The sequence below is a fragment of the Crassostrea angulata genome, unplaced genomic scaffold (genome assembly GCF_025612915.1).
Source record: "Crassostrea angulata isolate pt1a10 unplaced genomic scaffold, ASM2561291v2 HiC_scaffold_325, whole genome shotgun sequence".
Classification (NCBI taxonomy): Eukaryota; Metazoa; Mollusca; class Bivalvia; order Ostreida; family Ostreidae; genus Magallana; species Magallana angulata.
The window spans coordinates 1395-73483 of record NW_026441878.1 but is presented as its reverse complement, the minus strand read 5'-3'; the positions used below and the strand labels follow the sequence as shown (position 1 = coordinate 73483).

General features: G+C 33.1%; 2 protein-coding genes and 2 long non-coding RNA genes across 11 annotated transcripts; 3 read left to right on the top strand and 1 right to left on the bottom strand.

Moving 5' to 3' along the window:
- The first annotated feature begins 2746 nt into the window (after positions 1–2746).
- On the top strand, positions 2747–11258 carry LOC128170127 (uncharacterized). Its single transcript, XR_008241678.1, has 7 exons — positions 2747–2886; positions 3399–3827; positions 4951–5138; positions 6055–6358; positions 7512–7589; positions 8104–8331; positions 10960–11258. It is a non-coding gene; the product is annotated as an uncharacterized LOC128170127 (long non-coding RNA).
- An 11453-nt stretch (positions 11259–22711) lies between these two features.
- On the top strand, positions 22712–67484 carry LOC128170131 (uncharacterized). 8 transcript variants are annotated; one of them, XR_008241684.1, is made up of 7 exons: positions 22712–22808; positions 26198–26263; positions 63369–63450; positions 64447–64550; positions 65535–65803; positions 66873–66948; positions 67177–67484. It is a non-coding gene; the product is annotated as an uncharacterized LOC128170131 (long non-coding RNA). The 8 variants fall into 8 exon arrangements; XR_008241683.1 differs by having other exon boundaries at positions 63369–63456; XR_008241686.1 differs by having other exon boundaries at positions 63354–63450; positions 65690–65803.
- LOC128170128 (uncharacterized) lies at positions 48037–53507 on the top strand. The gene is made up of 12 exons (XM_052836081.1): positions 48037–48432; positions 48972–49175; positions 49323–49415; positions 49562–49654; positions 49917–50187; positions 50521–50803; positions 50951–51187; positions 51401–51477; positions 51619–51723; positions 51925–52142; positions 52496–52660; positions 52966–53507. The coding sequence occupies exons 1-12, from the start codon at positions 48233–48235 to the stop codon at positions 53255–53257; spliced, it is 2238 nt and encodes a 745-aa protein (XP_052692041.1). The 5' UTR covers positions 48037–48232; the 3' UTR covers positions 53258–53507.
- On the bottom strand, positions 53577–54695 carry LOC128170130 (uncharacterized). Its single transcript, XM_052836082.1, has 3 exons — positions 54408–54695; positions 54009–54251; positions 53577–53853 (listed from the first exon to the last, which is right to left on the bottom strand). Exons 1-3 carry the CDS (start codon positions 54693–54695, stop codon positions 53590–53592), a joined length of 795 nt encoding a protein of 264 aa, XP_052692042.1. The 3' UTR covers positions 53577–53589.
- Positions 67485–72089: the final 4605 nt, after the last annotated feature.

The following is a 72089-nucleotide window of genomic DNA, read 5'->3' as shown; positions in this document are numbered from 1 at the left end:
AATCCAGTACGAAACCACTGAGCCATGCTATATGAAGGTACTTATATGTAATTATGAGGCATGTGTGCAACTTCGCTGGATTATGTTAGGTTTATAATTGATATATTACGGGAGGTAACTCCATTTGCAACATGTATATTATCTCATTTAGTTGCCTAGAGTTATGCCTCTTTGTTCACATTTTTCTGTCGCCAAACTTTGCTAAAGCATTTCAGATTTATATATCTAGATGCATATCTTATTGTGACTAATTGAATTAGGTTATACTGATACATCAGATAGTCATACGTTTCATCATTGTCATCATATATTTGCTAGGATGAATTTGTATGTGTGTGTTTTTGAATTAGTTTATTTACAATATTTTTTCTCTATTTTTTGTAGTAAATCGTCATTCGTCATTCGTCATACGTCATACGTCTATTGATTCATCTATCGTCATACATCTTACATGTTTTGTCACCCTCCAAAATAAAATAAAGACGCATTAACAAAAGTGACCAAAGTTTCCTCATTTCACTGGCCAGTACAATGGATGTAAAGTCCTGTTTGGAACAACACTGTCATATCAATGGACTTTGTTTTTTATTCTTCAAAAAATAATTTTAAAAAGTACATAATTAGTCATCTCTGGGTCATCTCTCCATCTTTTTTTTAAAAGCGACTTTTTCAATGTTGAAATGTGTTATCTTTACACGTTTCAAATTTGTGGAGAGAAGACCCAGAGACAACAAAATCATTTAAAAACAGTTGTAAATAAGTAGGATTTTGCATAAATTGCATCGTGTTGCTATATTTAGACTCATATTATGATAAAACCTTTTGCATTACAAATATTTTTCCACTCATTCCACATCCAACAGAAACCAAATAACGGTTATAATTCGAAAAATGTTTAAAATTAATTGATGAAATTTTCACTCTCCTTGTGCGCCCAGATTCCTGCCGAATGTACATCTTAAGCGCCCACTTTCTTTATGCTTTATGTACATGTACAACGTTGCATGTAATAAAGACATTTACTTATAATGCTGTAACTGATTTTTTTTTTCAGTTTATCTGCATTACTTTTAATTTAAATAGCATAGGAAGTAAAACACCTTATTGACACGACAGATCTGCCTTTTAAGTTTCTTTAAACCGATATACATACATTCATTTCCCCCATAAACTTTAATATTCAGTAAAGAATTAAACTGTTATTCAGTAAAAATATTCTTATATTTAAAATTTGACTGAACATATTCTAGAGCTCATCGTCTATAGAATTGACCACGACCATCCAATCTTACAGAGAAAGGTGTAAATAATTGCTTTATGAATACTTCTTAAGGTACGTCACTACACCTTCAAATACTAGTAGTTTCTCAAATCAGCACAAAAATACTTGATTATGACGTAGTGTCTTATAAGTATAAGTCTAGATGTAGTGAAGTACCTTAATTAAGTTTTTATATCAAGGACAAATAATAGAGAGACAACAACAACGAAAACATTTAGAAGCGTGTTTATTCTATGTAAAGAAAACAAAACAAAAACTGAAAATCGAAAACAAAAGATTCGATTTCTGGGGACTTTACATGTACACTCTAAGGAAGAGATAAATTCTAAAACTGATATTATAAAATCTACTTATAAAATGAGTTAACATTGAAAATTTACTGATGTATGCCCCGAAAACTCGATAAAAAATAAGATATTGTGACATTGCGGACTTCTTTCAAGGATTAAAATATGTAAAGAATACAAAACAAAAACTGGAAATCGAAAATAAAAGACTCGATTTCTGGGGACTTTACATGTACACTCTAAGAAAAAGATTAACAGCAATTTAAAGCTTTACAGAGGCTTTTTCTAAAACTGATATTACACAATCTACTTATACAATGAGTTAACATTGAAAATTTACTGATGTATGCCCCGAAAACTCGATAAAAAATAAGATATTGTGACATTACGGACTTCTTTCAAGGATGTCCTTTAAAAATAAACAAGGGGGGGGGGGTAAAAACCCCCAATAACAAAACATTGAGTATTCAAACCATTTATAATAATAATAATAATAATAGGCCTAATAATAATACATGTAATAATAATAACAATCGTGCGCGGATCAGAGTGGTCACGACCCCCTGGAAAATGAAAATTTATTAAATTTACATAGTAAAATTAGAGCAAATATGCCTCGGACCCCCCCCCCCCCCTCCCGGAAAACGCAATTATCCTTTGGACCCCCCCCCCCCCCCCGGGGAAAAATTTTCTAGATCCGCGCATGATAATGATAAAACTAATTCAATGATTCAATAATTAAATTGCGATGTCCCGCAAAGAAGTGTGTAAACAATTATATTAGTGACTGAGAATGACTTAATTATTATGTTTATATAATAGAACAATGTTTGATATTCAAATAAAGTATATATACTTAAAAGAAATATGTTTATTTAATGTGAAACTAGGGTTGGCAAAACAAAAAACGGAAATCGAAAAAAATAGTCGATTTCTCGGGACTAACGTTTCATTTACACCGGGGAAGGAAAATTGGCCATTTTTATGAAGCATAAAAATACAAATGACTAAAAAAAGATGCCTTTTGGTATCTTTAAAAAAAAAATAGCCGCAAAATAAGATAAAGGCGAAATAGGCCATGAGGGACATATTTTACACCGACCCCGCCGTTGGTTGGTCGGATGGGGTCACATGGATTGGCTGTGGCGCGTCTTCATATTGCGCGTCGAACTTCGAAGTTGCAGTTGTCTTTATGAAACCTGGGATCTGGAAACAAGAAGTGGCAATGAAAGGACATTTTGTTTTAAACTTGGGATCTAAAAACAACAAAAAGAGGCAATATTTGAAAGCATTTAAAGGACATTCATGCATTAAGCGGTAAGTTTTCAGTAGATATTCCATCGTTAAAATGATGTCCTACGAGCCCGGTTTAACGATAGAATCCGTCCCATACTCGCTTCGTAGCAAATAAAAAAATATATTGCGCTCTATCTCGCTTAAAATTTTGTATGAATAGTCTCAAATATCTACAATGTTGCTCTTTTATAATCCCATTTTACCACATTAACTGTTAAATTATGTTTGAAAATTCGCTGTTTACGGGGGTGGTCATGTTAATGATAAAATACGAGACATTCCGAATGCAATTTGGCAAATTCAAATGTTAACAAAATGCCTTGTTACGACTTATTTAAAAAATATTTCGTGGACTTAACTACATATGCATGTTCAAAAAGGTTTGTAATTTATAAAAATGTGTTATTCCCCTGAAGATTATTTTTAACAGACTTTAAATCGACGCGAACCAGATAAATTGCAAGTATATGGGATGAATTCTGTGACCTGAGCGTAGCCTGGTCTCGGTAAGATTATTTTTTCTAACTTTGCAGCGGCTGCTTACATTTCTTCCACGAAGACAGTCTCCTTCTTCCAATGACTTTAACCCCCTCCCTGAACTGGTTGCCTGGAAACAATGTTTCCAGATGGTGGCGGGAAACAGAATACAAGGTGTCCTGCATTTCGACCAGGTTGCTGTGAAATAAAAAAAAAAAAAAAAACTATAAGATTGGAATTAGCTCAATTTAGAGACTATGAGGTACACATATTTAGTGGAAGTTTCAATATATGAACACAAATCTGGATTTTATACCATTGGATTATTATTTAGATAAGTTGTTTATACATTTATAACAATTGTCGTTTTTTTATTTGCATGTCTGATCAACTTATTGGGGACAATAATAACACTGGATTGGACTTGCTTAAGTTGCTTAACATGAAACCGGGCAATGTTACAACTTTAAATATTGCATTTTTTGGTAAGAATATATGATTACATATTACAAATTCTAGCCAAGGACCATTTTTCATCTGTGCAATGTTATTTAAGGAATGAATTTGATTTATAGTATATGAAATATATAAGAACTTGTCTAACCAATCAAATTATGTGTTACAATCAGAATTAAACTTTTTCATTTTATCAACATATAGAATTATATCTCCCGAGTACCCAAATTTCGTCACCATAAGCAGAATTGAAAATATCCTGCGTTTCTGTTATTTGTGGGGGGTTTTTCATTTGCAATAACTAAAAATAACCTGAACATTATAAATTATAAAGGACTATGTGCATTATTATGCATTTTCACCCTCATAAAGAGCTTTAAGCCTTTCATAAGATGGAAGGTAGTTGTAGTCATATTGTGTAAGATTATCACCCCGCACAGTGACGCCATCATGTAGAAATGACATCATGAAGATACTTATTTTGATGAACTGATTTTTTGTAGCAAAATATGGGTGTTTTGCAATGGTTTTTTGACTGGGAAATTTTTTGTGCAGGCTTGCTTAAGTACCATTTTCTAATTTGATGTGTATAATTATATGCAGAAAAAAATCATGTTTTAATCATATTTGAGCAGACCTGAGCTCTATACTTCCGAAATATAATATATTGCAAAATATGAAGAAAAAGTGACAATATTTTCATTTGTTTGCAAAATTGTGGAAAACTGGAAATTGGGTTATTTAATAGGTGAACTCAGAGATAAGCAGCGAATGACTAGTTTCAAGAAAGTGACACAGTTATGGTAGTAAAGGAGTTATGGGTATGCAATATACATAAACAATGATGTTATGCACTGGTGAGAATTGGTTGACGAGACTTGGTCTCATGCCGGTATTATATATTGTAATTTTGTATTTATAAAGTAAAACTGTTATCGTGGTCTGTCCCAAGTTAGTTTCCATCATATTTGGAGGGCTTTAATAAGGTTTAAGATCTGTGAATGAAATACTATTAAATTCATTAAAAGGAAAATTCTTAGTTAGATGTCTTCATTGACACCCCATTTTTTTTCTTTATAGCATGAATAATAGAACTAGGAAGTTTTTAAAATTTGCCTCATTTTGAATACTTTCTTGTTTTTCAATTCTCAGTACAGTGGACCCATGCAGCTATAAAATAGGACAAAAACCCCTGTTGTATGCAAATCATTAATACACTCCTTCAGGCTTTTGTCATTGGTGTTGGAGGCAAAGATAACAGTTTGATGTACCTTTCGAAGCATACGGATGTAATTTCTCCCTCAAATGGCACTGGAGCATCTTCCTCTACAGTCTGTAAAGTATGGAATTAATTAATGATATTATCTTAATATGATTATTAGTTCTTTCTTGATGATAAAACTTTTATTTGATTTGGATGAAATAATTAGAATTCCCATTGATAGTGTAAAGGTGAAATATTGAAGATTTTTATTTTTATGGAAGAAAATTTGGTCACTTTGGTTATTTTACAAAGTATTTTTACAATAAAAATCAGCAAATAAGACCTAACCCAAAAAAATGGTTTGTTTCCGCTTTCATGCTGAAAAAAAGTAGGGTTGGTCGGTCTATCAAGCTGGTCTTAAGAAAACACTGTGGGAAGAGTAACTGCTTCAAGCGTTTTTGTGACCAAAATTTTGAGCAATTTTTTCCAAATCGGATAAATAAATGTTTTTCCATCAAAAATCCTTTTAAAAAGTTTTGAGTCGGGGGGGGGGGGGGGGGGGGGGTAAAAGCTAGGGTCGGTCGGGAAAGCGGAAACAATTTTTTTTTCTTAGGCCTAAGCACTGTTAACCATTTGAGAAAAAATACTGCTAAATTTAAAAAAAATTGAACCTATCTATTAAGGGTATTTTTAATTGGGAATAGGGCTAAATTTTGGCCCCTGACCAGAGTAGGAACTAACAAGTCCTAGCAATTCAATTCAGTTTATTCACTCAAACCATGAAATGATACATGAGGTCATTCAGTATATATACATATCAAAAGTCAGAGGTACATTTTATAAGTGAATAGATAAGTAGTAAATAAATAGTAAAAAAGCATGAATATATAATATATACAATGAAAAAAGGAAAAGGTAGAATTGTGGAGGACAGACTATTATATAGTACTGTTATATGCAACCCTACATTTTTTAATCAGCATGAAAGCAGAAAAAAACCATTAATGAAAAAAAAAATTCTTTAGGTCTCGTATCATATCCATCTTTTTCAGCTTGTCTAGAAAATGGAAGTACTAATTGAAGAGTGATCATTGAAAGTACAAACTGAAGTCATGCTGTTACCTTGAATGCTGTGCTGGGGGTAGAATTGTACGACCGTTGGCCGTTGAAGTCGTTGGTTGGTCGTACTGCGTATACTTCATAAAGTCCTGGGATAATGTCGTCATCAGACTTTTGCCCCCACAGTGTGAGGAGAGCAGTCCTACCCTCACACTGTAGGGTGCACTGACGCCTCTTGGAGAAATTGGAAATTAATTGTTCTCCAACCTACAAAAAGAATGAAGAGTTGTGAAGAAGGTTAGAAATGTCAAAAATATATTTAATAAATTTAATACATAGATCATATAAAAATTTAATATGAAGATTTTTATTAAAATTGACCTAGCTGAGTCACTGAGGTGACATTTTGCAACTGTTTTTTTTTCTTCATTTTTATTGAACAGTTGGTGACAGTTTCATATGCCCTTCAAGATGAAGTTACTGTATTGAATATTCATACTTGTGTTTATTGTATATATATGATTAGTTGACATATACAGCATAGCATTGATGCAAAGGACTATGTGCGGTTTGGTCAAATATCTGCCTCCAATTTTAATCAATTTTTAAATAGTATCGTGTAAAAAACAAATCTTCATAAATCATTGTTTAGTAGACACCTATCACTTTAATCTTGATTTTAGTCACCATTGCTCATTCACTGTTTATCTATGACGTCACCTAAATGACCTAATTCCTGCAAATTTGCAAAAAAAAAAATGAAAATATTGTCATTTTTGCTTTATATTTTGCGTTTTCGGAAGTATAGAGTGCAGGTTTGCTCAAGTACGATTTTAACATGTTTTTCTTCAGATAATTATACACATTATATTAAAAAATGGTACTTGAGCAAGCCTGCGCTCGATCTTTCCCAGTCGAAAAACGATCAGAAAACACCCATATTTTGCTACAAAACATCAATTTATCAAAATAAGGCAATCTTTATGACGTCATTTCTACATTATGACGTCACAGTGGTGTTAACCTTGTACACCCTTATTTTCAAGATGATTATAACTATCTTCCACCTTATTTTTAAAGCTCTTTATAAAACTTTAATTTTGGGGGCAAAAAATGCATAAAACCGCACATAGTCCTTTGAAATCCGATTTCTATCTGTGTATCATCAAAGAATCGATTGACCGTCTCATTTCAAAACCATTTAGATATATTGATTCAGCCCATGGGAACATCTTTACTTGAAACACATGAGTACCCCAATGCAAAAACATTAACCTTTATATGGTTAGTCTTAGGGTAATGCTACTCAAGTAACCATCAAGGCGATCAGGCCTCTTGTTTTGAATAAGTCAGAAAATTACTGCACAATGTGAAGATAATTTATCTTATGAATGAAGATAAAAAAAAATTACACAATTTTATGTGTATAATGTTAATGTTGATTTTTCAGGATGAATTTGTTCAAGAAACTTTTCCTTGATTTAGACGGCCATTACTAATTTCAAAATGAATGCTGAATAATTCGAAGGTAAGTGTCAGTAAAAATTAAATTAATTATACCCCTGCAAACGAAGTTTAGGGTGATATTGGTATCACCCTGTCTGTCTGTCTGCAGACACAATTTTGTCCCCGTATGAATAAGTAGTAATTATGAAGTGGAGTTTGTTGAAAGGTTAGAAATAACTAAGGAATGTAGTAGAAAAAAACCAAGATTTTAAAATGCCAGTTGCGTTAAAGGAAAAAAAACCCCAGAATTTTAAATGCCTGTTGCGTTAAAGAAAAAGGTTCCTTTTGTATTTTAAATCAAATATATGTGAGCCAATATAGTAACCTGATACCTTATCTGGTGTGGTGCAAGGCAAAACTAACACATTGAATAAATCCATTAACTAATTAAATTATTTTGCTATATTTTGAACTTATTACATTGAACTGAAACAATATTGATAGGTGATTTGGTGTGGAGAAGTCTAAAAGCATTCTGATAAAGTTTTTGTTTTGAAATTACAATACTGACTATTGATATTGATTTTTGTTTCCAGCTGTAATGAGAAAGCACAAGGATAATGTGGGTAAAGCTTTGATGTTTGTTACATACTTCAGTGACCTCCACTGGCCCTATGGAGATTCTCTTCCCATTCTCCACGGCAGATGACTCTTTGAGGTCCAGGAGTGTTGGTTTGTAAAAGGCCTCTTGCACCTGCCTTTGGTTCTGTGTCAGAAAGGCTCCTGTCTGCATCACCTGCATAACAATTTATAATGGATAAAAGGTATTATTTGTGTACAGTCAGTTTATGAAATTTATTATAAAACATGTCACCAAGCCCTCTACCAAAATTTTGAAATTTATGGCCCCGAGTCAGGGGTTTAGGCTCTAGGGTCAGGCTAATGTGGCACTATAATAAAAATTTATTAAATCTTAGAAAATCTTTTTCTCTACTCCCATTATACATTTGTTAAAAACTCAATGCCTGGTTATGATGTCCATGAAGTCTTCTCCCTAAATTATGAAATTCATGACCCCTGGGACGGGTTCAGGCCCTAGGGTGGGGCCAATATAGCCATATAGTGAACATGTATTATATCTTAGAAAATGTTCTCTTTTACTTCCACTCGTGGAGAAAAAACTAAATGCATGGTTATGTTTCCACAAACTTCTCAACCCAAATTGTGAAATTCATGGCCCTTGGTTCAGGGGTTGAGGCCTTGGAGGAAGGGGGGCAATATGGTCATATAGTGTTAATGCATATTCATATACGGTATATTTATATTCTACTGTGTTTTTCCATTAAAGCTGTGATCTTTAAATGCCTCTAAATGCAACAACTAATCACTGGGTACTCAAAGGTTAAAATGACAAGACAGTGACCCAAGAAAAATCATGGACGGCACAAAATATTATCGTTTTACTAACAGCGTGCCAGTTTGCTTGTTGGGCCGTGCTAAAAAAAAATTACGCTGATTATCATATTACTCATCGATTAGTTGTTCGATTTCATTGAGATCAATACTAATTTGCATATCAAGCACAGAACCAAGAAACACACTGACCAGTGATATTACATGTTTTTTGGTAGTGAATATCAATACGTGGACAGTCCAAAGTTTGTTGTTTGTTAAATGTATTAAATATATAAGCCTAGAAATAAGTGATTTATAGTAGTATGCCTACACCATTTTACTTGGACATCCTCGACGGGGTCTTCTGCATATGGTACTAACAGTTACATACTGTTTCATCCAATTTTTTATCGGTAACAAAACGCTAGAAGCGAGAAAGGGGAAGATGGACAATGTATTCAAATGAAATAAACGTCCTCCACCGTTTTTACTTGTTTAACGAACGTCGCATTAATTGAATACTTCTCCGGTAAATCTATTTATACTGGGAACGGAAGCACTCTTGCATGAAATAACCAGTCTTGAAGTAAATCAAATATTACGGTCCTGCAGCTAGATCCCCGGGGTAGGGTGGGACCACAATTGGGGGATCAAGTTTTACATAGGAATATATAGAGAAAATCTTTTAAAATATTCTGGGAAAGTTTTCGGTCGAAAACTCAGTACTTAATGTGAAAGCACAGGTTATGCAGATTTATGTTTGATGAAACCATAATTCCCTAGAGAAAAGTGGGGCCATGATATGGGAGGGGGGTATATAGGAATAGAGAAAAATCTTCTTACAGTTACAACAAAAGGGGCTTGGTATTTACCAAAAAATAAGAGGTGGATAAAATTGGCAGATTTTCAATTTTTTTTAGCAAGATCTACTGTACTCAGTTGTCAGGATATTTTGATACTGTAATGCTAATTTGATCAGAATTAAGGCAATTGTTGTTCAGGTGAGCGTTGTGGCCCCTGGGCCTCTTGTTTTGATGCTTCATGCGGGTTATGAAGGTAGCGATAATTGCAGAAAAATTTATATAACCTGCTAACGCTGGTTAGGCCTATAAAAAAAATTGTGTGTTTAGGGTAACACTAATGAAAAAAATAGGTAGGTAGGGATTTTACTTTATTTTATCATTTTTTTCTGCATGAATCCTAAGAATGTATGTTTGTGTCATATTTGAAAACAGATTTTTTAATAGAAATAATATAAAATTCACAATTGGATAAAAACAGACATCTAAAAATGGTAGGATCGGGGCATTTTTGTAGGTTAGGTCGGGTTACCCTAAACACACAACTTTATTTTTTAGGCCTTATGTATTTTTTTAGCTGCAGGTCTGTAGCTCCTGGTCTGAAAAAATTCAGATGGACGACCTGGGAGATACAGTGCCTCCCATAGTAAAAAACTGCAATTTACGGCGCACAAAAAATTGTGCTAGTTTTTGACTGATTTACCTTATTTTCACACAAATTCTTTGAAAACAATTAGTACCATTAAATTCTTCAGACAATTTACTACTGGTATTGATACTTTACTTGCCTCAGACTTTCTTTGAAACATGCTAACCGACCTCGGAAATAAAGTATATTAATTCACGTCGAGATGAGAGTTGCCATTTTTACATGTAAACAAACTGCACCACTTCACTTTACAGGGTTGGTGATCGTGTTTAAAAGAATATCAGAGGCAAGTAAAGTGACGATATTTGTAGTTATTTGTGCGAGGAATTTTTTGGAATCAAATATTTGTACAAAATATGTTAGGAAATGTGATTAATCAGTCCAAAACTAGCGCATTTTTTTGTGCACCGTAAATTGCAGTTTTTTACTATGGGAGGCACTGTAGCTCCCAGGTCGCCCATCCGAATTTTTTCAGACCGGGAGCTACAGACCTGCAGCTAGTATTTTTTGTGCAATGTTGCCATCTTCATTTTAAAGTTAAACATTTAAAAGAAATAAGATTTTAGCTGTGCTCTAATACATATACTTACAATTGAATCTGATTTCAGTTCATACCCATACTGGTTATGCGTGGTCGACAGGAGTTTGTAACTTGATCCCGGCACCAGTCGGTTTTTAAAGTCCTCCTTGAAGGTACTAATGGTGTGTGGTTGGCAGTCCTGATCAACAAGGCCAGAAAACAAAAACTTTGTAGTCTTCCCCGTCGCCGAGTACCTGGACGTGATTGCCCTGGTCTCGGGTCCTTCCAGTATGAAGCACTTCACATTCTGGTATAAAAAATGTTTGAAGAAATTGTTTTCTTTGTTTCAATTATTTAAAAAAAAAAAATTAAACAAATTAAATCTCAGTCTCATTATTTTACTTTCCAAATTTTTTTTAAAATAAAAATTTAATGTATGATCATGATCATGATGTTAATGAAGCCCTCTACCAAAATTTTGAAATTTTGGGACACTGGATAGATTATTTGACATTCCTCCAACTGTAGGTCCCCCCTTGCCAACATAAAAAATTGATACAGGGGTTAACGATCAGAGGAGTTTTAGATTAGGGTTTGGACCAAAAAAAATGAAGCTTAAATAAATTGCAAACTTCGAGCCCCCTAACAGGTGTATTTAAGGGCTATGGTACTCGGGTGTTTGTCAAGGCTTGTTGGCCTCTTATTTTGCTTTCTTTAATAATTGTACAGTAACTGGCTTAAATGTTTCACTCGTTAATCCATTTGCCATTTAGAGGAGAAATATTGTGGCGTCTAAAGAAGCTATTACATAAAATAGGAGCTCAAATGCCAGAAGGATATGCGAATTGAGACCTTTTTTTTACCATAAATTAAAGTAAAAGGTTCAAGTCTTGAGTAAAATTTATTCTAAAGAAAATGTAATTTTTACTGAAAGATGGCAAAGGGGAATAACTCAAGTTTTAAACTTCTGATAATCAAAGGTTCAATAAAATTAAAAGCAATAAACTATTTGTCAATTTAGGGAAATCAAAAAGATTTAAGCTTTAATTTTTTTTAATTTCGTACATCTTATAGTGTTGTATATCTAAAGGAGATAAATATAGTCTTAATATAATTACTAATATCCAGCCCTCTTAATGTTAACAAAAGAAAATAGTGCAACACTTTATTTGAGTGACACAGCTGATAGATACTATAGTATATGTAAATGCATATTATAAAAAAAAATGATTTATTCCAGTATTTAATATGGAAATAGATTTAACAATGCAATGCCCGAGAAAAAACTTATTTAATGATATTTTTGGCCATGATTCCTCTCCACTTTATTATGAGCGATGGAAGACGCAACGCGCGCACAAAATAAACAATTTCTACTCACGAAAGATTAGATTGTGTATGAAAAAAACCTCACCAATATCATAAATGTAAATATAAAATGTATGTTGGATATGTTTAAAAATACCTTAAAAACGTGAAAGGGTGGGTATAGGGCAAAGGCAAAGAAACAGATTCCTGTGTAATGTGGAATCTTTTTTATTCGTGGGGGTCAATATTCGTGGATAGCCAAAAGTTTCCTGGTTCTTGGGGACGTAATTTCGTTGGTTAGTGTTATCAGGATTATTTCGATAAGTATTAAGCAAATGGTTGTGTATATTTTTGCGGTGATGTTAATTCGTGGGCAAGGATAACCCACTAAAGTCACGAACATTGGTCTCTCTCGAATAGAAATGATTCTACAGTATATCCGGCATATACCCTTAATATCATATAAAAACTAATTTTGGAGTTTCATTTTCAAAGGATAGGGGTTAATCATCTCTGTTCCTGTTAACCAAGAGTTTTTGGTCCAATTCATTATAATTTTATTACTTTTGGAGGCAGATAAAACTGAAAACCCTTCGCTCACGAAGATGAGGGTCAACTTCACAAATTCCAGATGAATTGGCCAATTCTTTTCCCCATGCAGATATAGGCATTAATAGTAATATATACTAGAAAACGGTGAAGGCTAACTATATGAATTTTTTTTACAACTGCATGGCAAGTGCAGCAGTATGCTTTTTATTTGTTTCAAATAAAGATATAAAAAAAAGTGGTGACCATGCGGTAAAGTACAAAATATGAACCTAATTTCTCACGCGCGCCTACACTCTGTTTAGGTCCGAATTTGAAAGAAAGTATTGCACATTTTATAGACTCCATAGATATTATTTAGGGTTGGTTGGGAAACGTAAAACAAAAAATCTTTTTTTATAGTGATTTTTTCGTTGTAAATTAAAGTTAACTTTTAAAATAAGCTGTTAAATACCTTTTTAGTTGATTCCATCATGTTTTTCCAAGTTCACACTTCAAATTTTGAGGCACGGTATGAACAAAAAGCACGAAAAACGTGGCCACAAAGACGGTATCACGTGACTTTCTATTGGTCAGTAGAATGTTTTTTATTGGATATCGATTGTTATGCTACTATGACACGCCCACATTTTTAGAAATTGATCGCATAGTTGTCTGTTGTTTTCTGTTGAGGCATTTGAAGTTTGTTTATTGAGACGCATATATTGCCTAATTGTGGCCCAGGAAACGGACAAAAATTAATAAACGTTTTAGTAAATAATAGGTACAAATCAAATCAATTTAGAGATTATTTAGGTGGCAGTTTGCGCTAAAGACAAACGGTTGCATTATTGAACATTAGAATTGAATATAAACCAGGCAATGTGTTGATTTGTAATGCTTTAAATACTATGGAATCATTTAAATTCGTAGGGGATATTTTTCGTGGACTGGGGGTCTTTTACTAACACGAATTTTAATGATTCCACAGTATATGTGTTTGATTTTAAATGATCAGTTTTGTCTTCAACATTGATTACCACATCAAATGGTGGATTGTTTTGAGTGATGTCAAATTTCCTTCATGTACTGTACATTTACGACACGACCCCCCCCCCTCCCCTTAATTTTTGACAAAAGTATTGGATGAGTGTGTGTTGACCTGATGTTAACTTGGTTAATTTTACAAAATGTTACAAGTTTGTAGTATGCATAGCAGGTATTTACATTTTAGCAAACGTGCAAAATGACGTTATGCATTTTCCCCACATATTAAGCCAGCGTTGTATTTTCAACGGGCAATATTGAAAATGCTTTACTTTCATTTAGTGACCTTTTTTAACTGGTATTGCAGTTTTAATATTCTTATTGTACAGTCATATGGGTAAAATTAGATAATACTTTTAATAAGTTCGAGATTAACGATAATGATGTGTGATAAGCTTCAATGCTAAATGGAAAATATGTATGTACATAGTGTTGAATTGATTTTGATTTTCATATTGAATTCAATATTCGTCAGGACATACCTGAGGTGTTCATGAGATGTGCTCGGTCTAATTGTTTATTTATTTTTAGATAGGATTGATAATTTAAGACATAAAAGTTAAGTAGAGTGTGGGATAGTGAATTATTCTACATCAGGGCCTGCCAATGTTCTTTATTTGAGTCATGCGTTTTGTTCCCCGGTAAAAATTCACTCTTATAAATGATCGTTTTGGGCCTGAAATGCGGGTCTTAAGATGGGGATATTCATTTAACTATGCTGACTTGACTGCTATCAGTAGATATTTTTTTTTTAATTTTTGGCCATATTCACAAAGATGCATTTTTGTTTAGTTTTGATTAATGGACTGCCTCACAAAGGTGTTTCAAGTGGTAGCCAGAATTAACAAGTAACAAGGGAGAACTCAAAAAAGATTGTGTCAGTCGTGTTTTTTAATATTTACAAAAGGTGAAGATTCTTTATTAGGAAATACAGCATTCAAAACAAAACCAGATGTAACGAACACGTTAACCTGTTTTTATTTATTAGTAATTACCAAAAATTAAAAGTATGCATGAGCACAACTAGTTAAAAGGACAGTTTTTCAATTTTACATAACTTATGTAACACATAAAACAAGCCTAGTGAGTTGTTCAGTTAACGGTCAATTGCGACCTTTATCATGATTTAGCTTGTATGTTGATTATGAGCTCTGGCATGTTAATTTTAAGTATATGTTTTAGTGAAGCAGTGTATTAAGCAATTAAAAATACAATCAAGATTTGAAAAATTCAATTTTAATTGTCAACATTCATTGATTATTATTTATTTAAAAACTATCGGTTTTAATTATGTTAGAAAACTTTTAAGACTTGAAAACAGTTATTTCATAATGTGTTTATCATAACGTGTTCATGTTCATTAATAAACGTTCTCTTTTTCAAACTTATTGTGGTGATTTTTGTTCCTTGTTATTTTCGTGATCCTGTAACTGCACGAAATGTCCGCTACAATAATTCTAAAAGCATCGTGCCAGTTGGCTTGACAGGGCGTGCCAACGCTTTCTAGGTTGATTACGTAGCATATCGCTTATCGATTGGCTGTTCTATTTCAATAGACATGATGCACGTTAACAGTATTGACCAATAGCTAAAAACGATGTCATTTACCGGGAGAGGGCGGTCTTAGTTTCTGAACTTGTGCTGAATTTGTTTTAAAAAATATGATCAAATCAGAGGATGACTGCACTTAAGGACATGCGATATTTGCGAGAAAATAAACTTTTAAAAGAAGAATTATTCTTTCAATCGCAGAAATGGTCAACATCAAAACTGCAACTTTACGTAATTGCGTTAAATGAAAGTATGTTGTTACCAAGTACGAATTTGTTTTCTTAGGCGGGGGTCATCACGATTTCATGAATCAGGGGCAGATAAGCAAAAATTCTCCATTTTTCGAAAGTTGTAAGGAGAAAAACACAATGTAATTAAAATTAGATCCTTCACGCTCTCGTATTTGATATGTCGCTGTGAGGATCTAACAACATCCCATACGGGGTCATCTCAGATTGAACTTTCTCACAGCGACATATCAAATACGAGAGCGTGAAAGATCTAATTTTAATTAGATTGGAGAAAAACATAGAATGAGCTTATTGTATCACAGTCTGAAATCTTAATTCATGTTGGAAATTGACTAGACTATTTTAAAAATTTAACAGAAGTGATATTAGGTTAAAAAAAATAAACGCAACAGAAGCGAAAAGGGCGCTTAGTGGAGTCGTCCTTTATAACAATAACCTATAGTCAGTATAGACATAAATTAAAACCAGTTTTGTTTTGACATGTCGGTGTGGTACAGCACTGTTATGACTGCGTAAAAATACAGCGTGGCAGTGACTAATATGTGTGAATAAGCTTACTTTGATACCGCATAGCAGCGATTGCTGCATATTAGTTTTTCTATATCATAAGTATTCACGAGATCGTTAGATTTTATAATTCGGTTTTCATAGTACTAGTATTCCTTGGACGAAAACAGCCCCCCCCCTAATTTGAAATTTCTTTCAATTACACTATAAAATTATCAACAATATGGCTCGGATACACTCCACCCCCTCCCGGCAAACTCAAATAACCGTGAGACCCCCTTTTCCCATGCCAAATTTTCTGGATGTGCGCATGATTTTCCTATAGTTTGCAAAACACATGTATGTTCATTCTAAAATATAACGAAAAAGATAAGAAAATAACACAGCATCAAAGGTAAAAAGATATGATGGAGACAATATACATATATAAGTATAAAGCTTCTGTTAGAATCCTTGAGTTTGCACCCCTTGTTTTTGATTTAACAGTTTATATAATACAAGTTCAACTTCAACTTTCTTTATTGCGTAAGACATACATCTTATTGCATATGAAATTTTTATAAATAATATGTGCGGCACATTGCATGGATTTACTAACAAATGGTAATAGCAATGAATATGTAATACAGTGATGATAACATTGGAGAATGTCAATTTAACACATCAATTTAATTACAATTGTTTTAAAAATAGTATTAGTCAACATGTAGTTTGAAGGCATGATGCAAGAATTTTCCTAAGTTACAGAGTTCTCTAACATTGTTTACACATAATAGCTGTATAAATTTATACATTGATGGTTTTTTCCAATAGTAATTTTTTATATATTTGGCTCTTAATTGCTGATATCGTGGACATATTAAGACAAAGTGATATTCATCTTCAATGTCGGATTTACAAAATTCACATATTCTATTATTTCGCACAATATTTCTGTGGCGTCCACTTTCTATGGATAAATTATGTGAAGACATTCTGATTTTACTGAGTTGTTTTTTGTAAATACAAGGAATGGGTTACAGTATATATTTATTTTCTGAACAATGGATTGTCTATGTTTAAAAGAATGATGTAAGTATTTGGCAACCTGCCGAGGATAATTTGAAATAAGTACAATTAGTGAATCTGTATCTGACAATTCTAGTAATTGATTACATCCAATATATATTCGAAAAGGATTCTTCAATCATCGTTATATAAAGGACAATGTAATAAAATGTGAATTTCGTTTTCTACACTATTTTTACAAGAAAGAGTACAAATTCGCTCTTCAACGGGTTCACCGTGGTATCTACCCGTCTCAATTCTTAGTTGTAAAATCCCTCATCTTAAGAGAGCCAAAATTGATCGGAAATGTTAAATGACCATATTTGCCTTGGAGGTCACTGTGCACTGTTTGGGGAAATTGCACAAACAAATATCAGTTGTCATAAGTAACCATTTTGGTTGCTATTAATTAGTACTATAACAGTTTTATTGTTGTGTAACTTGTGTTATTGTTTAATTTGCAGACATGCATTATTTGAGTAGTTTTACTGTTATAACAATTCCGACACAGTCATAAGCAAATATAAGTTACTTCACTGTTGACAGTTTCCGATATTTTGAACGCCTTCCAGATCATGATGCAATTTGATTAGTAAATTCGTTAATAGTAGAGTGACTAACTATGCAATTATTTTTGGGTGTTGATTTTAATAAACTCTCCTATGCAATTACTCTGGCAAAGTGAAATTGTTTTGACCTAAGCACAAATCATCACCGCTGACAAGACTTAAAACTTGAAAATAATCGATAAATTCGATGTAATGTATTCAGAAGCATTCTTTTTTCAAGAAAACTTATTCAAAATACCCTGAAAAAAGTCAGATTTTAAATGGTACGAACAATTTAGAGATTTTTTGTAGTCGTATGTATTGGTACGCCAGAGTTCCAAAAATATTTCAATTACTGCATGATACAAAGGCGTTAAAAGCAAATTGAAAGTGGTTGGGGGGAGGGGAGGGGAATGGGTGGAGCTAGACTTCTTATCAGAAATTCTGACAACCAAAATAATAAAAGATTTCGCATATGGTTACAGGTCTATAAGTCTAACTTTGCAAAAAAAAAAAAAAATTGGTGGGGGGGGGGGGGCTTCCTGGTTCCGAAGCCCATGCATTGTAGTGTTTGATGGCGGTAATTCTTTTTTTCAATATTACACAAAAATAAAAAAAATATTATTCATATAGGGTTCTCCATCGGAATTCTCAATCGCCATTCATGCAGAGCGAACATGTAGCAGGGGACGAATCCAATCAGAGCGAACAAGGGAATCGGAGCGAAATGTATTCCCATTAAGCAAAATGTTTAATTTATTTTCTCCACCTAGCCTTGAAATTACAAAATGCCATATTGTGTTTCAAAATTTGTTTTTACACCCACCAAGAAAATTTCCAAAGAACAATATCACAATTTCAATATACTAGAAGAGCGTAGTATCAAAATTAAATAAATAAAAATTGTAAATTTTACTTTATTTGTGACAGTATTGTACACCTATTCAGCAATATATTATTAAATTAAAAATTATTTTTTATTTAAATGCAGTTATATTGTAACCGTGTCATATATATACAACTGTAATAGGATGGGTGTTTTCACTAACTTGACAACGCTGCCTAAGGTTCGTGATTACAGGCCGCCGGAAGGCGGTCCGTTATTTGATACACATTTAAATATTGTTACTGCTTTTGATTTGATTTGATTTGAACATATTTTATTGTGTAAATAACAAAAAAGGATTGGAAACAAGTTTTTGCGACTTTCAAGTTCCTCTCCTAATGATAATACATACAATATATACAATTGTCACAGTACATGTAATATTACATGTTACTTATACATGCGCGGATCCAGAAAATTTTTCCAGGGGGGGTGCGAAGGATAATTGTGTTTGCCAGGGGGGGGGGGGGGGGTCCGAGGCATATTTTCGCGATAATTTTACTATGTAAATTTAATAAATTTTCATTTTCCAGGGGGGGTCGGGACCCCCCCGACCCCCCTCTAGATCCGCGCATGCTTAGCTTATAGTTATTGACTTTATAATAATTAAATTCATAGACATACATTTACAAAGTAATTGCAAATATATAGTAGATAACGTTAATATACAGTATAGAAAGCAAAAGCAAAAAGGAATTTAATTATATATTAAATCTTCCAGACTCTTTAATGAACTTTTGAACTGCTGAAAAAATAAAGCAGTTTGTATTGTAAGACAAATTGTCACTACCCCAAAGAAGCAAATGTGAGTTAATTAAAATTGTTTCATCAAGCCTATTAAAAAGTAATTCAAAAAGATTGTTTCTTGCATTTACATAATTCTTGCATACAAAGAAAAAGTGATAAACATCCTCCATTTGACCACAAATACAATTGGGTGATTCAATAATGTTTCTTCTATACAGATCATAATTCAAAATACAGTTGTGTCTCAACTTGCATGGTATGTAAAATATTAATAGTGCGTTTACCAAATGAAAAATATTTTGGAGGTTGAGGAATACTTTCAGTAATGTTTTTCTTGAATATGTTGAGAGACGTTGCTTCCCTAACTTCTAATTTGAGAGAATTCCATTTCGATCGAATTGTGTAAAGTACAAAAGATTTTTTGTAAAGTTCTAATCGCTATTTCTTGTGTGATATATTGAGACATTTTTTGTTACGGGAGGAATAATGTTGCTCAAGTACTCAGGTACTTGATTTGTATGAATTTTAAACATGGTTATTAATTTAGCCTTAGGTATTTCGTCGACTGCATGACCAGAGGTTCCCAGCCAGTTTCTGTGTAGAGAGATTCTGTAGATGCTAAAATGGGTAAACCAGTAACAATCCTTGCAGCACTTAATTGAACTTTTTCTTATCATATTGCAACCGTCCCATACTACAGAAAGCATATTCAAGAACTGGTCTAATAAACGTGATATTCATTTTTGATAAATTAGTTCTACCTAGAGTAAACTTAAGTTTTTTCAAAAGTCCTAATTTTTGGTATGCACTGTTTACTATATTATTAATATATTGAGACCAACTTAAATCATTAGAAAAAAAGTAAACCAAGATGTTTCTGCGGGATAGTTATATTTTAATAGAATTAATACTATGCTTATTTTTATGAATTAACAGTAAATTTGCATGTAGAAGTATGTTTTATGCCTTTTAGAAAATATCACATAATTTTTGTTTTACTCGTAAATGAAAAGTAGGTCATACTTAGTAGATTGTCGTATTTGGTGCGTTTTTATCGAGACTATAATCTGTTTGGAAAATTTTGGAGTTCTTCATTCTTTTCAAAACATCAATGCATCAGGATCGGTATGCGGAACATACTAAAGACCTGAAATACTAAAGACCTGAATGCCATTAAATTTTATGTAAATGATATATTTGAATTTCTATGTGCCGTGTCAAATAAAATGACTTTGCGTGTGTATTAATTTATTATATTTCCATGTAAAATGTGGTAGAAAATATCATGAAATGACATTATTACCGTAAGAATATGACAGAAATGAAAATTTGAATTGACTGGAAAATTTGAACTAATAAATTGTTATTTTATTGTTAGGTCCCTTGAAATCATATATCAAACTAATGCATTAAGTTTTCATTCAATACAATGCAACAACAACAAAACCAAAAGGGTTTGAAATACATAATCTCCAAGAGAAAAATGATGAGTTGAACTTTGTATTAGAGTAATGTACAAATCAATACTTCATACTATGGCAATGATCATACAATTACCGTTAGAAATGCTTACAGTAACGAAATCGATTTTTTATGATAATAGTAAAATGTTGAAATTCAAAACAAGTTGCTGAAGTACAACCAACTCTTATTTTCTTCTTTGTGTTGTGTTTTTATGTAAACAACTAATGATTCATACAACAATTATATTTTTTATGGCCCATTTGACGCTTGCGTCAATATGATTCTTCTGTTTATTGTTGGACAATAATTGTCAAGGGAACAGTTAAAGTTCAAACCCTGTAATATGCATAACATATTTAAGCATAAAATACATATAAATTAATCAAATAACTTATGAAATAAATTCAATTATTATTTATTCAAGTATCATAACATTGGATATCATAACATAGTAATTCAATGCAAGAAAGATAACTCTTTGTTTGATATTTGAGAGATAATTAAAATACAAGTTATGCCCCTTGACATATCAGATACATAAAAATACATTTACAAGTAAAGTTATATTATAACCGTTCTATGTAATGGAATAATCCTTTTAAAATATATAAACATATGATTTAATTTCTTGTTTGTTTAACAAAGTTCCTTTCATATAGAAGGTGTAGCTCTAATCTAACATTATACGTACGACAAGTGATATTTATATAAAAAAAATAATAATAATAAATAGTATCAAATATAATATAGAAGAACCATTTTCCAATTATAGACTCTGTACATGTAACTGATAAAAATAGTATAATTCACTTCTGTTTTGTAATTCCTATCTTGTTCATTATTTAATAATGGTAAATTAATACTAATTTTCCAAATATATTATCAATATAATATACATCACAGTTTCAAATGTACTTACAACAAGATAGGTTATGTGGTCTATTAAAAATGGTACTTTGTGTAAAAATCTGGCTGTCATGTAAATTTACATGTTTACTCGTGTAAAGAGTAAGGTGTGAACAAAGAAAAAGAATGGAAAAAGAGGGGAAATCATAAAAAAGAAAATGTATTAGCACCTGACTCAAGTTTCAAGTTTATTTATTCTCCCCGGCGAACCATACAAAGATGGTATAAAGGTAAATTGGGGAAACAAATCCATACAATTATTACACACACACACAGATAAAATAAAAAAGTGACATCAGGAGAGAACATGTACACAAAAAAGAAAAAAAGATGTAGATAACATGAATATATACCTATATACACATATGAAACGGAAAGATGGAGGGCAGAGAGTGTCATTTCAGTATTTTTTTAAAACAAAAAATACACAGTTTATTTTAAAAGGTGTTTTACATTTCTTAAGGACATAAATTCTTGAAATTTTTAGAATATGGTCTAGATAATGGCGTTTTTATGGACTGGCTATAAAGCATAAAAAACCCACAACACACTTGTAGGCCTAGTGCACAGAGACATAAATAACATTATTAATGTTATTTATGTCTCTAGTGCATTACATTTAATGATGTAATAATTTAATGTACATGTAATATACGTATCATGTAATGAAAATATTGATTATAAAATATTAATTATAAAATACATTTAAGTATAAGTACTGAAATGAACAATATATGAAATGAATTATCAAATGGCTTATATAAATCGTAATATTAAATATATTAATCTAATCTTTCACTGTAGTAATTTGCTTTGTGCAATATTTTTTTTTTTATAAACAGTGTGTAAAAAATAATTTAATCACGCTCTACTAGTCCACACTACGAGTGTGTTTACAAAAAAAAAACAAAACAAAAAAACAACAATTAGTATAATCGATTTACCATTAAAATATTTTATCATGTTATATAAAATATAATTGTAGTTATTTATTTAGAAGGCTATATGGGTTCATTTGGGTAAATCGAGGTGCCCTTTATTAACTTCCGGAAACATACTCTTGAGAAACGTGGTACGTTGGTTCCAGAAGTAAACACTTGTTAATAGACAGTCAAGATTTACAGAACACAGAAAAGTGCGCATCATTGTGAGTATATATTTCATTTTTGTATTTTAGAAGAGTTTTAAAATCCTAACTTATGAATATTTTCGTTTGTATTAATAAAATTAAATGATATTGATAGGCTTGAAGTTGAAGAATCCTCGACACCCCGTGACTTCTACTTTTAATGACAGTACGTCACAACATGGCGATTTTAACGCATTGTCATGATTGTGAAACATTTTGAATCGCCAAACTTTGGTGTCTATCTCTGTGGCGCAATGGGTGTCTACCGACAGGCAGGCCCTAAGTTCGAATAGGCTAACGCAAGAACTTTTATTCATGGAATTCGTTTCAGCACTACAGTATATAACAGTCAAATTATACATAGACCATGTTTATTCTCTTTTGGAAAGTGGACAGGCATATAGCCAACATTCACTTTTCTCCACAAGTCCTCATATTTTGATTCTTGTAAACATGTAAACGTTGGAACCGAAGACAGTGTACGCTTAGACCAATGTTTTAACTCCAGTTTTTCTGAATTTTCGTAACAGACCTACACTGAGGTCGCCTTTGATGAAGCACTAAATAAATTACATCATATGTTTCCTTTCCAACAACCACTGTCGCTGATTCAATAAAAATTATTGCTGTACTTTGATGAACGATGTTTTCTCCTTTAAGTGGATCATTTTCTCCATTACCGAATCATATGACATACAGCTAATTATTTTTTGTGAAAAATATATTTTTCTAAGTTTTAATAAGCTTTAAAGCATAAAGTTAAACAAGAAAAATAGAAAGGCTAATTATTTTTATTTTGAGTCATTATAAGTCATCAATATTGTTAAATTTATGAGATACATGAACATTTTTATGCAAATAGAGAGGTTAAGCATTTGAACGTGTACGTGTGCGAGTACATGTAAGTAGGGGAATCCCCATGTTATATGTGTATTACGTCATAATTTCTGCATACCGCGTAAACCTACAAGTTGTACAAAACGTGTAGAATCAAAAGTAGGTGAAAACTTGTAGCATTTTTAAATAAAAATATGGACTTTGTGTTTATCAAGCATTGTTTTAATTAAAGCAGACAATAAATTGAGGACGACTGTGGTTTTGGTTTCATCAAATTCATAGAATTATTCAATAAACAGTGAGAGTAAACTGAACATGTTGAAAATATTAAATCTAATGATTTTACACGCTCGCTTACACGTACAGATTATTAAACATACCCTAAAGTTTGGTACGTGTACGTGTAAACATACTTGTAGCTCCACACATACCCGTAGACGTACATGTTCAAATGCTTAAACTCTCTATTATAAAGAAATATACATGTAAATAGATAGATGTAAAACCTGACATATGAGGGTTTTCCCAAAATTGCATTGACAAGTGACGTTATCCAGTTAATAGAAGGCACAGAGAAATGAAGTTTGTGTCGCAACGGGTTCAAGTTATTTGTATTGAAATTATGTGTCAATATTAATTAGGTAAATACTGTATGAGATTTAACTTTTTTTAACATACATGTACTACATCGAGATTTGACATGCGGAGCAATGACAATAACAAAAAATTAAAAGCAAATAGTAAAGAATATTGCGAGGAAAATAACTCTTTGAATAAAGAATTATAAAAATAAGAAAAAAAGAATTTAAATTTCTGCATTGTTATTTTATTTACCCAATAAAAAATTTAGCCATGGCACTTGTTTTAGATATTTATTTAGCACAATGTACGTGAGAATAGTTGTAGTTTGAATTTAAAGTAAATGGCGACTTCAGCGTTTGAGGCGGCGCTATGGAAACTAATTAAAAATAGTAAAGATCTAGAAACAGCACAATTGCAATCAATGTTCTAATGATTAATTCTTAGGAGCTAATATGAACATCAAAGTCAAGTGTGGCTGAATTCATTTGTCCTTAGGGGGCAATTATCTGAGCCATGGTTTAGATGAAGCATGTGTTTAGGGAAAACTGATAATCTGTAAATTGGGCAGTGGTTTGTGGGTTGTTTTAATACTGTTTCATATAATACTTAGAAGCTGTTTAAATTAAGTAGTGAAATAAATTGATAAAGTGACCCTATAGGGCATTAATGTATTACAAATAAAATTCAAAATCAATGTCATAATTGTAGACATGGTGTTTTGGCAATTTCGAAATTGTTATATTAAATTCTCTTTTTTACTTTTAGATAATGGAAGTTTGCAAATTTTGATAACTGTTTTGCGAGGTTTATCCAAGGTAACAAAATGTTAGCTCATTAATTAAAGAAAATCATAGTCCTGTGGGATCAATTTTCTGAGATATGGAGTTACATTGTACCATATAAGAGAAAGTGAGGAAAACTAAATTTCATTACTAATTGCATCTGTCAAGACTCGCAAAACAAACATGTTCAAGGTTTTATCCACAGATCTTTGCATGGCTTTTTTCATTTACTGCAAAGGGAGGTGTTGTGGGGTTTTTTCTCTTTAACAAAATAAATAAAAAAATATTAGATACAGAAATTTGTAAGTGAATTGTATGTGTATTTACAGTGAAGTTTAGACATTTTTGATTTTCTCTTTTTTTGATTAAAAAAATTTTATAACTATAGATTTTTTTTTATTTATGTGTAACAAACCTTTCTGATTCAATTATATATTTTAGTTACTTAAATTAAATTCATATTTGTCCCATTTCAAATTAGGCTTGTGGGGGTATTAGTCCCATTAGGACAGTTCTAGTTCTGGTTAACATGAGTCAATGAAAGTTACAGTACAGGGGGTTTAGCCAGAAGGGCTTTATGATAGATTTGATCACGCCCCGACTGAAATTATCACCTCATAATATTCAAAGAATGATTCCTTATTACTTATATTTACATAATTTTAAGCCATCGCACGATTAAATATTTAAACATAAATAAGCAAACCCTGCTGGCGCCTCAATTTGTCGTGATTTGAAGTAGTACAACATCGATACATAGTTTTATCACAGTCAGAACACTGGAAAATGTAAATATGTATATATAAACCCATTTAAAATGACAAAAACACAATTGTCCATGAAGTTTTTAGACAGCCCTTGTATCAATTCATAATATCGCAATGTATGTGATACAGTATCCTATGAATTATAGTGTTGTGTTGTGCATGTTCTGTGCAATATAGTAATTAGGGTTTGAAACATAATGCATTTTAAATAAAATTAATTATTTGAATTGTGAAAATGGCTTATTAAATTTTTGTTAATTATGCCTGTAAAAAAGGTTTGTTTTCCTATGAGAGTGGTCAAACCCTTAGCCTTATCTGTATCATGACAGAAGATTTGGACAAAAAATTAACAGAATTTTGAAAATGATTAAAAGCTAACTAGATAAACAACTGTTTGATATTATATCTAGTGGATTAATATCTTTTCTTTATTTTATAGGTATTCAGAAATTTCAGACTATTTAGCAACATTGATATTTTGGAAACGAAGCCTGGCAATTAGTTGGTAAGTCATATATTCCAAAAGATTTTAATTAATGAAATACTCATAAATGTCACAAATTCATGTAGAGGTTTTATATCTGACTTATGTGAAAGTCTCATATAAGTTTTTAGATTGAAGAGTGATGTTAAATGATAGATATTATAATGGCGTCGAGCAAAGCTCGAAAGCCATCTAGGGATCGATCTTGAAATCGGAAGTTCTTGGGAGCCGAACAACACATGCTATCAATAAATCCGCAGAAATGAGTGCAAAGTTTTCTTATGTATTTGCATGAATAATAAGAACATACTTCCATTATGAGCAGAACTATACGTCAATATAACAAGTTGGCAGATGAAAAATAGTTGATATCTTTGATAATGTTCATTTTTTATTGTAATAAAACAATATGTGTGGGTTTTAGCGGATTAATACACTTGCACCACATGTATGCGATAGTTAGGCCTACATACTCAATTTGTTTATGAAATATACCTGCCTCCAAAACAGATTATTTTGTATCCATATCGAATGTTGACAATGTACAAATGTTTGATTTTTAAGAAACAAAACTTCCTGCACAGAGCGATAAGTGTATCTACAGCCAAAAGTAACTTTAAACCAACTACTTTCACTTTTAATTTGTGAATGTAAACAATGTGAACGGGTGCTTTTTTATATCTACCCCTGATCTTTTCGGTCCGTGTCATTTGGACCCATGTTATTTTTAAATCAGTTGATAATAAGAGACAAAGTTTTTATCAGCAAAAAACAACATATAAAATTAAATACAATCATACTTTCAATACATGTACTAATTAATTCTATTTGAATAGAGAATAAAATATCTACAAGTTTTTTAGCTCACCTGAACTGAAGGTTCAAGTGAGCTTATCTGATCACCAGTTGTCCGTCATCCGTCTGTCTGTAAACTTTTTACATTTTTGACCTCTTCTCTAGAACCACTGAACCAAATTTAACCAAATTTGGTACAAAGCATTCTTATGGGAAGGGGATTCTAAATTGTTAAAATAAAGGGCACAACCCTTTTAAAAAGGGAGATAATTGCGAAACTGCGAAAATTGGGTGGGTATCTTAAAAAATCTTCTTCTCAAGAACCACTGCACTAGATATGCCAATATTTACACCAAAGCTTGTATATATAGTGAAGATTCTAAATTGTAAAAATAGTGATCCCCGGTCAATACTGGGGTCCCAAGAGGGGTTCAAATTTGATTAAAAAAGACAAATTTTACATAGAAATATATGGGGGAAAATGCTTTTAAAAATGTATTCTCAAGGACTACAGTGCTAAAATTAGTGAGATTACTATACAAGTACCCTAAGATAGTGTAGATACTAAATTGTGAAAACCGTGATCCCCGGACTTACATGTATACTACGTACGGCTCCAAAATATGTTCAAAGTTTAACATAGACTTATATAATGGGAAAATGATTTTAAACTCTTCTTTTTAAGAATTACAATGCTACAGTTTGTGAGATTACTATGCAATCATTCTAAGAAAGTGCAGATTCTAAATTGTTTAAATCATTTTTTATTAAAAGAAGTATTAAAAAAAGAAAAGAAATTTCCATGATAAGTTTATTATAGTTAAATTATCTGGAAATACATGTGTAAGTTTATAGACTAGTTTTTTGTTTTTTTGGAATTTCGATCCCGACCTCAATTACTCACTTATCGGGATCCAAGTGATCGGGATCAAAGATCATAAATTCAAACAACTTCAAAGAGGTGTGGATCTTAGTTTTTACGAAGTTTTGATTCACAAACACACAGTTGGGAAAGATAAAGGAACAAAAGATAAAAATGGTTATGGAAAAAAAGTAGAAATCATTGATAGACTTTATCAACTATATATAGACTTTCTATGTTTTTTGAGTTTAGTCTATAAGACAGATGGTCGATGAGAATGCAAAATCTAACATGCCTAATGTCCTCATCACACCTGCAATATTTTTATTTGATGAATCGATTAAGATGCTTTTATGGATTGAAATACAAAACAGATGCCAACATCATCTTTTAATTATTTAACTAATATTTTTCAATTTTTTCTGTGAAATGGGATTTTTTTTTTTACTGCAAATGGGTATTTTAGAGCTTAAAATTCAGTCTCATTTGATGTGTAAAATAACTATGAATAAAAACATGCCAAAGATAAAATTGTTTCTTCTTTTTATATATTGTTTAATATATGGCAAAATCTTGAAATACATGAGTTTTACAATATTTATTCTGAGTTCACTTCATAATAAACCCTTTAGAAATAAAATGATACAAGGACTATTGTTCAGGTGAGCGATTTGTGGCCCATGGGCCTCTTGTTTTAATTCCAAGGGTGTTTCTGTAATTTAAGATTTTTAAGTAAAATTCAAATTTTTTTTAGGAATTAGGTGAGTCAATTTGTATTGAATTGTAATTTACTTAATTATGTGATAAAAACATAATTTTTATTTATTTAAAAGTAGTCGACTAATGTACATGTGTATTTGACAAATGTCTTTATATTTGTTTTTAAAAAGTAAATATATTCAATAACCAGATTGGAATGATTTTTGAAAATTAAAAAAAATCACACTTCATTTTGATATTTTTATTATTGTAGATGACTGCATAAAATCTATTTTAAATTTTATTTGTGTTAAATTGACCAGCCGAGTCAATTTTTATGAAAAATCTCCAGCAAAACAATAAGAAAAGTTGGTTTCATGTTAATGTACATACATTTCTTAAGAGTTACAGAATCATAATTAGGGCCCCGCAAGGATTTGCGGGTGCCCTATAGTAATCACTCTGTCCGTCCGTCCTTCTGTCTGTCCGTCTGTCACTCTTCCGTCCACAAATTTTCTGTTTTTTTCTAATAACTGTTTGTACGGTTGCCTAATGAAGTTCAAATTTGGTTTGGTAGTTCAGTAGGCAGAAATACATATTTTGATGCTAAGTTTGGTTCTCTTTGTCTTCTGGTTTGGAGCTAGGGTGGTGGGGGTAGATTCCTTAACTTTGCATAAGAATGAATGAGCAAAGAGAGATAACTGCATAAGAGTGAATGGGCAAAGAGAGATAACTGCTGAGAATGTTACCATTGTATACATGGAAGACTGTGCAATATTTGTCCTTTGGGATTAATTAACCTTCCACAGGAAGAAAATCCTAAGCTTTATCTTTATCTGTCACATTGAGATTAATTACTGCACTGCCTGTGTCTGCAAATGAACTTTGTTTTGTAGTTAAGGTCAATTTTGAATGATGTGTAGTACTGTGTACATTCTTCGAAATATGGATTTAAAATATAATACTGTATTTTGGTTAAAATACCGTACACAATGATTTATGATAATTTTATTGAATTCTAAAATCAAGATATATATTAAGATATCCTTTTTCACCATTTTATTTTTTAATTATTTATTTTATTTTTTTCTGCCTTAATGCTGTTAATTTTAACAGGTAATCAGATAATAACCTCATTCTGTCATTTCTGAAAAAATAAATCTTATTGTAAATTCAGAAGAAAAGGATAAGAGAGCAGAACAAATAATGCCCTGGGATTAATTATCTTGCCTGCTGCAGAAAATTTAGAGGCTTATCTCTATCTGTCATATGAAGATTAATGAACACCTTTGTCTGCAACTGATGTTTGTTTTGAAGTTGAGGTCAACCCTGGGTGATACAATGTATTTGCATTCACTGAAGGCTTGCATTTTATAAAACACCTGTTTAAATTTTTTTTAAATACACATTTAATTTAATTCTTTTAATAAGACATGAGGTTATCCCTGTTTTATGCAGATACAAGGTTACTATTTAGAGTTTTTGGACAGTCCTCTACGGTTGTGAATTATGGAGCAATCTATCTACCAACGATCTTCAACGCCTAAATGTTTTTCAACATTTTGTTTGCAAAAATGCACAAAATCTTCCGACCAAAACAAGATCCGATATCTGTGAAAGTGTTTTCAACGTTCTACCTATCAAATCGGAAATAGATATCCGCAAACTTTTATTTCTAGGCCGACTCTGTGTCATGGATCACCAGTCTCTTTCAAAGAAGATATTTTCAACACGCCTATTTTCATTCCTGGAGAACATTTCCAATAAACAGCGAGGGTTTATTCCGGATGTCATCAATATTTTGTCCACTTACAGCCTTACTGAATACCTACAAACGTGGCTCCTTGATTGCTCATTTCCACCGAAACCGACTTGGAAAAAGATAGTGAGATCTGCTGTATCTAAGCTACACCAAACTAACCGTAACATTAGAATGATAAATGACAATGATTTTTACCGTTTCAAATCCATTATCCAAAACCAAAACCCAAGTTTCATCTGGTCTATTCCGTCCAACTCATACGAAATCTCTCTTTGTAAATTTATCTGCAAGCTTATAGCTTAATGCCCTCCGGAACAGACTCCCTTTATCTGCTTACTATGCAACACCATGTTTGTAGACGTTTTTCAACATATCGCTTGTTCCTGCCCCTCTACTAATGACTTACGTACATACTGGTGGGATCAGATCACCAACTCCTTTGATATTCACCTCTCCGCGGACATGTGTGCCATGACTGAGGATGATATATTCTTCTTTCTTCTAGGTGGGAAATACTTCACATGGTTGTCAGAAAAAGATCTACGTGCAGTTCGTATACTTAACTTTCGTTACATCCGAGACACTGCTGCACGCTATAATCAGACCCTCAAATCTCAACCTAACCGAATGTTAGCAGCATAACCTGTGTACGTGTGTGCCCCGTCCCCCGTGTAGGACCTCCCCCCCCCCTTTTTTTTTTTATTATTTGTATATATGTAAATACTTATGCTTTTTAGCTCACCTGAACCGAAGGTTCAAGTGAGCTTTTCTGATCACCCGTTGTCCGTCGTCCGTCCGTCCGTCTGTCCGTCCGTCTGTAAACTTTTCACATTTTCAACTTCTTCTCTAGAACCACTGGGCCAAATTTAACCAAATTTGGTACAAAGCATCCTTATGGAAAGGGGGTTATAAATTGTTAAAATAAAGGGCACAGCCCTTTTCAAAAGGGAGATAATTGCGAAACAGTAAGTTTAGGGTGCATGTCTTTAAAAATCTTCTTCTCAAGAACCACGGCACCAGAAATGCCAATATTTACACAAAAGCTTGTATATATAGTGAAGATTCTAAATTGTAAAAATCGTGACCCTCGGACCAAAACTGGGGCCCCAGGCGGGGTTCAAAGTTTAACATAGAAATACATAGGAATTTTTTTTTAAAATCTTCTTCTCAAGAACCACTGCACCAGAAATGCCAATATTTACACAAAAGCTTGTATACATAGTGAAGATTCTAAATTGTAAAAATGGTGACCCTCGGACCAAAACTGGGGCCCCAGGCGGGGTTCAAAGTTTAACATAGAAATACATAGGAAAATGTTTAAAAATCTTCTTCTCAAGAACCACTGCACCAGAAATGCCAATATTTACACAAAAGCTTGTATATTTAGTGAAGATTTTAAATTGTAAAAATCGTGCCCCTCGGACCAAGACTGGGGCCCCAGGCGGGGTTCAAAGTTTAACATAGAAATACCTTAGGAAAATGTTTAAAAAATCTTCTTCTCAAGAACCACTGCACCAGAAATGCCAATATTTACACAAAAGCTTGTATGTATAATGAAGATTCTAAATTGTAGAAATCGTGACCCTCGGACCAAGACTGGGGCCCCAGGCGGGGTTCAAAGTTTAACATAGAACTACATATGAAAAATGTTCAAAAATTTTCTTCTCAAGAACCACTTCACCAAAAATGCCAATGCATACACAAAAGGTTGTATACATCGTAAAAATCGTGACCCCCGAACAAAAAGTGGGGCCCCAGTAGGGGTTTAGATTTTAACATATGTAGGAAAATGTTTTAAAATCTTCTTCTCAAGAACTATAGTGCAACTGTTTGGGATATTACTATGCATACATGTACATCCTTAAATAATGTAGATTCAAAAAATTGTAACTCCCGGACAATTGATGGGCACCAAGAGGGGTTCAAAATTTAAACATTTTAAAAAACATAAAGGAAAAGTTTAAAAATTTTCTTCTCAAGAACTACAATGTTTTAGTTTGTGGAATTTCTATGCATGCATCCTTCGATTATGTAGATTCCTAATTGGTAAAATCGTGACCCCCGGACCAATACTGGGGCCCCAAGATGGGGTCAAAATTTATTAAAGAAATATAAAGGTAACATGTTAAAAAATCTTCTTCTCGAGAACTACAATGCTTCAATTTGTGAGATTACTATCATGCATACAACCTTGGATAATGAAGGTTCGACAGTTTTAAAATAGTGACCCCTGGACTAATACTAGAGACCCAAGATGGGTTTAAAGTTAAATGTAGAAGTACCGGTATATATGGAAAATGTTTAAAAATCTTCTTTTCGAGAACTACAATGCATCAATTTGTCAGATAACTACGTCAGCACCCTCAAATAGTGTAGATTCGAAATTATAAAAGCCGTGATCTCAATCTAATACTGGGGCCCCAAGAGGTGTTCAAAGTTTAGCATAGAAATATAGAGGGAAAATGTTGAAAAATCTTTTTCTAGGGAACTATAATGCTTCAGCTTGTGAGAAAACTAGGCAAGCATCCTTAAATAATGTAGATTCCAAATAATTAAAACTTTAGCACTGGACTAATACTGTGGCCCCAAGAGGGGTTCAAAGTTTAACATAGAAAGATATATTGAAAATGTTTTTAAAAAGTTTTTCTCGAGAACTATAATGCTACAGTTTGTGAGATTACTATGCAAGGATCCTCAAATAGTGTAAACTCTAATGTAGTGGAACCAAGAGTTATCTTTCTTGTGTTCTGTACAGTCTGAGAGTTATTCCTCTTGAAGTGGAACTCTGCTATGTTCAGTTTTTCAGGTTGTGTACGTGCGGTCCCACCGCAGTGCTTCACATTTTCATTCCTATGTTACTATTTATGTTGTTCAAGCCAACCATAAACCTCAGACCATAACTGGGTCCCGAGAAAGGGGTTCAATGTTTAAAATAGAAAAAGCATATGCTACGAAATGTAATGTTACAAGGAACTGCTGTTCAGGTGAGCGATGTGGCCCATGGGCCTCTTGTTCTTATTATGATTTTTGTTGCATGTATGTATAATTGTATGTTCTGAAATAATCCTCATATGAGGGAAATAAAGTATGAATGAATGAATGGAAAGGAATTATCTTGAAATTTTAAAAATACAGTTGTTACTTATAATTTTCATATATTATTTTTTAAATGTAATCAAATTAAACTCTCATTCCATGAGCTGCACCCTTATATTTTTACCCCATTTATTTTTCATCATTGTTAATATAAAGAGGATGGAATTCAAAGTTTTTTTTCACTTCTCTATATTAATTGTCATAGCGGGGCCCTTCCTGACTGGTCAGTTTTCTAGTTTGATTTAAGAATTTTTTTAAGGCTCAAGTGAACTTTTCTGATCAAAATTTGTCCGTTGTCTGTCGTCATTGGCGTTGGTGTTTGCGTTGGCATTGGCGTTGTAAACTTTTCAGTTTCATCTTCTTCTCCAGAACCACTGGGACATTTCAACCAAACTGGGCACAAAGTATCATTGGGTGAAGGGGATTCAAATTTGTTTAAATGAAGGGCCACACCCTCTTTAAAGGGGAGATAATTTAGAATTTTTGAAAATTTGTTGGTATTTTTTCAAAAATCTTCTTCTCAAAAACTGATTGCCCAGAAAAGCTAAAACTTTTGTGAAAGTATCCTCAGGTAAGGTAGATTTACGTCTGTTCAAACCATGATTGGGGGGGGGGGGGGTAGGGGGGCCACAATGGGGGGTCAAATTTTTAATTTTTACATAGGAATATATCGGGTAAATCTTCAGGTAAAGTAGATTCAAGTTTGTTCAAATCATGATCCCCAGGATAAGGGTGGGGTCACAATTGGGGGGGGGGGGGGTTGGATTTTTACATAGGAATATATATAGAAAAATCTTTAAAAATCATTTTCTCAGAAACTAATCAGCCGGAAAAGCTGAAACTTGTGTGGAAGCATCCTCAGGTAAGGTACATTCAAGTTTGTTCAAATCATGACCCCTGGGGGTATGGTGGGGCCACAATAGGAGGTCAAATTATTACATTGAAATATATAAAGTTAATCTTTAAAAATCTTCTTCTCAGAAACTAATCAGCCAGAAAAGTTGAAACTTGTAGAGAAGCATCTTCAGGTAAAGTAGATTCAAGTTTGTTCAAATCATGATCCCCAGGATTAGGGTGAAGTCACAAGTGGGGCGGGGGTTGGATTTTTACATAGGAATATATATAGAAAAATCTTTAAAAATCTTCTTCTCAGAACTAATCAGCCAGGAAAGCTGAAACTTGTGTGGAAGCATAGTCAGGTTGGGTTGATTCAAATTTGTTCAAATCTTGATCCCCAGGGATAGGGTGAAGTCACAAGTGGGGGGGGGGGCACATTTTTACATAACAATATATAGAGAAAATATTTTAAAATCTTCGTCTCAAAAAGTAATCAGCCAGAAAAGTTGAAACTTGTGGAGAAGCATCTTCAGGTAAAGTAGATTCAAGTTTGTTCAAATCATGATCCCCAGGATTAGGGTGGGGTCACAATGGAGGGGTTGAATTTTTACATAGGAATATAAAGAGACAAATCTTTAAAAATTTTCAGGTAAAGTAGATTCAAGTTTGTTCAAATCATGATCCCCAGGATTAGGGTGAAGTCACAAGTGGGGCGGGGGTTGGATTTTTACATAGGAATATATATAGAAAAATCTTTAAAAATCTTCTTCTCAGAACTAATCAGCCAGGAAAGCTGAAACTTGTGTGGAAGCATAGTCAGGTTGGGTTGATTCAAATTTGTTCAAATCATGATCCCCAGGGATAGGGTGAAGTCACAAGTGGGGGGGGGGGCACATTTTTACATAACAATATATAGAGAAAATATTTTAAAATCTTCGTCTCAAAAAGTAATCAGCCAGAAAAGTTGAAACTTGTGGAGAAGCATCTTCAGGTAAAGTAGATTCAAGTTTGTTCAAATCATGATCCCCAGGATTAGGGTGGGGTCACAATGGAGGGGTTGAATTTTTACATAGGAATATAAAGAGACAAATCTTTAAAAATTTTCTTCTCAGAAACTAATCAGCCCGGAAAGCTGACACTTGTTTGGAAGCATCCTCAGGTTGGGTTGATTCAAATTTGTTCAAATTAAGATCCCCTGGCCAGGATAAGGCTGGGGTCACAAGTGGGGGGGGGGGGGGGGAGACACATTTTTACATAGAAATATATAGAGAAAAATCTTTAAAAATCTTCCTCTAAAAAACATTTGCCTAGAAAAGCTGTTACTTTAGTGAAAGCAACCACAGATAGTGTAGATTCAAATTCGTTAAAATCAAAATCTTGAGTAGGGTGGGGCCACATTGGGGTTCCAATTTTACAAAGGAAAACATTTTAATTATTCACAAAAACTGAAATGTTATAATATATGGTTTAACTTATATGCAAGCATTTTGACATATTGCTGATTTTTTAAGATTGTTTAGACTTTGGCCCTTGGACGATTTATCAACCTTACAAGGGGTTCAGAGTTTGATGTAGGTTTATATCCCATATATAAACAGTTGTTTAGGATCAATGCTCAACATGTGACATGACTTTAAAATGATTTTGTTAGAAAAGGGACTAAATTTTAAACATAAGGATATCCAGGGGGAAAGAATGAAATTTTATTTATACAGAATCGACATGCATCATACCACATTGTCCAGATAGTTTGTATAATGACTCCATTAAACTCTATTGTTGCTCAGGTGAGCAATGTGGCCCATGGGCCTCTTGTTAATCAATAGTACCTAAATGTACGTGTGATTAATGAAGAAATGCCATAAATAACACATAAAATTTTTTTATATGCATTTCTGTTAAGTGGAGATTATTTTGACTTTTAAAAAAAATATTCAGGTGTGTACTCTTAAAATAACTGCAACTCTACGCCATTGTGGCCCTTCAGGCCTTTGGTATTCATATTATTTATTAGATAGTTCATTAAAGAACTTAATAAGAGTCTAAAAAAAGGTTTAAGATTGTTGAAATGATATTCAAAGTAAGTGTGTAAAATAATATCACCCCAGTGACGTCATAATGTAGAAATGACATCTTGAAGATTGTCTTATTAGTGCCCTACTGGTTTCACTGGAGGGGAGTATAGCTTTGTTCTTCAGTGTGTCTGTCTGTTTGTCCCACTTCAGTTTTCCACACTTTTATGGCGTGGAGCTTAAATGCTCGTCAGTCTTCTGGTGATCATCCAGACTGGCAATCATCCAGATTTTTAGGTCACCTAAGTAAACTCAGGTGACCTATTGCTATCTGTTTTTGTCCGTCGTCGTGCGTTGTGCGTTAACAATTTACATTTTTAACTTCTTAAAAACTACAAGGCCAATTGTTTCCATTTTTGGTGTGAAGCATTTCTATGGTAAGAGGAATGTAAATTGTGAAATTGGTGACTTTACCACCCCCAGGGTGCCACAGGTGGGGCCGAATTAAATATGCAAAAAATAAAAGCCAAATTTTTAAAAATCTTCTTCTCTACTCCCACACATGTGAGGTAAAAACTGATTGCATGGTTATGATGTCCATGAAGCCCTCTACCAAAAATGTGAAATTCATGGCCCCTGGGTAAGGGGTTCAAGCTCTAGGGTGAGGCCAATATGGCTATATAGTAAAAATGTATTAAATCTTAGAAAATCTTTCTTCTACTCCCATAGATATTTGTTAAAAATTAAAGACATGGTTATGATGTCCATGAAGCCCTCTACCAAAATTGTGAAATTTATGGTCCCTGGGTCAAGGGTTCAGGCTCAAGGGTGGGGCCAATATGGCCATATAGTAAAAATGTATTAAATCTTAGAAAATCTTCTTCTCTACTCCCATATATATTTGTGAAAATAATATTTGTCAATAAGAGTAAAAAACCTTATATTCTTGATCCTTATGTTAAGGGGCATCAAATTGTATGTAGGTCAGGGGCCCCAGGGTTGATCCTGACCCTCCTCAAACAGGAAGTGCCCAAATATTTTGAAAACAGTTGAGATCCCCACCCATAAACCATATATATTTTTGTTTCTTGTGTTAAGGGCATCAAATGGTATGTAGGTCAGGGGCCCCATGGGTGATCCTGAGCCCTATTGAACAGGAAGTGCCTGAATATCTTGAAAACGGTTAATATCCCCACCCGTAAACCATATATATTTTTGATCCTTGCGTTAAGGGGCATCAAATTGTATGTAGGTCAGGGGCCCTAGGGGTGATCCTGATCCTCCTTAAACAGCAAGTACCCAGATATTTTGAAAACAGTTGAGATCCCCACCCATAAACCATATATATTTTTGTTTCTTGTGTTAAGGGGCATCAAATTGTATGTAGGTCATGGACCCCATGGGTGATCCTGACCCCAATTGAACAGGAAGTGCCTGAATATCTTGAAAACGGTTAAGATCCCCACCATAAACAATACATATATTGATCCTTGTGTTAAGGGGCATCAAATTGTATGTAGGTCAGGGGCCCCATGGGTAATCCTGACCCTCCATAAACAGCAAGTGCCCAAATATTTTGAAAACAGTTGAGATCCCCACCCATAAACCATATATAATTTTGTTTCTTATGTTAAGGGGCATCAAATTGTATGTAGGTCATGGGTCCCATGGGTGGTCCTGACCCCTATTGAACAGGAAGTGCCTGAATATCTTGAAAACTGTCAAGATCCCCACCCCTAAACAATATATATTTTTGATCCTTGTGTTAAGGGGCATCAAATTGTATGTAGGTCAGGGGCCCCGGGTTTGATCGTGACCCTCCTCAAACAGGAAGTGCCCAAATATTTTGAAAACAGTTGAGATCCCCACCCAAATACCATATATATTCTTGTTCCTTTAGTAAATGACCCCTGGGAAACATCATGAAACTTCAGAAATAGAAATAATCAAGTTTTAAATCTTTTTGTGTGTAAAGTTTCAAAATGGCACCAATGAATAAATAGATGACCCTTTAATTATGAAAATGGCCTATAAAATTTTTACTGTGGGCCATTGTCCCATTGACAAAATTGGCATTTCCAGTTTCTGTGTAAAGGAGTAATGAGCTTCACTTCAAGTTCTATGTGAATCGGAAAATTTCCAAAACATTGGTCAATGGTAAAGTGAAATTCTCTGGAATGTTTTGATCCCAATTTCCCTTATTTAACCCTTTGAGATGGTCACCTTCTCAAGGACATCTATTGGAAAATTTAATTTGGTTAAGTTTTTGTAATTTTTATTTGGTTTTTAGAATCATGCCACGCAAACCAAAGAAATCTGGTGCCAGAAAGTCTCAAGACCAGAAACAACGTATGGTAAAGAGGAGACTTCAGGCAAAGAAGAGCGTCATCTCTAAAAACTGTCCAATTCAGAGCGTCATCTCTATAAACTGTCCAGAAATTAACAAAAAACAAAACTTAACCATGAATGAAAAACAAGAAACAAACAAGAATGAAAAACAAGAAACAGACAGATGAAAAACAAGAAACAAACAAGAATGAAAAACAAGAAACAAACAAGAATGAAAAACAAGAATCAAACAAGAATGTGAAACAAGATGAAAAACAAGAATGAAAAACAAGATGTAAAACAAGAAACAAACAAGAATGAAAAACAAGAAACAAACAAGAATGTGAAACAAGATGAAAAACAAGAAACAAACAAGAATGTGAAACAAGATGAAAAACAAGAAACAAACAAGAACGTGATACAAGATAAAAAACAGGAGACAAACAAGAATGAAAAAAAAGATGTAAAACAAGAAACAAACAAGAATGAAAAACAAGAAACAAACAAGAATGTGAAACAAGATGAAAAACAAGAAACAAAAAAGAATGTGAAACAAGATGAAAAACAAGAAACAAACAAGAATGTGAAACAAGATGAAAAACAAGAAACAAACAAGAATGTGAAACAAGATGAAAAACAAGAAACAAACAAGAATGAAAAACAAGAAACAAACAAGAATAAAAAACAATATGAAAAACAAGAAACAAACAAAAAGAAAAGCAAAAAGAAAAACAAGAAACTTGCAAGTGTGGAAAACAAGACCTAAAAAAAGAAGCAAACAAAATAGAAAAACAAGAAACAAATAAAATTGGAAAACAAGAAACAAACACAATGAAAGAAACAAGCCCAAATAAAAGTGAAGAAAAAACAAAAAATCACAAAGCTTTTGAAAAACAACAAACAAAAAAGGAGAAAATACATGATAAAAACAACAAAATGGACAAGAATGTGATATTTGTTGATGAACCTTTAACGTTTTGGTCAGAAAAGCTAAAAGCAAATGTTAAGAAAGAACAGGAAAATTATGAGAGAAGCTTAACTACCAGTGATGCCAAGATAAAAAGGAAATTGTCATTTGGTGAATCAACAGAGAAAATTGGACCCTCATCATTAAAACATTGCAAAATAGAGAGGAATGAGAAAAGAAATGTTATTGTTCAAGGTAGCTTTCACCAAGGAGATGCCAGATTTGGTCCAAGCAGAGGAAAACAGTGTGTTGCAAACAGTTTGTCAGCAGTTGCTCATAGCAAGTTGAAAGATGTCAGTAAATGGGATCAGGCATTCTTGGACAATGTATTAGTAGAAGGAAATGAAATTTATTGTTGGATACATGGATCAAATGAGTTGTTGTTAATCTCAGATCTACCAGAAATGATAGAAATATCAGGGAAAATGATGCATATTCAGAAGAGGGACTCAATCACAGCCACTTTGGATTCTGGAGAAAACATAGACTACAGAGCTTTTGAGGGGTGTTTGCCACTAGATTTAGCAATACAAGAATGTCTTATTGGAGCAGATGGTTGTTTCATATGTGCTGTTAACCAAACATTCATAGTTATAAAACATAAAGAAGAATTTTTTCTTTTTGACTCCCATGCAAGGAATGGTTTTGGTTTAGTCGATCCAAATGGTAAAAGTCTATTAATGCAGCTGACAGACATTTCCCAGGTGTATGAATATTGCTCTAACTTGGTACAATGTGTGCCTCGAGAAAATCAATGGTTTGAAGTCACAGGGGTAAATGTAACAATTGATGATGATTTGCCTTGTGGAAATACAGCCTTTCTAAATAGACAATACTCAGAAAAAATTCAAGAGATGGATAAGAACATTTCATATGGAAATATTTCAGAAAGAGTTATTACATTTAAAAATCCCAAGACAATAACTGAGAAAAAGTGCAAGCTACATGCTAATCACATTAAGAGGAAAAAGATGACCAATAATAATTCAGAGAAAGTTGGACCCTCATCATTAAAACGTTTCAAATTAGAGAGTAATGAAAAAAGAAATGTTATTGTTCAAGGTAGCTTTCACCAAGGAGATGCCAGATTTGGTCCAAGCAGAGGAAAACAGTGTGTTGCAAACAGTTTGTCAGCAGTTGCTCATAGCAAGTTGAAAGATGTCAGTAAATGGGATCAGGCATTCTTGGACAATGTATTAGTAGAAGGAAATGAAATTTATTGTTGGATACATGGATCAAATGAGTTGTTGTTAATCTCAGATCTACCAGAAATGATAGAAATATCAGGGAAAATGATGCATATTCAGAAGAGGGACTCAATCACAGCCACTTTGGATTCTGGAGAAAACATAGACTACAGAGCTTTTGAGGGGTGTTTGCCACTAGATTTAGCAATACAAGAATGTCTTATTGGAGCAGATGGTTGTTTCATATGTGCTGTTAACCAAACATTCATAGTTATAAAACATAAAGAAGAATTTTTTCTTTTTGACTCTCATGCAAGGAATGGTTTTGGTTTAGTCGATCCAAATGGTAAAAGTCTATTAATGCAGCTGACAGACATTTCCCAGGTGTATGAATATTGCTCTAACTTGGTACAATGTGTGCCTCGAGAAAATCAATGGTTTGAAGTCACAGGGGTAAATGTAACAATTGATGATGATTTGCCATTTGGAAATACAGCCTTTCTAAATAGACAATACTCAGAAAAAATTCAAGAGATGGATAAGAACATTTCATGTGTACACACATCTGTTTCAGAAAATGTAAATCACACTGATAATGATATTCTGGTTGAAACAAAAAATAATGCTAAGATGAAGTTATTCAAAGACAATGTTGAAATTTGTACGGAAGAAGAAAACAAACAGAAATGTGCAAATGAAGAGATAATTTATCAGATGAAGAGGTTTTTGCAGAAACAGTATGCAATAATGTGTACAATTTTTCTCCACTTAATGCTCGTACAAAAAAATATTTGTGTCAAATATTAGGAATTCCCTCCAAGCATGTAAGGAAAGCAATTAATAATGGTGCTTGTCAAATTGGACCTCCCCTGACTACCAAACAAATTGCAGCAGATGGTAACTGCCTATTTAGAGCAATATCGTTTTCAATATCAAACAGACAAGAACACTACAAGCAAATAAGGAATGCAGTTGTTAACCACATGATGAAAAATTCTAATGCTCTGAAATGTTTTTTACGTGCACAATACTCATCAGTGGAGGAATACATTAAGTTGTCAGGGATTGAAAAAGATACTGTTTGGGGAACAGAACTGGAAATTCTAGCTGCTGCAGATCTCTTGAAGACGGACATATTTACCTTTCATGAGGGATCATGGATTAAATATTCAGCTTCCCAGATAAGCAGTCAAAATGAAACATTAAAAGAAGCTATTTATTTGAAGCATATTATTAAGGGTCAAATACAACATTATGAAAGTGTAATGTCAGTGAAAATTGGAAACCAGCCCAAAACAAAATCAGAAATAAGTAAACAAAGATACAGAAATGACTCTCAGTTTAGAGAAAAGGCACTTAAACATTCTGCTTTACTCTATCACAATGATGAAAAATATAGAGAGCGAGCAAAACAAGTTAAACATTTGAAGTATGAAAATGATGACAGTTTTAGAGAAGGAATAAAACAAACAAACAAGGAAAAGTATAAAAAAGATACTGATTACAAACAAAAACTTAAGAGAGGAAGCAAAGAAAAATATGCAAATGATGATGATCATAGAGAAAAGAAAAAGAATGCAAGCAAAGAGAAATATGCAAATGATGATGATCATAAAGAAAGGAAAAAGAATGCAAGCAAAGAAAAATATGCAAATGATGATGACCATAGAGAAAGAAAAAAGAAAGCAAGTAAACAAAAATATGCAAATGATGATGACCATAGAGAAAAAGTAAAAAAAAAATGTCACCAAAAAATATGAAGAAGATGAAAATTATAGAATCGAAACAAAACGACAAATATCGGTACGTCGAAGGCACCACAAAAAGCAAAATGAAAACACAGAAAATGTTATAATCAAATTTAAGGATATTGTTAGAACTGGACCAGAATATGTTTGTGCATGTTGCATTCGCTTATTCTTTGAAAACCAGGTGCTTATGTGTAGGGAAAATGCATATGATAGTACATTATTTGAAAATTGCATCACAGATAAATACTGTCATAGATGTGATCAAAACTGTGAAATAAGTTGTGTGTACTTAGAAAACAATATGGAAAAACTTTGGATTTGTCACACATGTCACAGAAAACTGTTGAAAGGTAAAATGCCAGCTGAATGTTTTTCAAATAACTTGCAATTAGAAGTTGTTCCTCCTGAACTGGAGTGTCTGAATACCTTAGAACAACACTTGATATCATTGAATATTCCTTTCATGAAAGTTCTTTGTTTACCAAAAGGAGGACAAAAAGGTGTTCATGGTCCTGTAGTTTGTGTCCCATCTAATGTTCAGAAAGTGACATCAACACTACCTAGATCCAATGATGAAAGTCTTTTACTGAAAGTTAAATTGAAAAGAAAATTGACATACAAAGGTTATGAGGAATACCAGTTTGTAAATCGTAAACATTTGGATGAAGCACTTTTGTTTCTTAAGGAAAATAATATATGGTATTCTGATATCACATTAGAGGAAAACTGGCCAAATCCTATTCCACAGGAAAACCTGTCAGATTATGATTCAGATAATAGCAAGTTTGAAAACTTTGAACTGATTGAAAATTCAAATGAGGAAGAACAATCATATCTTGATGAAAAATTACAAGGTATTCAGTTAGATACTTGTTTACAACCAGCTGACATTGGGCAAGAAGTTTTAGATTTGTGCTTTGACCAAGTGTTTGAAATTTCACCAGCAGAGGGCAACACTCCAGTTTCTGTTCTTCAAGAAGATGGCATTGAAGCAAAAACAGTTCCTGTTTATTTTCCTACTGGAAAATATACATACCATGAGGTAAGAAACGAAAAATTATCCCTTGGAAGATACTTTAATATGAGGTTAATGAGTGCAGAAAATAGATTTGCTAAAGACACTTCATACATATTTTTCTGTCAATATTTAACAGAATTGAGTAGAGTAATTTCAAATGTACAGATATCCCTTAGGAAAGAAACCACTGAAAAGTTCTCTAATAGAAAGAAAGTTACTGGAGAGATGATTTGTAACAAAGACATTTTGAAGGAACTATTTAGAAAAGATGAAGCAATCAAGTTTTTGAAACCTATCAGGGGAACACCACCTTATTGGCAAGCAGCACAAAAAGATATCTTTGCAATGATACGACAATTAGGTATCCCTCAGTTTTTTTGTTCATTTTCATCTGCAGATTTTAGATGGACAGAAGTAGTCGAGTCAATTATGAAACAACAGTTTGATACACGAAATGTAGAAGATCTTACTTGGAATGAGAAGTGCCAAATTTTGCGCAGCAATCCAGTTACTGTAGCTAGAATGTTTGATCATCGATTTCATACATTTTTAAAGTGTGTGATAATGTCAGATGCTAAACCAATTGGAAAAGTAATTGATTATTTCTATCGTGTTGAATTTCAGCAAAGAGGTTCTCCACATACTCATTGTATATTTTGGATAGAGGATGCTCCAAAATTTGAAGAAAACTCTGATAAAGAGGTGGTAGAATTCATTGACAGATACGTAACGTGTGAAATACCAGATCAAAATGAAGATGCAGAACTGCATGATATAGTGATGGCTGTACAACAACACAGCAAGAATCATTCCAAGACATGCAAAAAAAAGGGAACAGTTTGTAGATTTAATTTTCCTAGACCTCCTTCTGAAGAAACATTCATATCAAAACCAAATGAATCAACTGAGAAAATAGAAGAACAATTGGCAAAAGACAGATTATCTGTTTTATGGGATGCTGTGAAAAACAATGAACGAGAAAACATTTCTGCCTCTGATTTGCTTCTTAAAGCTGGACTTACTCAACAGCAGTTTCAAGAATGTTTCTCTGCAATAACTAAAAGAAATACAATTGTTCTTAACAGAAAGCCTTCTGAAATATATACAAATCAATATAACAAAGACCTGTTAAAAGCCTGGAATGCAAACATGGATATTCAATTCATTTTAGATGCATTTTCATGTGTTGTGTACATCATAAGCTATATAAGTAAAGCTGAACGTGAAATTGGAATATTACTACAACAAACAAAGAATGAAGCTTTTGAGGGAAATTTAAACGCTCAAGAGGCAATGAAAAAAGTTGGAACTGCATACTTGCATCATAGAGAAGTTAGTGCACAAGAAGCAGTTTATCGAGTGACTGGAATGCACCTCAAGGAATGCTCAAGAAAAGTTGAATTTATTCCTGTTGGAGAAAATCCATGCAGAATGAGTATTCCCTTGAAAGAAGTTCAGAAAAAGCTTTATAGAAATACACGAGACTCACCCTTGCATAATGATGAGAGTGGCAATAAACACGACAATTCTGATATATGGATGACAAGCTCCGTTGATAGATACAAAGGTCGACCTCATTTTGATTTGTTTGAGAAAATGTGCCTTGCAAACTTTTGTTCAGAATATGCTGTCTTGTATGAATCACAGTTGCCGAAGAAAATAAATAAAGAAACAACATTCAAACTTGAGAATGATATGGGATACATAAGAAAAAGAACAAAATCAAAATCAGCTATCATCAGATATCCTAGGTTTTCATTAGAAACTGCAAGAGAAAAACACTTTCAAAGTATTTTGCAACTGTTTTTGCCATACAGAGATGATCTCCAGCTAAAACCCAAGCAATTTCATACATATGAAAATTTTTATGAAACAGGAAGAGTAAGATATCCGGGTGACAAAATCATTCTATCTGTAAAAGAAATTGTAGACATTAATATGTCAAAGTATATTAAAGATGGACAAAACCTGGAAGATGCAGAAAGAGTATTTGAAGAACAAGGACCTCAAGAAGATGCGTGGTGTGAACTGTGCCCTGAAACAGAGTTGGACAGACAAGAATGTATTAAGGAAGGAAAACTGGCTAGTGTTGAGGAAGAAGAGAATGCAGATCAATCAATTCCTGATTTAAATAGAAATAGGAATCGAAGTTCAAGAACAACAAATCTGCTGTTGTCTAATTTTCCAAAGAATGATATTGTGCCACTTCTTCAAACACTGAATATAAAACAAAAACAAGTGTTTTATAAAGTCAGAGATTGGTGCATTAAGAAAAAGAATGGACAACATCCAGATCCTTTTCATGTTTTTATTACTGGAGGGGCAGGAACAGGAAAAAGTCATGTTATCAAATGCATTTTTTATGAAGCAACCAGATTAATGGCACAAATCTGTGATAATCCAGATGATCAAACTGTTTTGCTTACTGCACCAACAGGTACTGCAGCATTTAATATCAATGGATTAACCATTCACAGTGCCCTTGGAATATTCAAGTCACTCTCATTTGACCATGCTTTACTTAGTGAAGATAAGTTGAATAGTTTGAGGTCAAAGTTAGAAAATCTCCAGATTTTGATTATTGATGAGATTTCAATGGTAAACAAACGACTTCTTTTTTTTATTCATGAAAGGCTACGTCAGATCAAGAAAATGCCAGAAAGTTGTCCATTTGGGGGTGTGTCTATAATTGCTGTAGGTGATTTCTATCAGTTACCACCTGTGAGAACAAAAAATATTGACAATCTTTATATCAATGATCCATCTAATCCAATGAATCAGTTGTGGAATGATCTGTTTTCAATTGTTGAATTAGACGAAATAATGCGTCAACGAGAAGATCTTTATTTTGCAGAGCTTTTAAACAGATTGCGTGTGAAACAAAAAAATGAGAAATTAACTCAATTAGACAAAAGGACACTTCAACAACGTATTCAAGAAGGTCCAGATGATGTTTTGCACATCTGTTCAACAAATGAAGAGATTAAGGTATTTAACAACGAAATGGTATTAAAAGTATGTGGAGATCCAAAACTGATAGAAGCAGAAGATTATATAAAGGACAAAACATCAGGAAAGCTCACCAAGAGAACTTGTCACTTTACAAAAATTGATGTATGTCTACCATCTTCTATTTTGTTAGCTGTAGGAGCAAGGGTTATGTTAATCAGAAATGAAGATGTTCTTGATGGACTTGTAAATGGGGTCATGGGTACTGTCATGCATATTGGCTCTGAATCAAATTCTTCACTTCCAGATATTATATTTCTTCACTTTGATAATGAGAGAATTGGCAGAAATGCTCAACTACAGAAACAAATCAATGGAAAAAGATGTGTTGGATTACATCCTTCGTGTGAAGAGATACCTGTTAAAAATGGGGTGAGAAAACAATATCCATTGCGATTGGCATGGGCATGCACTATCCATAAGGTTCAGGGGATGACAGTGAATGAATGTGTTGTAAATTTGAACAAATGTTTTGCATATGGACAAGCATATGTTGCTTTGAGTAGATCAACATCAATAGGAGGTTTATACTTGGAGAATATTGACATAGTGAAACTAGAAAAAAAAATATATTGTGATCCAGATATTTTCAAAGGAGTATCTAAAATGAAAACATATATACAGGGTCAAAATCCTGAAAAGTGTATGAATGATATTGTAATCATGTATCATAACATCCAAGGATTGCTTCAACATGAAGTTGACCGAAAAAGCAATAAACACTTTTCAAATGCAGATTTTATATGCCTTACAGAAACATGGTGTGATATTAACACTAGCTTTTCAGAAATAGAAAATTTTGTTGGAACTCATCAGATAAGATCTTTATCTTATGATAACAAGAGTGATCTACACAAAGAGCTTGTTCAAATGAAACATGGAGGTGTAAGTGTGTATTACAAAATAGGCATACCTCATGAAGAAATAAGACAAATTGCAAAGAATCTTGAATGCATTGTATTCAAAATAACTAGCAATGATACTTATGTGGCAATCATTTACAGACCTCAAAAATACTTAGCTATGCCATTTATGGAAGCTCTCAATTCAATGCTTGACAATTAAGAAAAATTGTCCAACAAAATAGTTGTTGTAGGAGATTTTAATGAGAATTTACTAAATGATAAACGAACAGTGCATAATTATATGTTGTCAAGAGGTTTCAAACAGTATGTTAAAGAACCAACCACAGAAAATGGAACATTAATAGATCATGTTTATGTCAAAGAATGTGAATATGTCTATGTACAAATTGTTCCAACTTATTACAGCTACCACGAAGCAATTCAGGTCACATTAAGATAAGTCAGTTATTGCTCAGCTGATAGTATGACTGGTATGTGCCATTTTGAGCCTGATTTGTAATTGATTCTTTCTTTTCAGAATTAATTTATTAAAGGCATAATATCTATGAAAATACGTATTATTTTATATTGCTTTGAATGTCGTGATATGCTAAGATTATGATATTATTAAAAGGATTTCTCTCTCGTAAATATCAATTTTTACTGTTATATGTAGACTAAACAAGCGAAATGACATTTTCTTGAATTCTTGTGCAGGATGACAAAAATTCGATTTGATCCCGCCTCTATTCATATGACCCCAAGTTTGAACTCTTTCGGAAAGCTTTTCGCGCATGCTCAACGCGGTAAATTAAAACAAACATGTCGGAAAACAGCAAATCTAACCGAGGAAGAAAGAGATGTTTAACCGATTCTGCGAGAAAAAGAAATAGAGCCACAGTAGCATCTAAATGGAACAAAAGCAGAGTATATATTGGTAATCAGTTTGAACGCTGGAATGAATTGAAGGCCATATTGAATGTGGATACGCATGCCGAAGTAGCCAATGTTTTGCTGAACAAGTGAGTCTCACACACGTGTTTTAGTTAACGTTTGTTTGTCTTTTATTCAAACAATTATTTTTGTAGAAGTGATACATAGATAGAAACCAATCATAAGTTATTTTTTCGAGAATATAGCCGATAAAAAAGAAGCAAAAATACAAGAAAAGTATTGTTAGACATTTACGATATGCACTCAGATACAAGAGGCCTCCGAAGGGGAAATCAAAATCAAAATATATAAACCCATGTTTGCAACTCAAATATTAGTTTGATTTTAATATAGGAAGTAAAAAATAAAACATATATGGATTAGAAATAAATAAATACTAGTTCATAGTTGTCAAAAGGATTAAAGTCTCTAATGAAAAAAGCCTCTGTACATACATTGTGTGCAGGTGTGTATTGCATAGTTTGTGCGATTGTGTGTTTACAACTACTTGCACATTCAGTAGAGTTTTGATTTGGAAATTTTAACGCCCCCTGCGCAGCTCTACATTGCTTAAATATCATTTTTGTTAATGATTTCTGTTTATTAGCTTTGTAACATTCTTTTGTAGTTATCATGCAAATAATATAGTTGATGCAGTCAGTTATTATCAACCAAACTCCCAAAAATCTGAAACAGAAGAATTAGAAAGAACAGTTAATGTAGTTTCAAAGGATACAGCTGTAACTTCAACACCTGGACCATCACATATACATTCTCGTTTCCACACCACATGTGATGTGTCAGACATATCATCGGCTGGAGAATATCATAGGTAGTTTGCGATTAATTTTACATGTTGTGAGAATATTGCCTTCCTTATTTTTTATAAGCATTACTGATTTACTGTATCAAGTATAGTTTCCTATGACAGCCATCAGTGGGACCCTCTCTTAATGAGCTAACTTTATTGTATTTACAGAGAGTCAGACATGTCGGGTATTGAAGAGTTTTGTAGTAGTGCGAAAAAAGCGCATGAAATTGAGAAGTCAACTTCCTTTATTAATCCTTTCGAGTAAGTTGTGTTTTGTGATCATATTATTGCATAAAGCTTACAAAAGATTAGCAGAATAAAAATTGAATGTTATTATGATTTGTGTCTTACAGTGGTTACCATAGTTTTATTTATGAAAATTAATGAGTTTTGTTTGTTCATAACAGTCTTACAATTGACGAGGATGAAATGTGCTTGCTGGACGATGATTCGTCTGATTCTGATGAGGAATTTCAGCCAAATTTCAACTTAACACTCAGGTAACAGCTATATCTAGCTAAAAACTGTTAGAATTGTTTTAAGTATTTAATCTAAAGAATTGCTGCATCCATAAATCAATTTATAAACTCTATCAAAGCTGATGTAGGATTCTGTTATGGAAGATGTATATCATATCTTCCTTTGAAACACCTTCTGTTCATTGAAATTTGTGTCACTAGTCTTTCAACAGTCTATGCTCTAATTGCAATTGTGGATTGTATAGCTGTTTCATTGTAAATATATATGTATTTAATTTTACAGACCAAGTAATGCAGACCAGCTTCCTATAGAGTACTCGGATGATGAGTCTGACACATGTGATGATGACCCTGCTGATGCTGCAGAAACAGACTACAAGAGAGTAAACAGTATTGAGGACGTAGAAACTTTAATTACTGACCGCCCTCTTCTTGTATACCAACAGCCCTTGTTGGATTTGGCCAACACACAGATTAGTACTATCTGCAAAATTTGTAATGAAGCTGTCAGCATTTGTGTGGATAATATTGGTTCAGCAACATATCTTAAATGGGTAAGAACCATTCAGAACATGTTTTAATGAGGGAGAATAAAGGTCTCAAAGTCAGTTCAAAAGACATGGTGACATACAAACTCATGATATACCAACTAAAGAATTTTTATATGATTTCCACATTTTTTGTATATCATATGAAAAGATGAACTTTTGAAAAAATCACAGTGTTTTAAAGTGAATTGTTGGATATTTTTATTGATTTTTTTTTTATTGAAAGATTTTGTAAAAACCATGCAGTTTAAAAGTTTTTCTTTCAATATTTATGAATTTATAAAGCCTGTTTTGTTGAAATCTCAATCCAGATTACTGATACATATTTTTTTATTGTAGGTCTGCAAATTAGGTCATGTTGCGAATAGGTGGTGTTCGCAGTCAATTCTCAACAGAAGAATGCATGCTGGAGACCTTGTTTTTGCATCAGCCATCCTATTGTCGGGCAACAATTTCCAGAAAATTTCAACACTGGCAAAGTTCTTAAAACTTCCAATTCTTAGCTCCTCATCATTTCACAGAATTCAAAAAACCTACCTTGTTCCATCAATTGACAGATTTTGGATTCAGAAACAAGAAAGTACTCTTAGAGAATTTCAAAATACAGATATAATAGTTTTAGGTAAATACTAAATAATATAGCCAATTTAAATTGAATACAAAAAAATTAATTTAAAAAGAAGAGTGAAGTATGGAATTCATGAAATGGTATACATGTTTCATTTAACTTGAGATATTTTATTCTGCATAGCCATACACTCATTTTTAGGTGATGGGCGTATGGATAGCCCAGGACACTGTGCACAATACTGTTCATACACCTTCATGGAGTATACATCCAAGAAAATTCTATGCATCACAACAATGGACAAACGAAGTACTGACCGGAAAAGCACCAACCTGGAGAAAGCTTGCTTCCTGCGAGGGATGCAGTTTTTTAAAGACAAAGGCATCAAAGTTGTAGAGGTGGTGACTGATGCACATGTCCAAATCGCTTCAGTAATGAGTATGTACATAGTGATATGATCATAAAATTCATTAGCTATTAAGCTAAAAATGTAATAAACTTGTTTAAGTGTTTTTACAAATCATATTTTGTGTAATTTTATATCTCATGGAAATTTATTTTCTGTATAAGTGTGTCTAATTCCTTTCTATGCTCTTGATTCTTGTTTTATAAATCTCATATGTTATACATATACTTTATGTTGATTATTAGGAAAGGATTTCCCGGATATAAAGCATTCTTTTGATGTCTGGCACGGGACAAAGAATTTGGGAAAGAAACTCACAAAGGTATAGACATTACTACTAAGTTAAATATAGACATTAATACTATTAAGTTAAATGTATATATGCGTGTAATGAAAACCATGACTTTACCTGTTGTTTGAGACTAGTCTGTGATTACCTACATTTATTGAACATGACATGTAGATCAGTCAAGAAAAAGGAAACAAAGAATTGAGTGGATGGGTCAAGGATGTAGTAAATCATTATTGGCACAGTGCAGAAGTTTCTACCACTTGTGAAGAGTTTCTTGTAAGTTTTAATTCACCTAAAGTTCAGAATATTTCGTATATTACCTCAGTACCAGTATCTATTATTAGTTTTGCTTTTGAGTCCCTGCAAAGAAAATCTAAATATTGTAATGTATAGGGTAATTTTGTCATATTCAAAAATTATCTTTTGTTGATTATTTTTACAATGACTTATATAATTATTCTTTTAATTGTATTTAAGGATGTTTGGTATGGTATGCTCCATCATATTGTAAATGAACATGAGTGGTTTGTACCATTTGCAAACTCTACGGTAAGCACTTGCCAACACGGCCCTTTAGAAGATGGTAGTCAGACAAAGGAGTACCTTAAGAAAGGATCAGCAGCCCATAATGCACTTAGACAAATCGTAATGGATAAACGGCTTGTGAAAAACATTCCATACTACCTTAACTGCCGGTATGTAAACTTATTGAAGGATAAAATTTTCCCCATTAGCTTGGAATAAATAATTTCGACTATCTATATTAATTTTAATGATCTTTTGGTGCATAATTTGACGTTTTTTATTATATATATGAAAGAAAAATGCATAGTATTTATTGGGTCTCTACAATGTACTGCACATTTCATGTTTTAACATATTTATAAAATAAAGAATGTACTATTGTAACCCTTGACATCTTTCAAACAAGACCAACTTTTAATGCTATCCATACAACCTTCAGCATTATCAAATATCCAACTCTGCATAGCAATTTAAAAAAAAAACAATCTCTTTCACAATCATATTGACTTTTCATTCATTGTAGGAGCACGTCAGAACTGGAAAATTTTCAAAATCTAATTCTGGTGTATTCCTCCAAGAGACACTCTTACAGCCCTCCAGTATATAGGGCAAGAAACAGGTTGGCTGCCCTTGACCATAATTCTCATGCAGAGCGAGAGGTGATGAAGAACAAAGATGGTTCTCTGAGGTTTGTAATGTTCGTCAAATATAATGCATAATATATCCAAAAATACTGGACAGAAAAACAATCACACTATCCCTTAAAATATTTACAGCCAACCAGTTTTGAATAAATCAGATAGTTTTTGCCCAATACAGCAACTGGCCTGGATGGAAAAAATGATGAAAATATATAAGCCATTTGAATAACATCTCATTTTTTTTTTATTTCTTGGCATTTACTTTGTAAATTAAACCAGACCATATTCAAAATGAATGTTTTGTATTGCAGTTTTATCCAAGCATAATTTATTCATTTATGGTTATATGTAGGTGGCAAAGAAGTTACAACAAAAAAACATCTAGATGGTCTGTCCACCCTGTAAAAGTGGAGAAAAATTACAGTTATGTTCAAGACCTAATTCGGCATATCATCACCAGCAGGATAGAGGATGACATTGGAATGAACAGACCCATGGAATTGGAGGCAGACGATCCACGGCGGATATCTGCCCATTTGGCACCAGTTCCACCACCATCAACGAGAGACATTGTGGCTTCTCAAATTTCTAGATTCGAAAATCTAAATAAAACAATTGAGTACTGGACAGCGGAGGGGCAGTAAAGCTTTCATTTGTGACAATATTATGCCATTGATAGGGCTGGGTAATGCCTAGAGATTTCCATATTGCCATGTTCTGTGATATTTATCTCTGTGATATTTATCATATATTTTATTACAGGGAGCTAGACATAGTGGTTTGCTTCACTTGCATATGGATGATGCTGTAATCAGAGAATGGTTACAGGTTTTTCTCTTTGATAATTGTATGTCATTAGTCATCAATTTAAATAAATAAATCATGTTTTTTTTATTGATATCTGAGATTTTATATTACACTACTTTGATCTGATTAAAAACAGAACAAACACTTTTCCTGCAAATGTAATTTAATTTCAATTGAACCTCCCCCCAACGAAACCTTTATATTGTCCAAATGGATTGGGATACTTGTCCCGGATGCGCCATACACAACAGCTGGGTATCACACGTCTAATCCCTGCCCCAAGTCTGCCATGTTGCCAGACTATGAACTGCCTGTAGGCCGCAAATCTGTTTGCTCTATTAAGGTCTTCATCAGGGGGCATGACGAGCAACTCCTCCCTCAGCCTTCTTGCCACTGCAAGAACTGCCTCGTCCAGGACAATCAAGTAGAAGTCCTGCAGAAATAGGAATATGAATTCATATGACATATCCCTTGAGCTATTTTGTTATCTAAATTATATAACTACTCGTTAGTTTAAAAGTGATTAAATGAAGGTATAATACTGAAACTTAATCAAAGTGAATCTGATTTGTTAACTTGATTACATACAGGCAGTCTTGAGTAGCAGTTTGGTCTAGTTCTGCCACAACATCGTCTCTCTGCTTCCGTTGGCATTTCCCGGCAATATGTGCAGGTACACCAGGCCGGGGTAGGACCATCTGGTGGAGGATGATGTCCGCCATGCTGTCCGTCGTCCCTGTCCAAAACATCGAACACGAATTCAGGGTGTTGTGATGCGATATCGACAACAAGTCCCCTCAGGTCACAATCCGATAGACGAGAAATTCTATCCTGAAATGATTAAAAACAATTTTTGCATGTCAGCACATTTTTTCCAGAATGGAACATATTCGGTCACAAATTGTTGAAAAACAATATTCTTATATCCATGAATTTTCTTTTAATACATATGTCAGGATAACTTATTTAAAATATTAATATTTATACCTGCAACTGACGATTTCTCTTCTCTAAAGTAGCTGCTGCTACCTGAGCCCTGTTGGGTCCATCAGCAGCTCCCCTGCGTGGTTGACCTCTTCCTCTTGAAGCTCTCCTTGGTCCTCTGCCCCTCCCTCTTACACCCCTGAGGGTGTCACGACCCCGGCCCCTACCTCTACCTCTACCTCTACCTCTTCTAATTGTCTGGTCAGGATCAGCTGGCTCGCTGCTGTCAGAACTACCGGTATCATGTGGATACATTGAGCTTCTAGAGTCCTGAAATAACCACCAATACATGTTTGTCTTTGTTATATATAAAAAAAAGTAAGACGGGTGATAACTTGTATCTGATAAATCGATTTTTTCTGATTGATTTTTTTTTCATTTTACATTTTTGGTTGGTTATTACAGTGTTTAGTTGTATGTTTAATTGATCCCCCCCCCTAATTTTGAAGCAGAGAACCATCATTTCTGCTTTACAGATAAATTGGAATGTGCATATTTACAGGGGGTAAAATCTAAAGATATTTTACGTAAATTCTAACATGACACAGTCACCTGAAATTTTATTATAAACTTGCAAAGGTGGCTCAATATAACCAAAACAATTCAATCCCCTCTAGAAATAAAGTGTTAAAGGGAAGGATTTTCCCATCACACTTATATAAAAGAGGTAGAAGATTTCAATCTTTGGCTGTATATTGAACGACTTGTTGATAAAAAAAAAAACAGGTGTCCGTGATAATAAAAATAGGACGTCTATATGTTAACTGATGAAACAGAGACACTACACATCGAATATCATATTTATCAATTTTTCATACCCATTTTTTTCCGTATATAATAATCTAGTTTGTATTATAAGTATGAAACGCTCACAATTTATTATGATGTTTTATGTTGCAATTTTACTGGAATAAAAAAAATACCCCTTTGGGTACCCCATTCATGTTTCAATGTACAAAACATCGAACGGAAACAATTGTCATTGATCTATTACAATTTATTGATAGAAATGGATTAAATAATACTTTCTGGAAGGGATAGGCTTGCAATACACCTTCCACTATGTATGAATAATTTTATTATCACATAAGATTACTGTCATGTGCTTACCTCGTCATCCATTACGCTGCATCCGGGTATGTAAAACTCAGCTTCGGTAGACGTCGGAAAAACTTCCGATGCATAATTAACACGGTGAGTTCGGTCGAGTTTAATCAGTTAATTAATGATTAGGAGACTTTTTATAGACACAGTGATGCATTATTTAAGTATTTGATGTTATATCTTTGTTTTATGGTAACTTTCAGCAATATGAAAAGTACATCAAAATCTTAGACAATATGCCTTTAAAGCTGAACACCACTTGTAAATACAGTGCTGCTATCCTGAAAGTTGACAAGGATAGGATAGGATAGGATGCAGGATGCACGATACATGATAGAAATATAAAAGTTAAGTTCTATCCTATCCTATCCTATCCTATCCTGCATCCTGTAGCCAATCAGATTCGAGTATAAATTTCAGAGTTATTTTGCGAAACGAAAATTGGCTTAACAATGTATTTTCAATGTCAATTTAATACGTTTTACAAGTTAAACCATTAAAGAATAATTATTATATCAAGAACGCGCGCTAAAATGTCGGCGCTACATCTTTGTCAATTCGTACGCTAGTACGGAGTTTCTGCGAGAATTCGATGCAACATTTGACAACGTCAGAAATAGATTTCTGTATTTACTTCATTTAAAGTCTGCAAAGTAATAAAAGCTTGAATTTATAAACGACCAATTCGGCATTTTAAAAGATAAACATGTACGCAAGAAACAGACATTGCTTCACGTTTCATATAATTTCTTCGATGCCCAATAACAGGGACGCATATTAATTTCTGTCCGATATTAAACTGAACATTACGAATTAATAAATGTTAGCTAGCTATAAATGATTAAGAATTAATACTTTAAAAATAACCCCGAGTGGTTTAACTATAGACGATATAAACTTCCTAAACGAATTATTTATTTCCAGATCGTGTTTACATTTATCGCCAAACGAATCGCTCGAATAATGATAATTACGCTCAGTTATATGTGATAACAAAATAATTTGATAAAAATGTGACTAAGCAGTTCCTCTATAAGTGCATCGAAGTTATTTATCTGGGGGGGTTTTATGCATAAATATAATAAAATCAAAAATCGAATCGCTTACCTGTTTGTTTACGTTATTGTTTCCATCCCGCGTACGATTTAATTTTACCGTAGCACAGGTAAGTATAAGTTATCCCGCTCGAAGAATATTCGGTTTTAAGATTTAATTATTCATTTTGAGTACTACATGAAATGATAAAATCATTTAATTCTTAAATTTCGTTTCATTTAACTTGCATTCCTATATTTTGAAGGTATGGGATAGGATAGGATAGGATAGAGCTTATTTGCAGGATAGGATGCAGGATACAGGATATAGGATAGGATAGGATAGTTTTGTCAACTTTCACGATAGCAGCACTGTAGCACCCCTATAGCGAATGTGTTCGGAAGGTTTTCTTTATCGTTGCTAAGTATGTAGTAAATCCAGAGGTGCTCGAATGAAAGTTCACGAGACTTTGCCGAGATTTGTTTAGTTCCTGTGAAAATTTGAGCGGAAGTATAAGTGTTCGGATAATATTCTCAAAATACGTAAATACTGGTCGTTTTTCATATCACATCCTACTTTAATTTATGTGAAAACATGAAAAACTATTAAGATATATTTCTTATTTCATCATCTAGCAGTTATTTAAACTAAACGATATTCAGAAAAGAGTTATCGTTCGTGTTCAACCACTCTACACGTGGTTGAAAATGTAAACATTGGGTTGCTTGATAAAATCATCACCATGTTTGATGCTTTTGGTGTGCAATACCATGCTTTTTAAAAAAAAAAATTGGTGTGTGTTTTGTATAAAAACTTACTATATTGAGCCATTTTCAAGTAATATTCTGCATAGTTATCACTAGGTCAGGCGCAGATCGAAAATTAATCCTTAGGGTGGGTCGCTACTAAAGATGTTAATCAAAGTCACAGATTGAACGCTTGAATAATGTTATTCAGCTTATTGTGAAGAATTTGTCAGAAACTGTTAGTAAACAAATATTTTTTATACCCCCGCAAACGAAGTTTAGGGGGGTATATTGGTTTCACCCTGTCCGTCTGTCTGTCCGTCCGTCTGTCCGTCTGTCTGTAGACGCAACTTTGTCCCCCCTATAGAATTTTTTATTACTGCATGGAACAGTTTGAAAATTTGTACATATGTTGAACACCATCGGAAGATGTGCACCTGCAATTCTTTTTAAGATCAGACAAGATTTAATGATTTTATGACAGTTTTCATTTTCCTTATTCTATATATTGTACACTAATGTTGAAAAGTAAGGGAGGTAATCCTTACAGATTTTATTAATTAATTAATAGAAAACACTCTAAAATATATTTATATAAATACATCCAGATGGAGGTTTTTTGTCTTTATGTCTTAATTAATAAAAAAAATTATTTTTTATAAGTATTCTATCAACTGACAATGCAAAGTTTTTGTTTGTCAATGATAAATTCTTAGGAGCTAATAAGAACATCAAAGACAAGTGTGGCTGAATTCATTTGTCCCAAGGGAGTCATTATCTGAGCCATGGTTCAGATGGAGCATGTGTTTAGGGGAAATTGATAATCTGTAAAATGGGTGATGGTTTTGGGGCTATTTTAAAACTGTTTCATGTAAACCAAAAGTTCTATCATTATAAGGAAATAAATAATATCATTATTAATAAAGAAGTTAAACTATTTTTAGAGGCTGTTTAAATTTATTTGTCAAGTAAATTGATGAAGTGACCCTATTGGCATTAATTTAAATGAAATTCAAAATTACTGATATGATTGTAGTGTTTTTGCAATTTTAAAATTGTTTGTAATATTAAATTTTCTTTGTTACATATTTTTACATAGTATGGTAATTATGGTAATGTTTTGGGAGGTTATTAAATTTAACAAGCTCATCAAAGAAAATCATAGTCCTGTGGGATAAATTTTCTGATATGGAGTTCCATTGTGCCATAGGAGAAAATGAGGAAAATTTGAAACAACTTATTGCATCTGTCAAGACTCTTATTAGAAAAATATTGAAAGTTTTATCAACAGAAGAGCATTGCTTCGCTACCGGTATTTCCATTTACTGCAAAGGGAGGGGTTATTGTCTTTTTGTTGGTTTTTCTTTAAATCAATTAAATTAAAAAAAATATATCATCAGATACATACATTTGTAAATGTATTACTGTTATAGATATGTATTTACAGGGAAATTCTGACAATATTGATTTTATTTTTCTTCGTTAACTAATTTTTTTTTTTTTTACAATTCTAGAATTTTTTTTTGTATGTGTTCCAAACCTTTATTATTCAATTATTTGTCCCATTTGAATTATTTGTCCCATTTGAATTAGCCTTGCGGGGGTGTTAGTCCCATTAGGACAGTTCTAGTTTACATTCCTGTTCATAATGTACCATATGATGAAAATCGCATGAGTTGACCAGACTGTTTTTCCTCACAAAAACCTTGCTGCAAACTGTAGATCCAAGGTAGTTGAAGACAAAAACCGTACAACAGGCCCATTTACGATCTTACGGAAGATATTTTCTATCTTACAGAGAGAGAGAGAGAGAGAGAGAGAGAGAGAGAGAGAGAAAGAGAGAGAGAGTGAGAGAGAGAGAGAGAGCATGTGTGTTAATAATATTACTTAAATTAAAGTTTTATCACTGAACCATTGTTTCGCTGTAGATTTTTATAGTCGGTCTTTTTAGCGGGATTTTATCTTAGGAATCCACGTGCTTCGCCTGTCAATCAGTTTTAGTATAGCAGTACAGATCACGCCATGCGCCGCGAGCTACTTGGCTACTCTTACATAGCTAGAAGAAAATTTTCGAATGAAAACGTTTAAGTTTTTTCTTTTCTTAAATCCTTATTTTAAAAAGTGCTACTTATTGAAATTATTCAACAATCATTTCCTTCCAACTTCATGATTGTAACTTATGTACTGGCAATCATAACATGGTCTCTTTCCATTGCTGTTGTATTTTTTTGTTACTAGATAAATTCTTAATATATTTAACAAGTTTAACCATCAGTTGTTGATTTCGGGTACCATATTTTTTCGTGTCTTGTTTACAACAAGCATGTGAATAAAGGTAAATGGAATATAAGCAGGTAAGCCAGCATTTGTAAAACGTCAGCATGCATACAGTAAAGAGCGGACACTTGTCCAACAAAATGATAAATACATGTACGTATCACCATTAAAAGCTATTGACTTATTGTGTGTATCCAATTGTGTACATTATATAAATAGTGCCTGTATGGGAGGGTAACTGTTGAATTTGAGACCCCGAGACAACCATTGTCAACCGACGCGACGCGATTTTATTATTCTGAATGTCTTAATTTTAAAGAAAATTTTACTGCTTTTATAAAGAAGTGAAGTGAATTCTACGGCGTACCGTACAAGCATAATTTTACGCGCACGTAACAAATTTTAATGTTACCCGTTGCTAAGTGTGTTGCTAACGCTGAGGGTAATAGAACGGATTATGAACTGTGTCTTAACCAATCAGATTTCAGTATTTAACATAAAAGTATAATAAAATAATTTATCGTAAGAATTATCATATGGTACATGTATAGTTTAACTGAAAAACGAAACTAAAAGTCATATTTTGACTATACACGGGATATTATTTCAGGTAAGAGAAATGATGACGGGTTACATGTAGGTGTGATCTGTGTATACGAACAAGTGCAGAAAATCATAGAATCAATATTTAAATGAATAAAAAGACGTGTCGAAAAACATTAAAACAGTTTACTGTGGTTTCATCAATTTTTTAGAATATCAATTTTCGTTGATATCGTTTTTAAGTTTATCCTTGAAATCAAATATTCATTGAACTGCAATTTCTACTAATATTTTGTATTGATAGGGTCATTGGCCACGAATTTTCGTACCCTCAAACTGTGAATTTCACTTTTTCCATGAAAATTGATACCTTTGAATTTGCATTGTCTATTCACCAAGGGAATTACGGTTCGATCGGCAATAGTACGCAATAAAGAATGATCATATTAAGAATTATGAATACAAAAATAGAAAGATGCTTGTGAATATAACAACTAGCCGAAAATCAAGACAGCGAGAAAGGAAACTAAAGAAATAAGAAAAAGTCGGGGCAATATTCATAGCAATTTTAAATGGATTTGAAATATTTAATGACTTCAATACAAGTACATGTAAACAAGTAATAATCTTAAGATGCTTGTTAGAATTATCAACAGATCGCTGAATTACCAAACACACATGTATATCGGATTAAAGTCAAACAGTTCTTTTAATCTATTGTAATAATTGCAATTATCTAAAATTAAATACGAATAATAACAGATTTAATTATCAAAATAAAAACTACCCTCCACTTCCCGGCTTTTAATGATAACTTGTTTCATGTACCGTATCAAAAACATGAGAACAGATGCAAGTTCTGATTTTAATTAAGTTGAAATACATTTGTAATATATCATAAATAAAGAAAAAAGGCTGACATAATTACCACCTCGCTGAAGTCAATTGGGCAAAAACTGAACAAAATTATATTAAGAAAAATCAAAGCGTTCAGGCCACTCCTACCTCATTAATAAAGCGTGCAAACCGTTCACAAAGCATGCAGCTATTTTTAGCAAAGCGTACCGTGCAAGAAGCGAACTGTACCGTTCACAAAACAAAACGTACCACTCACAAAGTGAAATGTACTGTTCAAAAAGCGTATCGAACCGAACCGTGCAACTGGTGTAGTAGCACGTTTCAGGGTCTGTAACACTGTCACTAGCTCCATTAAACGAAGAAGTATGGTTTGTTTATACAAATGTAAAACTGTAAAATGGCGACTTGATCTGCACATGAATTTTAAAATCTGAGATAAATTAGCGTGTTTGAGAGAAAGTCAGCAGCAGGTAAAGCATCAGCATCAGTAAATATGTCTGATAAAGAGGTACATGTAATAACATTAATGTTTCTAAATACTAAGTTAGTTACAAAATAAGGTTAATCACAGATCAGTCCAAAATTAAACACGTTTGTGCCGTAAATTTCAAGTTTTGTGTACATGTTTGAAAACACATGCACACTTGTAAAAGTGTGTCATTAATTGGCTGAAATTCAATAAAATGCAATTTATGTAATAAATATTGTCAGTATCTGTTGTGAATTGTTTGGAATAACCTACAACAAAATAAATATTGCCTCAACTTAAATTAATATGTTAAAAATGATTGAATTTATCGATGAACAATGACATTTTATTTCATTAGGATAAACTCAAAACATATTAAATGAAACATACAAAATGATCAGTGTCTGAATAAAGTACATAAATTTTGACTCTACACTACAGTTGAACTTTGATATCTAGAACACTGGTATTTGGAATACAATGGATATATGTGGAAGTGATTTGTAAGTCCAAACCACTTGTTTTTAGTATTTTACCCTCAATTTCTTGAATACATTGATATCTCGAAGTTTTTAAACAGTCCCATCTAGTTTCAGATAACACATTTTGACTGTATATTCAATATAATTTCCACTTAGAACTGAAATATCATCAAAATTATCACTCAGTTTAGTCATTTCTCTTTTTAGCTCACCTGACCCAAAAGCTCAAGTGAGCTTTTCTTATGGCATTTTGTCCATTGCCCATCCGTCTGTCTGTCCATCTGTAAACTTTTCACATTTTGAACTTCTCTAAAACCACTTGGCCAATTTCAACCAAATTTGGCTCAAAGCAAAAAAAACCCTTGAAAATGCTAAAATAGGGGGTACATTTTTAGGTGACCTATTGCTATCTGTTTTCGACCGTCGTCCTGCGTCATTTGTCATGAGTTAACAATTTTACATTTTTAACTTCTCTTTAAAAACTGCAAAGCCAAATGTTACCATTTTTAGTGTGGAGCATCTCTATGGTAAGAGGAATCTAAATTGTGACAGTCATGGCTCTACCACCCCTGGGGCACCACAGGCAGGGCCAAATATGCAAAAATAAGCCAAATTTTCAAAAATCTTCTTCTCTGCTCCCACACATGTGAGGAAAAAAAGTGATTGCATACTTATGATGTCAATAAAGCCCTCTACCAAAATTGTGAAATTCATGGCCCCTGGGTCAGGGTTCAGGCTCTAGGATAGGGCCAATGTGGCCATATAATAAAAATGTATTAAGGACACACAAGATGTTTCTCAATTTTATTTAAATTTTTCTGATATATTATTCCTAATTTATTAACATTTCAACCTGTTAATTCCCAAAAATTCAGGGTACATTACCAGGCTATTTTCGGAGCTAGAATATTTAGAATATTCCTTATAATAGCATGCATAATGCATTTGAATGCTTAAAAATAAAGTCATAGTAAATATTTTCAATTGAACACATTATATCTATTAAATAAAAAAAGTATCATATAACATGAAAATATAATTATCATAATTATGGAATTATTTAGTGGAAATTTTCACATTGTGGAGATAGGAAATAAGAAAAAAAAATGGAAGATAGGTCATGTCTGACCTTAAATCTTAGAAAATATCTTATCTACTCCCATATATATTTATTAAAAACTAAAGCATGGTTATGATACCTATGAAGCCCTCTGCCAAAATTGTGAAATTCATAACTCCCGGGTCAGGAGTTCAGGCTCTAGGGTGGGGCCAATGTGGCCATAAAAATAAAAATAAAAAAGTATTAAATCTTAGAAAATTTCTGTCACATTATTCTCAGCAACTATTCATTGCAAATGCTTGAAATTTTAACACACTATTTGTTTAGGCATGCCATATGGTGGAATACATTTACATAATTTTTTTCTTATTACAGTCATCTGTATTACAGAATTATTTGAGGAAGGAAGATGGATGAGCACAGAAAGCATATAATTGAAATTACAGGACTCGTGTTTTACACACAATAAGAGGTGACCGTGAGTAAATGGTTCATGATAAAGTCAAATTTGCCTCATTTTGATATCTTATGCAAGGAAATAGCCAATCAAACTTAACTTAGTCGATTGTATTTTTATATATATATAGAGAGAATTTTAATTTCTTTCTTCTGTGTTGGCACCTTATTTTAGGCCTACAGTATTTAAATTTGGACTCATTTGCAAGTAAAATTATTACTTTAGTGGAATTGTCACACTGAATATAAGCTGTCGATCGGGTACTGTCAAATGTGACACTTTGTGAACTTTTTAACGATTAAAAACATTACTTATAGATAGAGTATTTAGCGACTGCTAATTGGATACAAATATTGCTTTTGTTCTAAATCAGATTACGCACTTATTTCCAGGCACGCAGCATTGTTTTTGAAAGGGGGGGGGGGGGGGAGAGAGACTGATCCAAAAAATCTTGACAAGCAATATGTAAATTTAAGAAAAATGGTCATTGCAAGAAAAAGTGGAGGAGGGTGGCCCCTCTGATGCTACGTGCTTGCTTTCATAAACAGTAAATTAAAAGTGGAGGATAAAAAACTTTTGAAGAAATTCATGATATACGGTAAAATTGAAATTAAAATTCAATTTTTATCAGTGACAAGACTTTCAGATGACCGATCTATTGCATAATTTCATATCTCTCTTTTTCTCTCGTTCTGCTTTATTCTACTAACTATTAATATCTATACTAATTATTTTAATTTCAATGTAAAAAGAAAAGAAGCTATTGATCCTTTTTTAGCTCACCTGTACTTGCAAAATTTCAACTACTTGTAATACATTTTGGATTTGATTTTGAATATGCCCTATTCACAGATTCAATTTTTTTTTGTACAAGTATGATATTTAATTCTATCAAGATTTTTAGGTCCCATAGTCAATTTTATACAGTCTTTAACAAGCATCTGGTTTTTTTGTTATGTTTAATTCAAAGTCAGTAGGCAACACTAAAGAGTTTCACTGGTTGTTTTTCAGTCCCCAACAGGAAAAGGAATGCACTTGGTAGGACTTTCTGCATAGTCCTTGGTATCAGCAGATGATGGAACCAACAGCAGTAGACATGGCCTGTTTCATCAGAGGTAAGTTTTTGGAGTAGTGTTTGTAACAGTTTTCATACTCGGTCCTGCATCTAAGCTTCAGGTCCAGGGCAAGTCTTATTTGCATGGATTCCATCATGGCTTTAGTTCATCATGTCTTTAATTCATAATGAGGTCACAAAATCTTACCAAAATCAATAGCATCAAAACGTACGATTTTTCAACGTTTTATACAACCATTCCCCATGACAAATTAAAATCTAGGCTTTTTATATCATCGTCAGTTTTTCTTCAATAGAAATGGAAGTCGTAAACATGCTTACCTTGTTATTGGAAATCTAAAAAAATATTTTGTTAAAAACCATTCTGATTGCACATACAAGTACTTTGAACTTGACATTAAAAAGATGCTTGAGTTTCTGATAGACAACATCTACCGGTATTTAGTTTTTGGAAATCAAGTCTTCCAACAATCTGTTGGAATTCCCATGGGTACCAATTGTGTCTCAATGTTAGCAGACCTATTTTTGTATTCTTATGAAGCATACTTTATTCAAAAACTTGTATGTGAAAAAAATAAAGACTCTCTGTGGCCGTCAAGATGGGTTCAAAGTTTAACATAGAAATATATATGGAAAATGTTTTTAAAAAATTTCTCAAGAAATACAATGTTTGTGGGATTGCTATGCAAGGATCCCCAAATAGTGTAGATTCAAAACTGTTACAAATAGCATGTGCTACGAAATAGAATGTTACAAGGAACTGTTGTTGTTCAGGTGAGCGATATGGCCCATGGGCCTCTTGTTTAATAATTCTTTTAGAATTTAGAAAGTTTATGGGATTGAACAATCCCAGAATATTAAAAATGATTTCATTAGCTCTGTAATTGTAATGCACATGAATATACATTGCAAAAGTCACACTGCAGTTTCTTAGGGTTTTTTTGTTAATGTTGTTATGTTTTGCCTTATTTTCTTTATGTCTTTTTTGTTCGCATCAGTGATGATTTGGCCTAGTTTGTTGCAGGTCTGTTGAATTTTGGTGGCTGATGCTGGTTTGATTTTTGCGCCATGAAGCATACCATCTGTTGTAAGGCTTGTACCCAAGTCACTGACAGCCATAGCCACATTAAGCTGCGTGGCTATTTGTCCACTTTCAGATCAACTCACTTCCTCATACAGGTTTTCTGAAGTAGAGGCACTTCTTACATCAAATGGAAAGGATCCGTGTCAGGCCTCACTTTCCATCCTAACACTGATTCCAGTCAAGTGAACCATCATAGTCCCGGAATTTCTGTGAGTGCTCTTTGAATTCATGTTTCCTTAGTTTACATTTTTTCTTGAGTACTTTGAAAAATTTGTGATTTGGACACTTCTTCCATCTAGGAATCTACTGTCTGGACTTCACTCGGCCCAGATTGGAAAATCATCATCTCACTGTTTTCTTACTCTGCATCGCTAACTGTGAATATTCCTTCCTTGTGTTGCTGTACAATGTCCTGAAACTCTTCTTTACTTACTTTACTTAAAGGACATAGACACTGGACTGGGCTGCGGATCCCTGTACTTTTCTGGCCCTTGGTTTGAGAAATGCTTCCTTTTTTGTACTGATGTTGATGCAGCCACTTTTGTCTTTGATGACTGATTGAAAAGCCTCATCAACCCCCCTCCCTCCCCCCCCCCCCCCCCCAATTGATGAAGAACAGCTTTAACTGGATCACTAGCCATTAACCAGTGACCACTGTTATTAAAACTTAAAGACACATTATTGAAGTCGCTTCTGGCACCACTTGCAATCTCTGACTTTGTTATAGAATTAGAAATATCCTTTTTTTTACCAATTAACTATCCTATTTAAGTAAGTTTCCTGTTTCCTAGTTAATTAATGTCAATTAATTAGAGTTGAATTTCTTTTAGGCACATACAATACACATAAACTGTAACAGTTCAGGTTTCATTTCATTCCAAGATTTTTTCTCAACAACTCGCTGGTTAAATACTGAGTTTTGAAATTATGTACTATAGATTAATTTTAACAGAAACATCCTCAAGAATTCATAAATCTCTTGAAAAGACTTATCTCCTACTTTTAATCCCTTTGGGTCAAAGGTAGATTTTCATAGCATAGCATTTATAACTACTAGACATCACTTTTAGTTGTCTTAAAGGTCTTATGCAAGGAAATAGCCAATCAGACTGAACTTAGTCAATTGAATTTCAATATACATAAGGACAATTACTTTTCTTTCTTTTTTTGGTACCTTTTTTAGGCCTACATTATTAATTTTGGACTCATTTGCTAGGAAAATTACATGTATGAATTTAGTGGAATTGTCACACTGAATTAAATGGAACTATTTTTTAGATGCGCATGTTACAACTTCCTGGATGATGCCAGGCCTGTTTGTCAACATGTAAAACCCATGTGTACTTGAGGAAAGGTATGTTTACTGTCAATTATCTCTTAAGGAAGCTGCATAAGGCATTATTTTAAATTTTAAAAAGATACCGGTAATCATATTTGAAAAAAAATGTACTTGTGTCTTTACTAACACACTTTCATTTCCTGTAAAGTTCTTAAATAAAAATAAATCTAGAATGAATTTACATTCAGAGTCAATACCGGCATCATTTATTTGTGTGGTTCTACATGGTTGTATCTTTTGCAGGAAAAGCAATTTGAAATCCCACCATGAAATATTGACATGATGGAAACAACTGGACAAACATTTATTCTAATTGTTCGTTGGCTGAACGAAAATTCAGACCGGAGCCATAATACTAGATATTGATATTAACGTTTATTGAAAATGTGTTTGATTTTGCCTCTTTCAGAGAACCTCTATTTTACATGAAATATTGCTTAGAGATGACGTATCAATAAAGTAAAATCACAGTCAAATTCTTTGTCATGTTTTCATATGTGATATTGTACATATATAAATTTATCAATGAATTTTATCCATTTTACATAAAAATGCACAACAATTTTGTCCTCAGAATTTGTTGTATTTTACTTGACTTATAAAAGGTTATCACTTGTCTTGAAAGTTTACTATCATATGCTCTGACACCTTAACTCAGGGATCAACTTAGCTATTCTGATCACCTGTTGTCCGTCATTCATCCATTTGGCTGCCCATCACACATTTTCTCACAATTTCTACTTGTTTTCTAGAAGGAATTCTAAATTTCGAAAATAAAGCCTTTTACAAAACGGTAAAATGGATTCCACATTGTTAATATAGTGACCCCTAGCCTATAATGGGGCCCCAAGAGGGATTCAAAGTTCAATGTAGAAACATACGGTATACGGAAAAATCTTTTAACGATCGATAACTCTAAATTATCCGGATTTCTTTTATTCGTACCATACATTTATACAGACAATTTGTTTAATATTCTACTGCTTGTATAACCATCAGTCACACATACATGCTTGGTGTAGTGGATTCACGGAGCTCTCCCACATATATATCTTGTTATAGAGTTCGAACCATCGATGCACCGAAACTGTTTTTAAACTCAACTTGTTTCTTAATTCCATTATATCCATCGTAGGGTAATATGCAATAATATCTTTTAATTTATAAAGGTTGAAATAAAAATATCATTCTTATGATGAAAAAATACGTTGAGGCGGAAGATCGGAGAACCTTAATGAATCCTTAAAAAAACCAACGATGTTATTATTTGTGATATTATTATGCAAGCATCCTCAGTTCAGTTCATTTATTCGCTCAAAACCATTTCAAACATACGGTACATGAGGACAAAAATAACATTTAGATATACATTTAAATTGGTCAGAGGTAAACATATATTAATATAAGGGTTATAGATTTAGGAAAAATTATACAAAATGAACCTTATGGAGGACAGACTACCTCGTATAATAGTGTAAATTCATAATTGATAAACCAAAGACCCCCAGGTCAATACTGCGGCACAAAGAGGGTTTCTAAGTTTAACAGGGGAAAAATCTATCCAAGAAACACTACGTTTAGTTATTTTATTATGTTAGCATGCTCATCTTAATATGCTCATATCATGCTCACTGACCTTTTTCACTTTTAAAATGTTTTTAGCTCATTTTACATTTGTTATCTTTAGTTCATTGAGGCCTAGGATGATCAGTTTAGATGAAGAAAAAGGAATCATTCTTTGAGTATTATGAGGTGATAATTTCGGCCGGGGAGTTTTATATTAGATTTGATCACGCCCCGACCGAAATTATCACCTCATAATATTCAAAGAATGATTTCTTATTACGTATATTTACGTAACATTAAGCCATCGTACGATTAGATATTTAAATATTAATAAGCAAACCCCGTTGGCGCCTTGAAGTTATGGGTTATTTAGTACAAAATTGATTCGCAGTGTTATCACAGGCAAAGCCACTGGAAAATGTATATATTTCAGTATATTTACATTACCTAGGGTCTTTGTCTGTGATATCACTACGTATCGATTTTGTACTATATAACCAATAATACAAATGACGCAAATTGAGGCGCCGGCGGGGTTTGCTTATTTATATTTAAAGATTTAATCGTACGATGGCCTAAAATTATATAAATATAAGTAATCAGGAATCAATCTTTGAATATTATGAGGTGATAATTTCGGTCGGGGCGTGATCAAATCTATCATAAAGCCCTTCGGGCTTTATTGGATTTGATCACGCCCCGACCGAAATTATCACCTCATAATACTCAAAGAATGATTCCTTATTTATTTTCACTCAAAACCATATAATGGTACATGAGGTATAGAGGTACATATGTACATGAAGAAAAAAATAACATTTACATATACACAATAAAGTTGTAAAAGTCAAAATAGTAAATGGGGTGATTTAACAAGTATTAAATGGGTATTTAACAAACCCATGATTTCATAAAACTTTTTAATGTCAGGAGAAAAACAGTAATATGTAGCTAAGAACTACAAATACAACTACAGTATTTGTAAATTCGTGAGCATCAACTTGCCAATCAATGTAATTAAAATTAGACTTGTAAATCAGTTTCTCTACGATACGCTTTTCAAGTATAACATATCATAGAGGAGCGAATTTACCAGTCTTATTTTAATTAGATTGATCGGCCAGTTGATGCTCACAAAGGACAAGAGCGTACAAGGCCTGACACCCCCCCCCCCCCTCCATACCCAGGATTTTAAAATGGCATACGAACATATAAACAATCTTTACATTTGAAAGTGTGCATCAGTACATGTGCATGTATAATATAGAACTGCATTCTCTGACAAATAAATAATATACGTTAAAAAATGTACTTGGTACTTATCTTCTTTGTTTTATTTGTTTGCCTTCTAAACATTACAGCATGATCTCATATCTGTGCTAGTATGTGCTATTTTTATCCGACATTGTGTTTACACAGAATTTAACATGAACATCCTTACGTAATTGTTATCATTATATAAATGGTATTGGATTTTTTTTTTCATAATACATGTAATCCAATAAAAAAGCAAAATATTTTACTTAAAAGCAAATGAATTAAAAATAAAACGCCGTCTATACGATTCAAACACCCTCTAAGTGGAGAAGAATAGACTACGAGCCTCCGCCTATCACAGTATGCTACATTAACACATTAGAGTAAAGGGGAATAACTGTTTCACAATAATTTGTAAAGTAAAACATTTTTAGTGAAAACAACGAATTTGACCCATTATGGGTCTAGACTCTAGTTTAATAAATCAATAATAAAATAAATGAAAACTAATTCTTTTAATAAAAATACTTTCATACCTAAATATTGCGACTTAGAACAGTAAATGATCTAAGATTTTGGCATAAAACGCTGTGCAGATTAATTTGGAAATCTATACCTGTCGTGTTTATAGAATGAAAGCAAAGCACAATATTGACTTCCATCGTGAAATTTATTAAAACAATACATGCAAGCCAAAAATTAATATTCTAACTTAAATTTGAATTATTTCGTCTTGAACATTACCCTACGTGGGGAATATACAACGCCTTGTACGCTCTGTTCTTTACAAATTTTGTAGTTGGTTTATTAAGAATTTCCCATTTCGCCTTGCTACTTTTTTCCTTTTTACCTTTTTTCACCTGTATTTCACAGTTAAGGCGAAATGGAAATACACCATTTCGAAATGGTTGATAATTCAAACTCGCAAGTTGTACATTTTTTCTGCCAGAAGGAGTATGATTTAAATTAACTTTGATAATTCTAGGGGGCGCCGGGTGCCCACCCGCCCCCTTGAATTCGCCAAGGTACAAAATACCTAATAACTTGCCATATATTGTGCTCAGTTGGGTCCTATAAATAGAAAACCTAACAAAAGAAGAGAGTGCTCTGGAGGCTAGCTATCTCTGTACAATATGAATGGGTTGGTTGTAAAAACAATTTCCACTTGAGTAACCACAAGACCTGATGCGATACCTGGCTGACCGAATTATATACGTTATTGCGCAATCCAGCAAGCTATTGAAACCTTTACTATAATTCTGTATTTCAAATGATATGAAAATTCATTAATTAACCGACTTCCAAATGACGTTGACCTTTGACCTTTATGTCATTTTGTTTGGCCAAGGTACACGCTTCTATTCCAAGTGGTCCGAGGTCTGTACGACAAATAATAAAAAAGTTGGAAATGATTTTATAGAAAATTAAAAACTTTTAGGGGGAATAACTACTAGAAGAGGGCCTCGGATCCTTTCGGTATGAATAGATTGAAGAACCCTCTAAGTGTACTGAATACATTGATAAAAGTTCCAAGTCTCTGTCTCTTATGGTCTCGGAGGAGTAGCGATAACAAGCATTTCGTGCAATAGGGGCTATAACTCTGTAATTATTCAAAAGTATGAGCCAAGGGGCTATATTTTAAAATGTTTTAAGATGTCCTACTACATCCATAAAAAAGTTTTTCTCTACCACCCTAAACAAAAGAGATATAAAAACTCATTAATTAACAGCTTGTCAAATGACTTTGACCTTTGACCTTTATGTCATTTTGTTCGGCCAAGGTCGACGCTTCCATCCCAAGTGGTCCGAAGTCTCTATGATAAATAATAAAAAAGTTGGAAGTGATTTTATGGAAATTGAAATATTTTCAGGGGCAATAACTACTACAAGGGGGCCTCAAATCCTTTTGGTTTGAATAGATTGAAGAGCCCTCTAAGTGTAATGAAGACATTGGTAAAAGTTCCAAATCTCTATCTCTTATGGTTTCATAGGAGTAGCGATAACAAGCATTTCCTTCTCAAAGGGCAATAACTCTGTAAGTTCTGGGAGTTCTTTGACACAGGGTCAATTGGTACCATAACTTTTAATGAGCAATTACCTAAAGTTTAAATTATTTGGATAACTCTAATAATAAAAAAGTCACCCCGAGCTAAATAGAAAAAAAGAAGAAGAAGAAACTAGTAGACTAATTGTTCTCGAACAATTAGAGGTCTTTCCACCTCATTTTTTTTAAGGTTTGAAATAAGATTGCTTCAATAGAATAAAGTATTTTTTCTGCGTTTCTTCATTAAAAAGTGTCAAACGATTAAGCTTGCAATTTTTTATTGCTTGAC

Coding starts and splice junctions, on each gene's coding strand:
- LOC128170130 (XM_052836082.1), bottom strand. CDS start 54,695: ATGTATTGGTGGTTATTTCAGGACTCTAGAAGCTCAATGTATCCACAT. Junction 54,252..54,407: donor AGAGAAATCGTCAGTTGCAG/GTATAAATATTA, acceptor TAATCATTTCAG/GATAGAATTTCTCGTCTATC. Junction 53,854..54,008: donor ACTGCTACTCAAGACTGCCT/GTATGTAATCAA, acceptor CTATTTCTGCAG/GACTTCTACTTGATTGTCCT.
- LOC128170128 (XM_052836081.1), top strand. CDS start 48,233: ATGTCGGAAAACAGCAAATCTAACCGAGGAAGAAAGAGATGTTTAACC. Junction 49,176..49,322: donor TCGGCTGGAGAATATCATAG/GTAGTTTGCGAT, acceptor TTGTATTTACAG/AGAGTCAGACATGTCGGGTA. Junction 51,188..51,400: donor CCAAATCGCTTCAGTAATGA/GTATGTACATAG, acceptor GTTGATTATTAG/GAAAGGATTTCCCGGATATA.